This window comes from Pristiophorus japonicus, chromosome 7, assembly GCF_044704955.1.
Source record: "Pristiophorus japonicus isolate sPriJap1 chromosome 7, sPriJap1.hap1, whole genome shotgun sequence".
In the NCBI taxonomy this organism is placed as follows: Eukaryota; Metazoa; Chordata; class Chondrichthyes; family Pristiophoridae; genus Pristiophorus; species Pristiophorus japonicus.
In genome coordinates this window covers 54,896,619-54,968,707 of record NC_091983.1, presented here as the reverse complement: position 1 = coordinate 54,968,707, position 72,089 = coordinate 54,896,619, and positions in this window count along the sequence as shown.

Here is a 72,089-nt window from a genome sequence, read left to right as displayed (position 1 = left end):
TCTTCCTGCATCTAACCTGTCTAAACCCATCAGAATTTTAAACGTTTCTATAAGGTCCCATCTCATTCTTCTGAACTCCAGTGAATACAAGCCCAGTTGATTCAGTCTTTCTTGATAGGTCAGTCCCGCCATCCCGGGAATCAGTCTGGTGAACCTTTGCTGCACTCCCTCAATAACAAGAATGTCCTTCCTCAGGTTAGGAGACCAAAACTGTACACAATACTCCAGGTGTGGCCTCACCAAGGCCCTGTACAACTGTAACAACACCTCCCTGCCCCTGTACGCAAATCCCCTCGCTATGAAGGCCAACATGCCATTTGCTTTCTTAACCGCATGCTGTACCTGCATGCCAACCTTCAATGACTGATGTACCATGACACCCAGGTCTCGTTGCACCTCCCCTTTTCCTAATCTGTCACCATTCAGATAATAGTCTGTCTCTCTGTTTTTACCACCAAAGTGGACAACCTCACATTTATCCACATTATACTTCATCTGCCATGCATTTGCCCACTCACCTAACCTATCCAAGTCACTCTGCAGCCTCATAGCATCCTCCTCACAGCTCACACTGCCACCTAACTTAGTGTCATCCGCAAATTTGGAGATACTACATTTAATCCCCTCGTCTAAATCATTAATATACAGTGTAAACAGCTGGGGCCCCAGCACAGAACCTTGCGGTACCCCACTAGTCACCGCCTGCCATTCTGAAAAGTACCCATTTACTCCTACACTTTGCTTCCTGTCTGACAACCATTTCTCAATCCATGTCAGCACACTACCCCCAATCCCATGTGCTTTAACTTTGCACATTAATCTCTTGTGTGGAACCTTGTCGAAAGCCTTCTGAAAGTCCAAATATACCACATCAAATGGTTCTCCCTTGTCCACTCTACTGGAAACATCCTCAAAAAATTCCAGAAGATTTGTCAAGCATGATTTCCCTTTTACAAATCCATGCTGACTTGGACCTATCATGTCACCTCTTTCCAAATGCGTTGCTATGACATCCTTAATAATTGATTCCATCATCTTACCCACTACCGATGTCAGGCTGACCAGTCTATAATTCCCTGTTTTCTCTCTCCCTCCTTTTTTAAAAAGTGTGGTTATATTGGCTACCCTCCACTCGATAGGAACTGATCCAGAGTCAATGGAATGTTGGAAAATGACTGTCAATGCATCCACTATTTCCAAGGCCATCTCCTTAAGTACTCTGGGATGCAGTCCATCAGACCCTGGAGATTTATCGGCCTTCAATCCCATCAATTTCCCCAACACAATTTCCCGACTAATAAGGATTTCCCTCAGTTCCTCCTCCTTACTAGATCCTCTGACCCTTCTTATAGCCGGAATGTTGTTAGTGTCCTCCTTAGTGAATACCGAACCAAAGTACTTGTTCAATTGGTCCGCCATTTCTTTGTTCCCCGTTATGACTTCCCCTGATTCTGACTGCAGGGGACCTACATTTGTCTTTCCTAACTTTTTTCTCTTTACATATCTATAGAAACTTTTGCAATCCATCTTAATGTTCCCTGCAAGCTTCTTCTTGTACTCCATTTTCCCAGTCCTAATCAAACCCTTTGTCCTCCTCTGCTGAGTTCTAAATTTCTCCCATTCTCCGGGTTCGCTGCTATTTCTGGCCAATTTGTATGCCACTTCCTTGGCTTTAATACTATCCCTGATTTCCCTTGATAGCCACGGTTGAGCCACCTTCGCTTTTTTATTTTTATGCCAGACAGGAATGTACAATTGTTGTAGTTCATCCATGCGGTCTCTAAATGTCTGCCATTGCCCATTCACAGTCAACCCCTCAAGTATCATTCGCCAATCAATCCTAGCCAATTCACGCCTCATACCTTCAAAGTTACCCTTCTTTACGTTCTGGACCATGGTCTCTGAATTAACTGTTTCATTCTCCATCCTAATGCAGAATTCCACCATATTATGGTCACTCTTCCCCAAGGGGCCTCGCACAATGAGATTGCTAATTAATCCTCTCTCATTACACAACACCCAGTCTAAGATGGCCTCTCCCCTAGTTGGTTCCTCGACATATTGGTCGAGAAAACCATCGCTTATGCACTCCAGGAAATCCTCTTCCACCGTATTGCTTCCAGTTTGGTTAGCCCAATCTATGTGCATATTAAAGTCACCCATTATAACTGCTGCACCCTTATTGCATGCACCCCTAATTTCCTGTTTGATGCCCTCCCCAACATCACTACTACTGTTTGGAGGTCTGTACACAACTCCCACTAACGTTTTTTGCCCTTTGGTGTTCTGCAGCTCTACCCATATAGATTACACATCATTCAAGCTAATGTCATTCCTAATTATTGTATTAATCTCCTCTTTAACCAGCAATGCTACCCCACCTCCTTTTCCTTTTATTCTATCCTTCCTGAATGTTGAATACCCTTGGATGTTGAGTTCCCAGCCCTGATCATCCTGGAGCCACGTCTCCGTAATTCCAATTACATTAAATATTTGTTAACATCTATTTGCACAGTTAATTCATCCACCTTATTACGGATACTCCTTGCATTAAGACACAAAGCCTTCAGGCTTGTTTTTTTAACACCCTTTGTCCTTTTAGAATTTTGTTGTACAGTGGCCCTTTTTGTTCTTTGTCTTGTGTTTCTCTGCCCTCCATTTTATCTCATCTCCTTTCTGTTTTTTGCTTTTATCTCCTTTTTGTTTCCCTCTGTCTCCTTCCATTGGTTCCCATTCCCCTGCCATATTAGTTTAACTCCTCCCCAACAGTACTAGCAAACAATCCCCCTAGGACATTGGTTCCGGTCCTGCCCAGGTGCAGACCGTCCGGTTTGTACTGGTCCCACCTCCCCCAGAACCGGTTCCAATGCACCAGGAATTTGAATCCCTCCCTGCTGCACCACTGCTCAAGCCACGTATTCATCTGTGCTAGCCTGCGATTCCTACTCTGACTAGCACGTGGTACTGGTAGCAATCCCGAGATTACTACTTTTGAGGTCCTACTTTTTAATTTACCTCCTAGCTCCTCAAATTCGTTTCGTAGGACCTCATCCCTTTTTTTACCTATGTCGTTGGTACCAATGTGCACCACGACAACTGGCTGTTCTCCCTCCCTTTTTAGAATGTCCTGCACCCGCTCCGAGTCATCCTTGACCCTTGCACCACGGAGGCAACATACTATCCTGGAGTCTCGGTTGCGGCCGCAGAAACGCCTATCTATTCCCCTAACAATTGAATCCCCTATCACTATCGCTCTCCCACTCTTTTTCCTGCCCTCCTATGTAACAGAGCAAGCCACGGTGCCATGAACTTGGCTGCTGTTGACCTCCCCTGATGAGTCATCCCCCTCAACAGTACTCAAAGCAGTGTATCTGTTTTGCAGGGGGATGACCACAAGGGACCCTTGCACTACCTTCTTTGCACTGCTCTTCCTGCTGGTCTTCCATTCCCTATCTGGCTGTGGACCCTTCTCTTGTGGTATGACCAACTCGCTGCACGTGCTACTCACGTCATTCTCAGCATCGTGGATGCTCCAGAGTGAATCCACTCTCAGCTCCAACTCCGCAACACGGACCGTCAGGAGCTGGAGCTGGATACACTTCCTGCACACGTAGTCGTCAGGGACACTGGAGTCGTTCCTGAGTTCCCACATGGTACAGGAGGAGCATAACACGCGACGGAGCTCTTCTGCCGTGACTTAACCTTTAGATAGGCAACAATAATGTTAAAGTTTACTCACTGTTAAAGAGAAGAAAGAAAAACTACTCACCAATCACCAGCCAATCACTTACCCCTTTGGCTGTGACGTCACCTTTCTGTTTCTTTTTATTTCTTTTTTGCCTTCTCCCTGTAGCTGCACAAGTACGCCTCTCGCTGCCGCTGGGCCCCCTATAGGCCTCCGACTCTGGACTCGCGCCTCACCAACTGCCACTGCCTCTCGCTGCCGCTGGGCCCCCTATAGGCCTCCGACTCTGGACTCGCGCCTCACCAACTGCCACTGCCTCTCGCTGCCGCTGGGCCCCCTATAGGCCTCCGACTCTGGACTCGCGCCTCACCAACTGCCACTGCCTCTCGCTGCCGCTGGGCCCCCTATAGGCCTCCGACCCCGGACTCGCGCCTCACCAACTGCTGCCGCCTCTCGCTGCCGCTGGGCCCCCTATAGGCCTCCGACCCCGGACTCGCGCCTCACCCTATTACTTAAACTAGATCAAGTAATGAGTTAAAAGACTATAAGCTAAGTTGATTAAATGTTGAAAGGTTGTTTCCCCTGGCTGAGATTATCCACTCTGGACCCAAGAAAGATAGATCAGAATAAATGCTCGGAACTATGGTGCTTTAAATGTACTAACCTGCGCCGAATTCTTAACTGCCCGCAATGTTTTCCAGAGCTGGCCACATATAATGACCTAAGTCGATTTGGAATACATTTTATCTGCCAAAGTGGCATAAATGGCCAAAACTGACGTAAGTGACTGGGAACGCCCCCTTTAGAGAAAAAAACTCAACTAAAGAAAATCGTACCTAACTGAGTTACTCTGGAGCAAGTTTATTGGGGAAAATGGCATTTAGTAATTTACGCCAGAAAAAACAACTTACTCCAAAAAAATTGGAGCAAGTCATGGCCAATATTGGGCCCATGGTCATTGATACTAGCTGTTTAATTCCAGGTTTATTTATTTCAAATGGTTGACCCATTTGCATTTCAAAAGATACTGAAAAATATATATGCAATTGTAGCTTGTTCAATACTTCTGAAAATGACAGAAAACCACTTTGCTAGGTTCAGTAGAACAAAGAATAGCTTGTTTTGAGTATCTGCAACTTTGAAGAGTATGCTAATTTTTATATTCTGATTTTAAAGCAATATAAAGTTTTCACTATTCCCTGTCAGAAAGTAATACAAACCCCAGCTCAAATTTAAACTTGGGTGGCTCAGTAAGAGGGAACCAAGTCAAAATTTCATAGGTTTTTGACTTGAAGGAGCTAATTTTTCGGCAGTGAAATGGAGACCTGGAGCTAAGTCGAACTTTCACTTTACTATTGAGCAGGAAGTGATAAAAGGGATTATAGATTATGAAAAGGGATTATGTTCAGACAGTTGGATGTTGCCCATGGCTTCACAAATCTCGCCTGGGACTGTACCACGGGACTATGACTGCTTTATCCAGATCACTTTATAGTTTATTTCAGATTATGCTTCATTTGATCGTGACTGGTGACAGATTGATCATTGGAGCCAAGCAGAGCTCCTATTAGCTAGGCTTCCTGTAGGGATGAACATTCAAATAAGTTTGGTTTTCAGATAATGTTATTATCATGTCGCTAAAAATTTAGATAATCTGAATTCAGTTCAAAGACAGAGGCTGCATCAACCAGTAAAGTGCAACTGCCAACCTGTGAGTGAATTGAGCACAGCCTCTGCTCCATTAGACCACCGAGAATGGAACACATACCAACTCGTTCACATAACCACCTTCCTAATCAGAACCAGCAAAACAATCAGGGCCCAAGCACTGATAGCTATCTCAACACATGGGGCAAAAATCTAGCTGTCCCACTCCTTCAACAATACCATCATGTTTTCAAATCCCTCCATGGCTTCACCCCTCTGTACTCTCTAATTCTGGTCTCTTGTGCATCCCGGATTTTCATCACTCCTGTAATGTATGTAGCACTCAAATCACTGACTCCACAGTCTGGTGTTGTAGTAACTGCTGTGACCTTAGTCCTTTATTGTGTAATTCCAGAGTGCCCCTCAGGTGTGGTGGGCAGCCTTTTATACTCAGTATCGCAGGTACTTTTGGGTCTCCCACCACAGTGCCCCTTGTGACACACCATTGTAACTATACATTTAATGTACATGGACAATACATAACATCTCACTCTCCCCCCGCCCCCCCGCCTCCCCAGTTCCAAAAGCAAATTGCCGGTAACCTCGGCCTTGTTCGTCCTGGTTGATTTGTGTGTTTGAGTCCATGGCCATCCACTTCCCTCTTCCCCCCCCATGTAGAGATTATGCTTGTGATCCGGTGCAAGCATATGGTACTTGCAGTCCTTACATGGGTGATACAAGTACACAAACATAATCTCCAGTAGAAAGCAGGTACACATGGGCAGTACATTTGTATGATACATATAGATGCATTGAAGAGTTATATCAAAAGGTTGCAGGTACACTAAACAGTTATTAAATCCCGGCTCCACTGGGTGAGGTATGGTGGCGGAATACTGTCCCTTTTTGTCCGAGGTAATGGGCTGCTCTGAGACAGGGTATGGCAACTAGTGCGTTGCCTCTGTTCTCAGAAATTAGTTGCCTTTGCGGCTTGTCTGCAGCCGCTGAACAATTGCATAAATCGCATAAAATCAGAAATCGCATTCATCCATTAGTCATGTTAGTCACAGATCCATTAACCCTTTTAACTGTGCATTGTGATATTAACTCTTTGCACGAATCATAGCAATCATTTTAATCACAGTAATCATTTTAGCATCAAAATATTAACTCTTGTCATAAATCATGTCATCATACAAATCACAGTAATCATTTTGACTTACTCTTGTCCTTACAAAAATCTCTTTGTGGGGACCGCCAACGATGTAAGGCCCTTTTAAGATTCCCGGGTACATTTCCTTTTTAAGACGCCATTTTGTTTTTCCCACGAGGTTTCTACTGGGTGCCGCCATTTTAGGTGCACTGTTGATGCCTGCCTGCCTCTCTCTGCAGAGCTCTGCTGCCACGAGGCTCGCCGCCATCTTGAACTCGCTGTGCTGCTGCCTGCTCTCCCTCTCTCTCTCTCTCTCTCTCTCTCGCGTCCTCCAGAGCTGACCTCCTTCCTGCCGCAGCCGATCCTGGACGAGCCCCGCTCCTCGGAGCACGGCCCTCACAACGTCGCCAAGTGAGTCCTGCTCCCGAAACTGCCAATTCACCGCTCCTCCTGCTGCAAGCCCCGCGAACAGCCGCCTCTGCCTGCGGGCCGACGGTGCCTGCTGGAGCAGCCTGTCAAAACCTTTCTCTCTTCTCCAGTTCGGTCGGCGCTGCTGCTGGTTCCATTGCCTCTTTCTCACTCTCAGACTTTGCAGGGAAGAGTCGACGGCCGCCGCTGGTCTTCCCAACCCCACACATGCTTCCTTCGCTGCCATCCGATCCGAAGGTGAAGGCCTGCTCTGCCTGTGAACATGGGGGACAGCAGTCTGTGGAGGAATGAAGTCTCCCCAGCTCCAACGGACCTTCGCCATCCATCTCCTGCCGAGTAGCGGCGGCCCATCGCCTGCAATGATCCACAAAGGTAAACCGTGCATCTCGCCACCGTGAGATACCTGCACATTCGCTCTGCCAAGAACAGGTATCAGTTCCTTGGTGTAGGTACGCAGCTTCGCCGTGACCGGGACCAGCTTGGGTTGTGCAGCTGGGTTGATCCACAGTTTATCAAAAGTTTCCAGCTCATCAGCGACTGACCCAACCCCGTGTCCACTTCCATACTCACTGGGACTCCGTTAATCTTGACTTCCATAATCACTGGGGCCGAATCATCAGTATACGTATACAGTCCAAATGCATCACCTTCTTCTACCTGAGGTTGGGATGCCCATCGAGCCAATCTGCTATGCTCCTCGCTGGATAGCAGATCATCTCCATCTCCTCAGCCACACGGTGAGTCGTGTTTCTTTTGCACATACACTGAAGGTGGCCTTTCGTGTGGCAGGTATTGCACGTATACTCCGCAAACATGCACCGGTGAGCCCCATGGCTTCCTCCGCAGCGCCAGCATGGTGCTACTCGATTAGCCCCGCTCGGCGGACTCTGAGTTCCAGGACCTTGAGGTCCATGCTCTCTGCCCTGGGCAGAGCCACTTTCTGCAGTTTTGTCCATGATGGGTGCTATCCTGTGAATGGTACCTGCTGGGTTCGAGACCGTGTGGATCATCTGCTTGGTGCTGCAAGTCAAGGTCATAAATGCCCAGCTGATGTTGATGGCTTTCTGCTAGCTGACTGTAGGTTCAGTAGATAGCAGCTTATGAAGGAGACCCTCATGTCCAATCCCCATAACAAAGACATCTCGCAACACCTCGTTAAGGTGTGTGCCAAAATCGCACGGCGCTGCAAGTCTCCTGATGTCCGCAGCATATTTTGTGATATCATGGCCCTCAGGTCTGCAGTGGTGGTAGAATTTGTGCCTGGCCGTGAGGATGCTCTCTTTCGGTTTCAGTTGGTTATGAATGAGTTCAATCAGCTGCTCATATGACTTGTCCTTGGCGCTCGTGGGTGACAGCAAATCCCTGACGAGACGGTAAACCTCATTGCCATAACTGGACAGCAATATCGCCTTACGCTTCTCTATCAGTGCGTTCGTGTTCCCTGTCAGGTCGTTTGCTATAAAATAGTACTCGAACCTTTCCGTAAAGGCATCCCAGTCATTACCCTCTGTGAAATTGTTTAGCGTGCCCAAAGTAGCCATGGTTGCGTGAAGAGCTCGTCCATGTCCTCGTCGCCAATTTGTAATGTATGTAGCACTCAAATCACTGACTCCACACAGTCTGGTGTTGTAGTAACTGCTATGACCTTGGTCCTTTATTGTGTAACTCCAGAGCGCCCCTTAGGTGTGGTGGACAGCTTTTTATACTCTGTCTCGCAGGTACTTTCGGTCTCCCACCACAGTGCCCCTTGTGGCGCACCATTGTAACTATACATTTAATGTACGTGGACAATACATAACGACTCCAGCATTGGTGATGGAGCCGTCAGCTGCCTAAGCCCCAAGCTCTGGAATTCACTATCTAAACCTATCTGCCTCTCTACCTCTTCCTCCTCCTTTAAAATGCTCCTTAAAACCTACCTCGTTGACCAAGCTTTTGATCACCTGTCCTAATATCTCCTTATGTGGCTCGGTGTCAAATTATTTTGATAGCGCTCCTGCTGAGTGCTTTGGGACATTTTACTACATTAAAGACGCTATATAAATACAAGTTGTTGTTGAGGAAGTGCATGAGAATTTTCCACATGTCTCCCAATTTTCTTTCCCTCCCTGTGGAGAAGCTCTTGGCCTTGTCCCTGATACTATGACAAAGAGAAAACAATTGCTATATGGGGATCGATGGCAGAGCTCCCATTTTCTATAATTTGGTGTAAAATGCATTACAATATCATCAACGGTACTGTCCACTACAATTATCAGAAGTATTCTTCAGAATTAGGAAGTTTTTCCATTGTTCATTTCAGCCTAGAGTCAGATGGGTATGGGACGGCAGTGTTGTGGTTATGTTGCTGGATGAGTAACCCAGAGGTCTGTACTAATAATCCAGAGAATGTCAATTCAAATCCCAACATGGCAGTTTGAGAAGTTTAAATCCGTTTAAAAAATCAGGAAATTAAAAGCCGGTATTAGTAAATAAAATGACCATGAAACTATCAGACTGTTGTAAAAACCCAACTGGTTCACTAATGGCATTTAGGGAAGGACCCTGGCATGGCCTATATGTGACTCCAGAACCACACCAGTGAGGTTGACACTTAACTGCCCCCTGAAGTGACCTAACACGCCAGTCAGGTGTACCAGATGTTCAAGGAGAACACAACTTTTGCAAGGCAAATAGGGATGGTCGATAAATGCTGGCCTTGCCATCAACACCCACATCCAAGAATTAATTTAAAAAAAAGATATTCTGGAAAATAGCCTAGATTATCGGAAACTTGAAATCTTTCACTAAATTGAGAAATTTTTCAGATCTGGACTCTATTGTTTGGCAAATTGTGATCATCATAGTCCATCTTCAGCTAATCTGATCTGTGACATATTCCCACGCTCTTTTCAGTCTTTTGCAAAATTTATAAAATGAATTTCTGATATTGTGCAGGCTGCTAGGAAAAGGACAACAGTACCAATTTAAACCATTGCCTGCAGTGAGTTATTTGGCTCCTACAGTTTAGAATCATAGAATACAGCATAGGAGGTGGTGATTTGGCCCATTGTACCTTTGCTGGCTCTTTGAAAGAGCAATTCAATTAGTCTCACTCCCCTGCTCTTTCCCCACAGTCCTGTAAACTTTTCCCTTCAAGTAATTATCCAATTCCCTTTCGAAAGTTACTATTGAATCTGTTTCCACCACACTTTCAGGCAGTGCATTCCAGATCACAACAACATGCTGCGTAAAAATATTTTCCTCATGTCACCTCCAGTTCTTTTGTCAATTACCTGAAAGATGTGTCCTCTGGTTACTGACCCCTCTGCCACTGGAAACTGTTTTTCTTTATTTACTCAATCAAAACCGTTCATGATTTTGATCACCTCTATAAAATCCCTTCTTGACCTCTGCTCAAAGGAGAACAACCCCAGCTTATCCAGTCTCTCCACATAACTGAAGTCCCTCATCCCTGGTGCCATTCCAGTAAATCTCTACTTCACCCTCTCTAAGGCCTTGACATCCTTCCTAATGTGTTGTACCCTGAATTGGACACAATACTCCAGCTGAGGCTTAACCACTGTTTTATAAATGTTTAACATAATTTCCATGCTTTTGTACTCCGGATTTTCGGCTCGTTTGCGCCTCTGTTAGTGTCCCAGAGGGGCGGTAAACGGTGTTTCTAGGCATTATGGCAGGCATTCAGCTTTTATCGCCCAGCCGGCAAATTCGGCTCATGGTTTGCGGTGGCGCAAAACTTACTGCCCCGCCCACTAGTTTCACTGAGATCATGATGTCAATCGACATGTAATGCTCTGCTACCGCCACGGATTCAAAATTTGGCCCTAATTCCTTATTTAACGCCTGCTCCAGGAAACGTCTGAAAAACTAGGCATTCCCAAGGTGCAGCAGACAGTATTGGTGGTGTTTTTAAATGGAGGGAGAAGGATCATACATCGCCGGTCACATTGACTGCAATGGTTGCACTCATCACACTGTGTCAAGCTCCGACTTGCAAACGGCACTTTTTTCTGCCATTACAGTGCCCTTACAACTTTAGTGTGAGAATTTAATGGGGTTATTACTACAGCATGATACACTGTCAAACTAGTAATAACTCCATTAAATTCTCACACTAAAGTTGTAAGGGCACTGTAATGGCAGAAAAAAGTGCCGTTTGCAAGTCGGAGCTTGACACAGTGTGATGAGTGCAACCATTGCAGTCAATCATGCTCCATGCTATTGCCAGGCGGTGTCAAGCTAGAAGAAGGGCTGAGGAGAGGCTGAAGATGTCTGGGGAGGAGGGCTTAGCCCCAAGGGTTTACAGGCACCAACGCTCATACCTCCAGCTCTCTGAGGAGCAGTGTGTGAGAAAGCTACGCTTCCAAAAGGAATTGCTGACAGAGATATGCCACTCCTACAGGCAGACTGATGCCTGGACCACTTTGGAGGCAGCCTTCAATACTCCCCTCAACAGGTATCTGAATTCATTGTGGTGTGCTGCATGTTGCACAACTTGTCCATCATGAGGGGCCAGGCATTGGCAGTGGGGATTGCAGGCCCATCTCAGGAGGAGGAAGGTGACAAAGAGGAGCCTGGTGAAGCCCCCATTGGATATCCACACCAACCAACGGGGCAGGCAGCGTGAAGATGCTGCCGGACCAAGAGTCGCAAGTCGCCAGCTCGTAATGGAACGGTTCTCCTAAATGGAGGAAACTGAGGGTTGGAGCTAATCCTGGACACGCTATGTGCCATCATAAAGGCACATCTCCAGTGAACGTTGGAATGATATAAAAGACACCAATGGCAAAGGATGAATCATAAATTTTACTGCAACAAAGTAACAAAAACTCCCCCCCACCAAAATGAAACCATACAATGACAACATATGTTCCAGGGCACTGAGCAACAATGAAGTTCCTTAAATTAAATCAAATTTTTTAACGCTGCGATTTTCAGCTGCGGTGCAAAAACTTCCTTGTGTGATGCCTGATTTTGTGCCCCCGATCATCGAACCTCATTTTTTGCCGAATTTTGCAGACGAGGGCATAAACTTTTTCCAGGCAGTTTCAGGACCGCCGCGCCACCATTACCGCCCCGAAATCTCAAAAGCTGAAAATCCAGCCCGATCCCTCTTTTAATAAAGCCAAGGATCCCATATGCTTTTTAACAGTCACCTCAACTTAACCTGCCACCTTCAAAGATTTGTGTACATACACCCCTAGGTCTCTCTGTTCCTGCACATCCTTTAAAATTGTACCATTTCATTTATATTACCTTCCTACCAAAATGTATCACATCACTCTTCTCTGTGCTAAATTCCAGCTGCAGGTGTCTCCCCATTTCACCAGTCTGTGTTTTCCTGAAGTCTGTTTCTATCTTTCTCATTGTTTTTGAGTTTTGTGCCAACTGCAAACTTTGATATTATGCTTTCTATACCCAAGTCCAGGTCATTTATATCAAAATCAGCAGTGGTCCTAACACCGATCCCTGGGGAACACCACTGCAGAACTCCCTCCAACTGTTCACCACTACTCTCTGTTTTCTGTCCCTTAGTCAATTTCATGTCTATGCTGCCACTGCCTCTGGGATCATGGGTTTTAATTTTGCTAACAAGTCTATTATTGTCAAATGCCTTTTGAAAGTCCATATACACAAAATCAACTGCACTATCCTCTTTAACCCTCTCCGTTACTTCCTCGAAGAACTGAATCAGGGATAGTATTAAAGCCAAGGAAGTGGCATACAAATTGGCCAAAAATAGCAGCGAACCTGGGGATTGGGTGAAATTTAGAACTCAGCAGAGGAGGACAAAGGGTTTGATTAGGGCAGGGCAAATAGAGTACGAGAGGAAGCTTGTAGGGAACATTAAAATGGACTGCAAAAGCTTCGATAGATATGTAAAGAGAAAAAGGTTAGTAAAGACAAATGTAGGTCCCCTGCAGTCAGAGTCAGGGGAAGTCATAACTGGGAACAAAGAAATGGCAGACCAATTGAACAAGTACTTTGGTTCGGTATTCACTAAGGAGGACACAAACAACCTTCCGGATATAAAAGGGGTCAGAGGGTTTAGTAAGAAGGAGGAACTGAGGGAAATCCTTATTAGTCGGGAAATTGTGTTGGGGAAACTGATGAGATTGAAGGCCGATAAATCCCCAGGGCCTGATGGTCTGCATCCCAGAGTACTTAAGGAGGTGGCCTTGGAAATAGCGAGTGCATTGACAGTCATTATCCAACATTCCATTGACTCTGGATCAGTTCCTTTGGAGTGGAGGGTAACCAATGTAACCCCACTTTTTAAAAAATGAGGGAGAGAGAAAACAGGGAATTATACACCGGTCAGCCTGACATCGATAGTGGGTAAAATGATGGAATCAATTATTAAGGATGTCATATCAGCGCATTTGGAAAGAGGTGACATGATAGGTCCAAGTCAGCATGGATTTGTGAAAGGGAAATCATGCTTGAAAAATCTTCTGGAATTTTTTGAGGATGTTTCCAGTAGAGTGGACAAGGGAGAACCAGTTGATATGGTGTATTTGGACTTTCAGAAAGCTTTCAACAAGGTCCCACACAAGAAATTAATATGCAAAGTTAAAGCACATGGGATTGGGGGTAGTGTGCTGACGTGGATTGAGAACTGGTTGGCAGACAGCAAGCAAAGAGTAGGAGTAAATGGGTACTTTTCAGAATGGCAGGCAGTGACTAGTGGGGTACCACAAGGTTCTGTGCTGGGGCCCCAGCGGTTTACATTGTACATTAATGATTTAGAAGAGGGGATTAAATGTAGTATCTCCAAATTTGCGGATGACACTAAGTTGGGTGGCAGTGTGAGTTGCGAGGAGGATGCTATGAGGCTGCAGAGTGACTTGGATAGGTTAGGTGAGTGGGCAAATGCATGGCATATGAAGTATAATGTGGATAAATGTGAAGTTATCCACTTTGGTTGTAAAAACAGAGAGACAGACTATTATCTGAATGGTGACAGATTAGGAAAAGGGGAGGTGCAACGAGACCTGGGTGTCATGGTACATCAGTCATTGAAGGTTGGCATGCAGGTGCAGCATGCGGTTAAGAAAGCAAATGGCATGTTGGCCTTCATAGCGAGGGGATTTGAGTACAGGGGCAGGGAGGTGTTGCTACAGTTGTACAGAGCCTTGGTGAGGCCACACCTGGAATATTGTGTACAGTTTTGGTCTCCTAACTTGAGGAAGGACATTCTTGCTATTGAGGGAGTGCAACGAAGGTTCACCAGACTGATTCCCGGGATGGCGGGACTGACATATCAAGAAAGACTGGATCAACTGGGCTTGTATTCACTGGAGTTTAGAAGAATAAGAGGGGATCTCATAGAAACGTTTAAAACTCTGACGGGTTTAGACAGGTTAGATGCAGGAAGAATGTTCCCAATATTGGGGAAGTCCAGAACCAGGGGTCACAGTCTAAGGTTAAGGGGTAAGCCATTTAGGACCGAGATGAGGAGAAACTTCTTCACCCAGAGAGTGGTGAACCTGTGGAATTCTCTACCACAGAAAGTAGTTGAGGCCAATTTACTAAATATATTCAAAAAGGAGTTCGATGTAGTCCTTACTACTCGGGGGATTAAGGGTTTTGGCGAGAAAGCAGGAATGGGGTACTGAAGTTACATGTTCAGCCATGAACTCATTGAACAGCGGTGCAGGCTCGAAGGGCCAAATGGCCTACTCCTGCATCTATTTTCTATGTTTCTATGTTTCTATGAATCAAGTGAGTCAAACATGATTTGCCTTGAATAAATTCATGCTACTTTTATTTATTAGTCTTTAATTTTCCAAATGCCAATTAATTTTTCCCAGCTGTAAGTTAGTACAGCTGTACTCAAGCAGCTTCCTTCCTGACAGCCCTTTATCCCTTCTGATGTTGCATGCTTTGCACAAGTCCACAATTAACGTGGTAAGTATTTTTTTTGCGCCTGAACTCTCAATTCTCCATGGAAATAAAGTGTAACAATCAAGCAGAATTTTTCTTTAATGGCTGAGACATGTTGTGGTTTAATTATCTTGGGATCACTCTTCCCAGGAGATCCAGCTGAATTCTTGTACGAAGCACTTCTCACTGATGCTCTAACATGAATTACTGCTATGAATTGCACGGGATAGAACTGAAGAGGCCGAAATTGCCTGCCGCCCGAAACGGGGCGTACACAACCCGTTTCGAGTGTTTTTACTGCCGCGGTGGTTTAGGCTGCCTGTTGCCGGCCTGGCCGAACCCGGGGACATAATTATCGGGCTGACGTGGCAGTCAGCCGACAAAAAAAAACATGGCAGCAGCGGCAGTGCGTCCTCCGCTTTAATGGTGGGGGGCGGGGGGAGCGGGTCACTGCCGGGATACCATAGGAACTAAATTTTGATAATGGCGGCCATTACACGAAAAATCGGCGGCCATTGCACTCCGCAGCATGGCCGCCACTTTCCGGTGTTAAGAGGCTTTAAGGAAAGGGGCAAATTCGGCTCTAAAGTATCTTATTTATTGGTTTTAAATATGTATGCTGCTTCTCAATGCCGTACTGAAATTTCCTTCCGATCGTCTGAAATTCTGATGGTAGCATACAGAGATGAGCACAAATCAATGTGCTCTGACTTCAGCCATTTTAGGCTAATTTGTAGAGACCATGCGATGGGGCACATTTTAACTTGGGTATGACAGCATCTATTCCTTTAAAAAGAAATGCAGTAAGTGCAGCGGCCTACGAAAAGTTACAAAGTTTATCGCTGCGCATGAGGACATTTTGTTAAGCTTGCTGTCAACAGTTTTTTATCAACTTTAGCTTGAGCTAAAGCAGCAAAGGTAGGAAGGAGTGTCTGTTTAACTATCTTCCTTTTTTGATAAAAAGATGTTCAGAACTTTTTTTCATATGCTTGCAATTATAACATATAACTACATAAAGTCTGTTGAAATATATCACTGCATCTGAAATTATCATGATGAAAATTATGCACAGCTCTTCCGAATTTTCTCCCCTCCCAAATAAAACAGCTTTACCAAATTCTCCCTCATGAACATAATGCCCCTTTGAGTGGCTGGGAACCTGTTTATAAATGAATGCTTGCTTAAGGATAGACTGGTAATATATTCGGAGTTTCTTATTATAGGATTATGGGTTTTCAATAGGTCAGGCTACATGACAAAAGAGGCCAATAAAAACTTGTTTCTAAAAGAAACGTCTTGCACTTAGCAGAAAGTAAGATCCACAGAAAAAGCTGAGAAAATACTTTTTGTTACGTGAATGAAAATTGCTTTAAATAAACTTACTGCGCCATGAAGTTTGGCTGGTGTGGTACCGCTCCTGAAATCTGAAAACTCTCGGCACATATATTTTTCTATACAGCTATATAAATTCTTGAGCGACGTGGCCAAAATGTATATGAATGGATCTATAGAAGGTTGTGTGAATGGATGGAGGCTCCTGGTCATGAGGCATTAGATTTCAGTTCAATTTGCTACTGATAGATTTGTTGTGCCCTTCACCTTTTACTGGATGTGTTCATCAATACTAAGAAATCAGCTCTTTGTTTTTTTTTAAACTGAAGTGAATGTTGAGCCTGAGTTTTATGTTAAATGCTTGTGGGTGACGGAGTTCAGGGCTGTTACGAGGGGCAAGCAGAGAAGAGTGATGAACGATGTTGGGACAGAAACTATAGAAACAGAACTGTTAGATTGGAGTTAATATAGAGGCACGGTCAAATATTTTAAAAGAATGTGGTCAAGTGTGGCCCACAGGGGAAGTAGGGTCATTGTGCACCATTGTATTGCAACACCTGGCAGTAGTAAATACTAATGCTATGCCTTAGACCTGTAATAGCTCGCATCTCAAGAATGATAAGGTAAAGATGTCCAATGCTTGGCATATTCCATTTGATTATACGATATGCCAGTTTTTTTTAATCAGATTACATTTTGTCTATTACAACATGAATATTTCCATATACTGACAGTGCCAGAATTCTTCTGCTCAAGGTCATGAGGTTTGACATTGTTTTAAAGGGTGTTAGTTTCACATCTGTTACACTGTGCATGCTAACATGTAAATGCTAAAATGCAAGTGTAATCATCTGATGTTAGAGACATAATGCTAGTCTCCTCACTTTCTGAGCATTACAATATTATATTATACCTCCTTGCACCTGAACCTGGAAATCATTATAAAAGATAATCAGTGTTTTCAAGAAATGTTCTCTCTCTGCATTCACCTTACACGAGTACTGATATCACTCCACCTTTATACTTCACCTTGCATGCCCAATAAATGAGTTTTGACTGTTCTCTTATCCTTTGCATGGAAGCTTCATGTTATAGTAATCTTTATTAACAAGATTAACTTTTGTCACAGCAGTGCGCTGCTATCTAGAGATAAAACAGCCCTGCTCCTCGCAGTTAGTTTTTATGGCCTATTACTGATGCCTTGGGCTTTGAACCCGTCCCTCCTGTTTTCCCTCGTCCTCTGAATAAATGAATAAGTTAGGCAATGACCTTATGTGGGTGGCCAGTGCTCAAACATACAACGACTGCACTATAGTAAATGGATTCCTGTTTTTCCCATTGAGCAGAGCACTTGGGGCAATAACAATAGGATGAAAAGTGCAAGGACTTTGCTGACTAGAAATGGCACAATGTGAAGGATGTGCTTGAATTCAGTTTTATGAGCTATAGGCAGGGTTGGAGCAAAAGTTCATTGATGGGTGGGAAGTTCACAGGCCAGGCAGCTCTGAGCCTGTTCCATTTTATAAATCTGAGTTGCACCTGTATCATTTCAAATATCCCAATGTATTGAAAAACATGTTTCACTTCCCATCTGTCGCATTATGTACTCAACACAACAGGAGACCTACTCCCAGGCCTTTGCCAATTCCATTCTGTTATAGGCCACCAGAAGGTGCAGCAAAGTGTGATTTCCCTTCCATTATTCTCTCCCCGTACAAGATTTCTGGTCATGATGTGCTGCCTCAAAGAGCTGAAGAGTGGAGGTGTAATACAGTCTATCATGGAGTGCATAACAACTCTGTGGTCATCTGCGATGTATCCCCTGAAGCCAGAGGTCCTAAGCACAGAAGAACTATACCGTCTGAATATCCAAAACCTCTGCCATCATTTCTCTCTGCCTAACTGCAATATCTTCACAAGAAATGTCAGCCCTGACCACAGAGCTGTCTCCACAGATGACTCCCTGACAAACTGAGCTACATTCAGACGATTTTGATCCCTGCACATCTAAGTTCCTGATTGACGGTTGGTTCTTGTCATGAGTCAAATGTAACTACAGTTCTATCACAGCCCCAAGTAAATATCATTTACTTCATGCAGAATGTACTGCAGTCATTCAGTCTCTCAGCATGATACATTCTCAGACTCCTGATTGTCTAGGTTAATCTGTGGAGAAACAAAATGTTTTATGACAATATCAGCAGGATTGCTGACATATTTAATGGTATAGTACTCATGGCAGAATTTATGAGCTCAGAACTGGTACTGCTGTATTTTTTTATTAATCGATTGAAAATTATGATTGTGCAAAATGTTCCTCAAGGCTTGCAGCCTGTTTCATAAGAAAAATAAACTTGAACCTAACCTTTGTGCTCTTTTGTGGCATAGTTCCCATTTATTGTTGTGTAGTTTTTGTTTGGTAATTATGGGTGGTCAAGTACCTCATTTCCTGTGACAGAGACTGTAATTCCGGTATTGGACTGTTCAGTCATCCAAGAACTGACTTTTGGAATGGAAGCAAGTCTTCCTCGATTTCGAGGGACTGCCTATGATGATGATGATTCCCATTTGCATTCGGTGCCTAACTATGATTTTTGCTAAGGTGTGATAATTTTGCATATATTTTGCCAGTCTTCTCTCTTCCTTTCGGGGAGAAGGCTAAGATTGGTGTATGATTCCAGAGGTGCCAGTAGGCTTTCACAAGCTCATATCGGTAGCCATTCTTTACGTGTGAGAGACAACGAATGTTGGCAGGTTACTGCAGCATGACAGCCTCACATTGAATCCTATTTTTATCAGTCGTCTACAATGACCAACTTTCCAACAGAAGCCATTGGGTGATAGGTAAGTGCGGGAGCCCTGGCTGATCGCGCCCCCTCCTCTGTCATTAGCTGATCTCAGCTGGGGCAGCAGTTAAGCCTCATAGATAAATGTTATCTATTGCCCTGGCTAAGATCGACTAATAACACGGCAGAGATTGAAGCTGGGACTTTCTAAGCATGCGTGGCTCAGTGCCATATTGCTCAGTGCCTTTAGCTGCCAGGTCTTTGGAGGTGATTGGGGTGATTGGTCTTAGCCTTTTTTTGGAGCAACCTTGATGAAAGGCTGAAACCTATAGTGTAGGACACCACAAAAGTTAAAAAGATTAAGTGGAAAGACAAAGATGACTCCAAGCTTGAGTTTTAAAAGCCTCGCTAGTGGTAAGATGTGTTCATAGATTGCCGCCGCCGAGGTGTCTAAACTGCCTTAACCCGCGACAACCATCGAGGCATAACCTTGTGTTCATACTTTACAGCTTCACACAGTGCAAAGAATTTAACATGTAGAGTTTATTATTTTATCCAGGGATTATGACTGTGCGGAAATACTGTAGACAGCGAACACATCATTGTGGAAGTGCTTTAAACTGTAGTGTTGTTGCTGATAGGCGTCCATTCTAATATTCAATGAGCAACAAGATCAGGCGTTTATGCCGTTGTTTGTTATGACGAAGATAAGTGTTGTTGAGTGGATCTGAAATACAGTGGTAACTGTAGATACAATGGGATGCAAACTTTGTTTGGAATATGATTTTTTATTGGATCAGATCTCGTGTTGAATGTCATTATGGAAGGGGGAAGGGTTCGGGATCAGTATTTCTACATTGGGACAGATCCAGTGAAATTATTGGCCATGAGGCAATTCATTTAATAGTATATAAAGAGTCAGTGACTGTCTCATACATAAACAACAAAACCTTAGATTCCTATAGTTCTCACTATGTGCACAGAGAAGTGTTTGTGCACTTTACAGAACAATGCATAGAACATTAATACCCAGTTGTTGGTGGGGGAGGAAGAAAGTCAGGAGGGGACAAATGCATGGTTAAGAGAAGGCTAGGAGGGAGTTGACAATATAGAGCTGCTGAGGGAAGGAGCTCCAGCGGCCAAGAGCAAGGTCATTGAAGGAGCAAGTGCTGATGATGGAGTGGGGAACAAGATGTAGGCTGCTGTTGGAGGACCAGAGGGTACACACAGGGACATAGGGTGGGAGGAGATCAGAGGTAGAGAGGGGTGAGGGATTTAAAGGCAATTATGTGTGACATGGAAAGCCTGAGGACATTGGCAAGGACATGGGTGAAGCAAGAATTAAGGTATTTAATGGTGTACACTAAGCCGTATAAACCAGAAGGTCTCAATCAGCTGAGGCAATAGTTGGGCTATTATAATTAGCTTCAGCACTATTGGGCTAGTCAGAGGAAAAATCAGGAGTTCCACCTCTTGATCACTATTCAGTGATTCTCGTTGCAAATTGCATGTTGCATATTGACATCCTGATCAGATTCAGTTATGATGCCCTTCTATTTAAGTAGTCTGCCAGCACAATGCTCGCTCACATGGAGAATGGTCACTTGAACAGGGTCCAGGAGAAATCTGGGAAAAAAAATTGAAAGTATAAAGTGAAAGAGAAAGAGAAAATTCCCTAAAACAACAACAATAACAACTTGTATTCATATAGTGCCATTAACATAGTAAAATATCCCAAGGTGCTTTACATGAGTGTTATAAAACAAAATTTGACACCGAGCCACATAAGGAAAAATTAGGGCAGATGACCAAAAACTTAGTCAAAGAGGTAGGTTTTAAGGAGCATCTTAAAGGAGGAAAGAGAGATAGAAAGGTGGAGAGATTTAAGGTGGAAATGTCAGAGCTTTGTGCCTTAGCAGCTGAAGACATGGCCACCAATGGTTGAGCAATTAAAATCAGGGATGCTCAAGAGGCCAGAATTTGAGGAGCGCAGATGTCTCAGGGCATTGAGGGGCTGGAGGACCTTGTAGAAATAGGGTAGAGCGAGGCCATGGAGAGATTTGAAAACATGGATGCGAATTTTTTAAATCGTGGTGTTGCTTAACTGGGAGCCAATGTAGGTCAGCGAACACAGTGGTAATGGATGAATAGGATTTGGTGCGAGTTAGGACATGGGCAGCCAAATTTTGGATGATCTCTAGTTTAAGTAGAGTAGGACGTGGGAGGCCAGCCAGGAGTGTGCTGGAATAGCCAAGTCTAGAGGTAACAAAAACATTGATGAGGGTTTCAGCAACGGATGAGCTGAAGTAGGGGCAGAGTCGGGAATATTACAGAGGTGGAAATAGGTGATCTTAGTTATGGCACGCATATGTGGTTGGAAGCTCATTTTAGGGTCAAATATGACACCTAGGTTGTGAACGATCTGGTTCAACCTCAGACAGATGCTAATGTGACTAATAAAGAATATGAATATGATAATGAATATGAGATAGTACAAGTGTGTGAGGAAATGCACATTAGCTAGTTTGAGAAAAGGTGAATGTGAGATATGGGATAAAGCACACAAAATGTTATGGGAGATGAATTCAACCTTGCTAACCATTGATACTTATTAGGTATCGTCAGCCATGACTTTATGGAATATAATTTTCAGTGCTAGTGGATTTTCAACAGAATAACTAGACCATCACTTTCTTAAGAGATACCTCAATAGTCACTCCTCCTCTTTAACCTCCTCCCACACAGCTCAGTGCTCTCCCCTACAATTCCTCCCTCCCAATTTACAGACTCACTCTCCCTGTAACTGCCTCTCCCATTTCACAGTGGCACTTTTCCACCATTACCCATCCAATTTACAACTCCAACTCTTCTATTCCACAGAGGCATTCTATCCCATCCACCTACCAGCTCACAGAGGCACTCTTACCCCTTCAGCACCATCTGTTCATGCTGACATTTTTCTCACTCTTCACCTCAATTCATGCCTCCACTCTCCTTTGCTTCCCTCCCACTGCACACTGTCACACTCCTCATCTCCCCAAATGTCACTGCCAGTCCTGATCTTTGTCCTCCCCTTCAACCCCATTCGGTCATACTGGAATTTTTCTGCCTGTTTGCATTCTCCTCCACCCAGCTCCTCATTCCAGATCTCTGTCTCGCTATCTGTCTCTCTCTCTCCCTCTTCCCCCATTCCCATTTCTGGGCATCTAACTCCTGTCAGCTGTACCACTGGGAATTCCTGATTGTATAAACATTGTCACCCACAGTATGCAGTGGGGCTTAATCCCTTTGGTGCAACAACAGGATACAGGACCTCAGGGACAGTGCTACAGGGTAGGAATCTGGGGGTTGGCTTTTGTCTGCATATGCGTACAAGCTAATAGTGATCTGAAAATGTTGCCTATCCACATGAAACCTGCCCTAGACAAGTATACTTTATAAGTTCTGAAAATATAAACTGAATAAATACAATTCTTAAACACCAGCTGTCTAAACTTGACAGGGAAAGATAGCATTGCATTTGGAAGGGCCATTTACTTTGCACACATACAATAATATCATTGACAAGCTGTGCACTGCAATCAAAAATATCACTGCACTACTTTAATATACTTTTGACTGCTAATTTGTAAACCTTGGACAGATATTGTGATTAAGTACAATAGTAGCTGAATAACCTAAGGTAACATAAAAACATTTTTTTTTTCAGATGCCTGTGCTTCTTAAATGCCATCTATTCATTTCTCTGTGAAAAGTTAACCATGTAATGATTAACTCATTGAAACAATCACTTCAGCAACTCGACAACCAGGGGGATTGACAGTCAGCACAATGTGAAAAGATTTATTGCGCAGAATTTCATTTGGGTCTCAAAGTGATTGCAAACTTCAGCAACCCTATCTATTTACTGAACTGGAACTACCTTGATTCAAAATAATGCCTGCCTTGGGAAAACGCTGATGATATCTGCAATAGGTCACAAAATGCCGCACAACAGCCAGTGTATGCTGCCCACTGTAATTGGTTTGGGATCTGATAATTAAAACAGAGTGATTAACTAACCTTGATTATCACTAATTACAACAAGATTTCTCAATTAAAGGTCTTGTATAATCTCTTGGGGCATTAAATTCACAAACTGTTTTCTAAATCAGTCAATAAGATTGCAGACTGCCTCGCGAATGCACTTCTGCAAAGCAGCACTCAAGACAGCTGATTCTGCAGCTGTTTATACATGTAACTGTTCTGTTATTAAATTTTAATTCAAAATAGATCTGAATAAGGGATTGATTTTAAAAAGGTTTACTGCCTTGCCTGGTACTGTTACTCATTAAAAGAACAAGCCAGCTTGTGCCTCACCACCCTGTTTCTTCCCTATTTTCAGTCATAGCTCTTATTAGAGCAAAGGCCATATAAATGCTTCTATTTATTTTTTATTAAGTTCATTGTTATTGTCCAATGACAAATTCAAATGGAGAGATGAATTTCTAGGCCAATATATCTTTGCTGAGGTTCAGTACCCAAAACTGAGCACAGTACTCCAGATGGGGTCTGACCAATGCTCTGTACAACTAAAGCAACACTTCCTCAGTTTTGAATTCCATCCCCCTTGAGATAAAGACCAAAGGCTGGATTTTTGGCTTTTCTGTTTTCGGGTCGATAATGGCTGCGGGGCAGGAAAGTTAGCGTTTTAGTGTATAAGTTTGGGCATCTGGGCCCTGCATCAGGGGGCGCAGCGCTAAGGGATGTATTTTATACCTCTCGGGATGTAAGGAAGGGAAACTCCCAAGCGAAAGAACCGTGCTGTGAGCACTTCGAGAGAGGCCTAAGGTTGGAGGGGGAAAAACCTACATAAAAACAAACATTCCTAAAATGCCAACGCAACCCAAATCGCACAAAAAATTAAAACAAAAAACACTAGTACTTACCTTTGTCACGCTTTACCTTCCTCTCCCCCGCCAACATGGCTGGACGGCCCTGATTTCCCAGGCAGTCATTGCGGGCGCACTTCCGGGCGGACGGATCAGGAAGGAGCTCAAACTTGCGACGGTGTCGCAACCAGGGGCGTTGCACACCTGGCGCAGCTCTTCTTGGCGGTGCTGCTCAGCACCACCGCAAAACCGGACCGGAGGGAGGATCGCAGCGGGTGCTGGAGACCTCACTGCCGCCTTTCACATCGCTCTGGGGAGAAACCCGAAGCGCAAAGGACCGGAAACTCCAGCCCCAACACTCCATTAGCTTTTTTGATTACTTTTGGTACCTACACACTAGCTTTTAGTAATTTGTGTACATGGATCCTCAATCCCATTACTCCTCCACCGCTTCTCATCCCTCATCATTAATATTCCACTTTGTCTTTCTCAGAGTCAAAGTGGATCATGCAGTAACATAATTGGAGTTAGATAACACTGTACACTCTTGTGATTTATCAGTGTCATCAGTTCCAAGGTATGTTACCGGGAACATACTCTATTATTGTATACAACATACACAGCCTATTGCTTGTGGGGCTAGTTTTACACTGGGCAAGCTCTTTGCTTTGCTGACGGAAGATGTCTACAGCTAGATGCATAAGAAATGCATGAAAGTTCGACAGAGAGTTTCTTCCTCGGAACTTGCTTCCCTTCATTTGGGAAGCACCTTGTCATTCCCATGTATGTCACAATATCTGGAATGTACATTCTGGAGAATGGCAGGGGTGGGGTTGGTGTGTGTGTGTGTGTGGAGGGGGGAGGGGGCTGCCAAGGAGAGAGGGAAACAGCACTGGGTCATAGAGAAGAAAATATAAGGATAATCACTGAGTAAGTAACTATCACAATAATGTACAATCCTGATATAGAAGATTGTATCATTATGTGGTATAATAATTGACAATATTTAATCGTTCATTAACCATATAGAGCTAACAACAGAAATTTTAACAATATAGCTGCAATATTGCCATCTTTGTTGGAATATGCTTCCAATTTCCTTGTCAGTTCTTTGTAGTACGTATTATTTTGCAAGATCCCATATCTAGGATATTTTTTTAAATCTCAATTTATTTTGAGAGAAGCTCTTCCTTATTCTTATGATAAATCCAACTCACCAGAGATTCTTTAACCGATGGGGTGGGAGGTTAAAGTGTTAAAAAGAACGAATCCCGACTTGAACCTGCCTCCAATCAGCTCGCTTCGGTTTTAGCGGAGGCAGGACAGGGGGCGGGCAGCCAATCTTTACACTTACCCCCTGGATCCAGCGTCCATGCCTAACCCAGCCCCAGCAATCAGAGACCCCACCACGAGGCCTCCTATTCCCCCCCCCTGCAGGTCTCTGATCGCCTTCTCGGCGTTCCCATCGTTTCCACCCCGCCCGCCATCCCTCCACCACCCCGATTGTTCTTTAGGCTGGCCCCGTTCTTTCCCTCCCTCCATCCCCCCGATCACCTCCCGGCCCCTGATGTTCTCTCCTCTCCCCCTCAAATCATCTCGGCCCCCGATGTTCTCTCCTTCCAACCCCGATCACCCTCCCCCACCCACCCCTCCCCCCCTCCCTACCGGTCCCTGAGTTCACTCTCTCTCCTCCCCCTATCACCCCTCCAGCCACCGATGTTCTCTGCCTCCAACCACCAACCAGCCCCCAGTCCCAACCCAATCCCTCCCTCCCTCCTCTCTGCGGCCTAGTGCTGCAGGCTTACCCACCCGCAGCCAGCCAGCCTCTCCATCTGGTTGGCTGTGAGTGGGAAACAGAGGTTTCAAATGCAAATCAGGCTCTGTTAAATTCAGCAGGGCCTGCGGGAAACTTCGTTCTCCCAGGTTTCCCGGCCGTTTCTGAGCAACCCCCACTTCCCTCCCAAACCGCCTCCCAATTAAAATTCTGTCCAAAATTTCTATTTTTCACACAAGCCATTTTCATGGTCTGTAAGTGAATTTGTCCAATTGGTGCTAAAGTATGTGGTACCATTGTGCTGTGGGCTCATATCCACTAGGAAGTACAATGAGTCTGCCCACAGTGCCGAAGCCAATTTGAAAAATGGGTTAAAATAATGGTGCACATACTCTGGTAATAAACCTTAAAAGTGTGGGTGAACTGGTACTAGAACAGACCATCTGGTGAAGTAGAGCACAATTCCTGTCAGTATGCTAGCAGTTGTGTGTTTGTGAGTGGGTCATAATTAATTAGTTGATAATTGTGTTTCACTTGCATGATACTGGGGCATCATTTTTAACCAAATGTACCGGGCGGGAAACCCAAGGGCTCGGGTGGAACACCGGTTTTACACCCCGATCAATATTACTCTCCATTGAAACCCCGGTGGAGAGTAAAACCAACGTTGCACTGATCTCGTCAGTTACATGACGGGCGGGTTAGATTAAAATTCACCGTTTTTAGTTCAGGTTAAGTGATAAGGCATTATGAGGATCTGCACTAATCAGTGACACAACTTGTATGCAGATCATCTCCCTTGGGAAAAATGCCTTGCAACAGAACTAATTATTTTCTGGTCATATAAGAATAAACTTCAAAAATGAGTCTAAGAAAGAAACTAATTACAAAACAAGTACATTTTGAAGGACAGCAACCTGTATTTATCCTGATTATTGTTGTCACCTTATTTTCAATCACCATCTGTGGACCGGACATTGAGGGCAGTCAGTAGCACTTCGACAAACTAAACACAGAAGGTGATAGATTTGCAATCCTTCTTGGAATTGCATGGCCTTAGCTCATCAAGAACCTCAAGTGTTGAAGGTTGGGTTGTCAGAATACATTTATCATTATCCCAGATTTATTTAACAGGCGCAGTGAGGATTGAAGTCCATTCCAAATATTAGCGTCTTATACAGCATTCTGCTAGCTTAATTGCCTGATATGTTGCCACTGCATGTCCTGACGTGGAAGTAGGATAAATGTCCTTCTTCTGAGAGCTGCAGAGCAGGTTTTAGCCTCCAAGGGCTGATTGAAAAATCTGACTAATACGTCCTACAATGAGACATAAACTGTCAGGTCTGCTGAAGATTTAATCTGCTGGGTCAACTTATTTATCAAGGTCCTGCAAAAGTTTTTCAGTACAAACTTAGCACACTTCTAGTGCTTTATAATGTAAATACTGGTGTATTTGATTGAAGTGACATATATTGCTTGTATATTTTCTTACCTTCCTCCTTATCTCCTGACAATTGATATGCCTTAATTTTTTTTTCTTCAGGCGCAAATTGGTTGAAACAAAATATGAATTAACATTATATTCTGCTTTAAAAAAACAGCCAATCAAAAGAAATTTAAGCCCAGTTTGAAACTGGGGTGGGAAGTGCGAACGTGGAAGGTCGAGGCGGGCGGCGATCCCACTGGCCTCTCGGATGGTGAGGCCTGGGCGATTTTTAACTTCCGGACCTCAGTTTGATGTTCCCTCACTAAGTCGTGCCCAAAGCTGGCGGGGGTGGTATAGAGGCTGGCGGGAAGCAGCAGAAAATCGGGCGGCTGCAGTCCGTTGCCGGGGACCCAGGGAAACGGAAATCTAGCAAGGTAGGTGAGGGGGTTCAAGATGATCGTGGCCAGGAGAGGAGGGAGGAAGCCGTGGGCTGAGGAGGCTGAAGATTTTCTTGTTGGGTCAGGAAGACCCACCCCTGCTCTACCTGGCCCACAGGGAACCTCACCAAAATTTAAAGGATCAAGACTTACCTTGGCCTCTTCTGGCCTGATCCTGCTTGCCACCTACTTTTGTTGCCAGCTCCGAGACTGTGCGGGCCTCAGTTGACATTATGTGTGTGTTGCAATGATGTCATCGGCCTGGGACTTTGCCTTTGTAATTAGGCCCCTGCTTGTCTAGGGTGGGTTGCTGTCCTGAAGCCAGATAAAATAGCATGAGGCGCAAATGGTTTGGGAATGATGCTGAAAGTTCCAAAACCCAATTTTAACCCCCCCATGGCTGTGGTGCTCTTCGCCAATGGATGGGCTCAGTTAATATCATACCTTTATATACGAGTCCTGGCGGAAGAATCATTTGTTTCAAGTGAATTATGATTTGTGTGACCTTTGCTATGTTATAAACCATGGCATAACAATAACATCACACATGTATTAATATGTTGCCTTGACAACAGTATCTCATTATAAAATCATACTTAATATTTAAGAGTCACTCACACACCCAGTTTTGAAGCTTACTGTATTCTTGACATTCCAAATTTTTAATATTTTTGGGAACATAGTTTTATTTATTAGGACCTCATCACTCTGCTTGTGGAGCTGTACAGAAATGTTATCATTAATTAGAATATATTTGAAGGTTCAAAGTGATATATGACTTGTTCTAATCGTGCACACTTGTACTGAAGAAGTACAAGTGAGACATAAGCTACTACAAACAAGTTAAGTATCGCTGCCACATAATTAATTTTCTTTCCCAGTTAAGAGATGTAGAAACATTTCTCCAGGCATTATAAGACAAGAAAATAGTCTATTCATGTACGAACTTACACACATAATGAAAACTTGGCACAAGAATTGCACTATGAAAACCCAGCTTCCCTTGTAAACTTCAGACTTTCATCCCATTAATGTGGCTGGAATTGAGTTTAGATTCCTCACTATGCCACTCACCTTTAAGGTTCATTGAGGGAGAAATAGCTTGGAAGAAAAGTGCATTTTCTAGGGGGTAACGCTTACAAAATAGACAAAGGTCTTTATGGGGAGAAATTCATCTGTTTAGCACCTCCCATTAGCCCCTGTGGTGGCGGGGTGGGAGGGGAGAGGGGTGCTAAAGGGTTAAAGACCGGGCGCAACAAATGCAGCGTCACCTTCGAATTTCAGTTCTGAATTGGCGCTGGCGCTAACTCTTACCGCCTGGGCTTCTACCGCCTTGCAGATCGTGATATCATAAAATGTGCAGCGCCCCATCACCATCCCGGATGTGAAATTGCCTTCTGCCCCCTGCTGTATTGCTGGTCATGAACAACGGCAGGAAGAGGAGGTGTTGTCAACTTGGCTGGCTGCTTGGGGAGCACTAATTAAAGGGAATGGTTTTCAGGTAGACCAACCTTTATTATTTGCATCAGTCTGGTGCCTGCTCAAAGTTTTTGATGTTTCATTGCTGCAAGATGACCAAGCCCTCCACTTTGTGAGAGTGTTTGGGGCTGTAATAGCAGTCGTGCAGGTCACCTTACAACGCAGAAATGACGACAAGTAGGTCCTTCCCTTTAAGCGAGGGTAGCAGCCTCTGATGCCTTTAGCAATGTGCTGCAAATTGTTCAGCGCTCTGCCGCTACCGCCCCGCTCTCGGACTTTAGCACCCTAAGAGAAGTGGTTAGCGCTTGATTTAACGCTCCACTTCCCTCATGGAGTACTAAAGTTGAATTTCCCAACAAGAGAGAATCATTAGCACCTGGCATTACTTTTTCTAGTTTTCAAAAATAACGCCCCATTCAAGGTGCTACAGAATTTCTAGCCCTCAGAGAAGGCTCCCTTATATTCCTTATTAACAACACAGAAATAGGTGGTTCGGCTCAACAAGTCTATGTCAGCATTTATGCCCCACATGAGCCTCCTCACCCTTCTTCATCGAATCCTATCAGCACATTGTTCAATTCCTTTCATGAGGTGATCGAGCTTCCCTTTAAATGCATCTGTACATAGAAACATAGAAACATAGAAAATAGGTGCAGGAGTAGGCCATTCGGCCCTTCTAGCCTGCACCGCCATTCAATGAGTTCATGGCTGAACATTCAACTTCAGTACCCCATTCCTGCTTTCTCGCCATACCCCTTGATCCCCCTGGTAGTAAGGACCTCATCTAACTACTATTTGTCTCAGCTGTTCCATGGGATAGCAAGTTTCACATTGTTACCCCACTCTAGGTAAAGAAGGTTCTTTTCAATTCCTTATTGGATTCATCAATGACTATCTTATAATTATGACCCCTAGTTTTGGGCTCCCCATAAGTGGAAACATCTTCTCTCTGTCAACCTTATCAAATCCCTTCATAATTTTAAAGACCTCTCTCAGGTCAATCCTCAGCCTTCTCTTTCTACAGAAAAGACTCCCAGCCTGTTCAGTCTTTCTTGGTAGTTATAATCTCTCAGTTCTGGTATCATCCTTGTAAATCTTTATTGCACCTTCTCCAGTGCCTCTGCATTGTTTTGTAATATGGAGACCAGAACTATTCACAGTAATCCAAGTGTGGTCTAACCAAGGTTCGATATAAGTTTAACATAACTTCTGTGCTTTTCAATTCTATTTCTCTAGAAATTAACCCCAGTGCTTTGTCATTTACATTGTGAAACAGTTCTGCAATGTGATGTGGTGGCTTGTGTTCCTGACATTGACCTGTTTATATTGCAGGGCAGATTCAGAGACCTGCAGCAAAACCGCACTCGCATGAGTTTTGCACAAGGTCACCTGCTGTAAAATCACAGCTGCCAGGGTTTTGCCAGCATTCAGAGGGCAGGTTCGGAGGTGAGTCCATTGTGAAGCCGCCTCTGTATCAGTTTCCCAAGTCCTGGGTCTGCCTGCATTTTGCAGACTCAGCACTAAGCGGCAGGTAAACCAATTGAAATAGTTAAGAACTTGTTAAAAGGTACTTAAATAGCATTTTATCATCTACTTATTGTTTTTTAGTTTTTTGATGAGTTTCACGGCACTTGGGGTTCACTTCAGGTAAGTAGGTCGGGTTTTCAATGACTCTCCATTCCTTTGGATAAGTGACAGCTGCAAAAGTGGTATAAAAGCTACCATTTCACAGCTGTTTACTTTCCAATGTTAGAAGCTGGAGCCTGCAGGATTTGGATTACACTTTTCAGCTTTAGGAAGGTTGGAAGTGTATGGAGTATTCTCTCTATCTAATGTCACCTCCTTGGAGCAACCTCTCCCACCATTGACAGATCGCTTCTGTCATCGCAACTTCAGCTGCCATCTATTCCAGCAGCATCGGTGTCCTTGGAAAAATCTCACCTTGGTCCTCAGAATCCCACCACGATCAGCCCCAACACCAACATCAGGAGACACACCAGCATCACCAACAAAAATGCCAACCTCCTCCACAATCACCTGATGCTGCACAGGACACAGGGCATCAGCACCCAATCACATTGCTGCCCGGGAGGCCAATGATGGCCTCACCAAGACCAGATTTACTTCACTTGACGCTGTACACCCTGGCTGCCACATGATGCACCAGGTTTGCACCACCCCACGTCAACACCATAAAGCATCCCTACAATGCTCAAGCCATTCCTTTCACACTCATCACCATCATGGGGGGGCACTGTTATGTCTCACCATTCACTACAGCTCACTAAGTCACTTCCAAAGGAGCAAACAAATCTGTCCAAGAATTCGAAGTGTTGAAAATAAAGATTTCAATGTTTGACACAACTTTACATGAACATTGGTTAAAATACCCAAGTGCCTACCTTTGTGTGTTGTTAATGGCTATGATTGGCCAAGGATGAGGGTGAGTGTGAGAAGTGGCTAGTGAGATGGGGTTGTGATAATGTAGATAGAGCGAGAGGGATGAGTGGAGTGCAAGGTAAGTTGGTGTGAGTAAGGAGTAGGGTAGGGAAGGCAGAGTGATAGGGATGTGATGAGAGGCACAGCAGGATGAGGTTTAGTGTAGCTTTGTTGTAACGATTTGTGATCTATTGAGATCATTGAAAGGTTTGTGACACAGCAGCTAGGTTCTCCTGACAACGTCTCTGCTTGTGCCCTTCAGTACAATGTGCAACCAGGCTGCGTTAGTGTCCTGGGGAAGTCTCTTCTGCCCATTGGAAGGGAAGAGAACCTCCCTGCGTGTTGTTACTCCCTCGGAGTCACTGGAGAGCCTGGGTGCAGCCGTGCACCTCTGTGCAGTGCTTGTCAGTGTTTGCAGCACCTCAATGCTGTAGAATACAGAGAGAACAACTCTCAAAACGAATGTCGACGTGGTCCTTTCAGGGAAACCAGCTGATGATGCATCATTAAATGACGTCATCAGACCCGCTTCCTTTTAATTGGCTGGGAACTTCACAGGACGGGCTTAACAAGCCCAATCAACAGGAAAGTCATGGAGGGAGCCGGCATGGGGACAGCAGCGGGGTCGCAGCCCGCCACCTACCTCAGCCGCACTGAGCCCACCTCGGTAAGCGCAATCACGGCCTGCATGTCAAGCAGCCTCTGTAACGAGAAACGACAGGTTACGATGTTTCGAATGTACACCTTTTATCAGAAGTGAAGATTTATCGTTGATCACATCTCATTTTGTTAGGCTTTGCTAACCACAAAATGGATGCCATGTTTGTGTCCATAATAATTCAATGTATTTGAAGTGTTTTGAGATATGATAAGGCTCTGTACAAATGCAAGTCTATAGCATGGGTTTTAATGCCTGGATGGAAAGCTGGGAGGGGAGGGGGTCAGCCGAAGTTCCCATCCAGCAGTCTCCATGGGAGGATTGGCAAATTTTAATAGCTGGGCCTCATTAACATCCCGCTGGTCAATTTCCCAGCCAAAACGGGCATAAAGAGGCAGCTGTCCAGCCCCCTGAGGTCATCTACCTGTACTCAGGTAATGTCGAAGGGAAAAGTGTGGGGTGGAGGAGCTCAGCGGAGTTCTGTGGGTGGGAAGGGTGGGTGTATAAAAAAAAAAGTGAATCAGAAAGTGCGGTCAAAGCAGGAGAAAATGGTAATAAAACAAATTTAAAAGCTCTTTATCTGAATGTACGCAGCATTTGTAACAAAATAGGTGAGTTGACAGCACAAATAGTTACAAATGGGTATCATCTGATAACCATTACAGAGATGTGGTTTCAAGGTGACCAAGGCTGGGAACTAAATATTCAGGGGTATTTGACAATTTGGAAAGACAGACAGAAAGGAAAAGGAGATGGGGTAGCACTGTTAATAAAGGATGAGATCAGTGCATTAGTAAGAAACAATATTGGCTCAGAAGATCAAGATGTTGAATCAGTTTGGATGGAGATAAGGAATAATAAGGAGAAAAAGTCGCTGGTGGGCGTAGTCTATAGGCCCCCGCAACAGTAGCTACACTGTAGGACGGATAAATCAAGAAATAATGGAGGCTTGTAAAAAAGGAACAGTAATAATCATGGACGATTTTATCCTTCATATTGATTGGACAAAGCAAATTGGCCAGGGTAAACATGAGGAAAAGTTCATAGAGTGTATCCGGGATAGTTTCCTTGAACAGTACATTGTGGAAACAACCAACCAGGGAACAGGCTATCTTAGATCTGGTAGTGTGCAATGAGACAGGATTAATAAACGATCTCCGAGTAAGGATCCTCTAGGAATGAGTGACCATAACATGGTTGAATTTCACATTCAGTTGAAGGGTGAGAAACCAGTGTCCTAAGCTTAAATAAAGGAGACTACAAAGGTATGAAGGCAGAGTTGGTTAAAGTGGACTGGGAAAATAGATTAAAGTATGGGACGGTTGATGTGCAGTGGCAGAAATTTAAGGAGATATTTCATAACTTGCAACAAAAATATATCCCAATGAGAAGGAAACACTGTAAGAGAAGGGATAACCATCCACGGTTAATTGTACATTCCTGTCTGGCATAAAAATAAAAAAGGGAAGGTGGCTCAACCGTGGCTATCAAGGGAAATCAGGGATAGTATTAAAGCCAAGGAAGTGGCATACAAATTGGCCAGAAATAGCAGCGAACCTGGGGACTGGGAGAAATTTAGAACTCAGCAGAGGAGGACAAAGGGTTTGATTAGGGCAGGGAAAATGGAGTATGAGAAGAAGCTTGCAGGGAACATTAAGACGGATTGCAAAAGTTTCTATAGATATGTAAAGAGAAAAAGGTTAGTAAAGACAAACGTAGGTCCGCTGCAGTCAGAATCAGGGGAAGTCATAACGGGGAACAAAGAAATGGCGGACCAATTGAACAAATACTTTGGTTCGGTATTCACGAAGGAGGACACGAACAACCTTCCGGTTATAAAAGGGGTCGGGGGGGTCTAGTAAGGAGGAGGAACTGAGGGAAATCCTTATTAGCCGGGAAATTGTGTTGGGGAAATTGATGGGATTGAAGGCCGATAAATCCCCAGGGCCTGATGGACTGCATCCCAGAGTACTTAAGGAGGTGGCCTTGGAAATAGTGGATGCGTTGACAGTCATTTTCCAACATTCCATTGACTCTGGATCAGTTCCTATGGAGTGGAGGGTAGCCAATGTAACCCCACTTTTTAAAAAAGGAGGGAGAGAGAAAACAGGGAATTATAGACCTGTCAGCCTGACATCGGTAGTGGGTAAAATGATGGAATCAATTATTAAGGATGTCATAGCAGTGCATTTGGAAAGAGGTGACATGATAGGTCCAAGTCAGCATGGATTTGTGAAAGGGAAATCATGCTTGACAAATCTTCTGGAATTTTTTGAGGATGTTTCCAGTAGAGTGGACAAGGGAGAACCAGTTGATGTGGTATATTTGGACTTTCAGAAGGCGTTCGACAAGGTCCCACACAAGAGATTGATGTGCAAAGTTAGAGCACATGGGATTGGGGGTAGTGTACTGACATGGATTGAGAACTGGTTGTCAGACAGGAAGCAAAGAGTAGGAGTAAATGGGTACTTTTCAGAATGGCAGGCAGTGACTAGTGGGGTACCGCAAGGTTCTGTGCTGGGGCCCCAGCTGTTTACACTGTACATTAACGATTTAGATGAGGGGATTAAATGTAGTATCTCCAAATTTGCGGATGACACTAAGTTGGGTGGCAGTGTGAGCTGCGAGGAGGATGCTGTGAGGCTGCAGAGCGACTTGGATAGGTTAGGTGAGTGGGCAAATGCATGGCAGATGAAGTATAATGTGGATAAATGTGAGGTTATCCACTTTGGTGGTAAAAACAGAGAGACAGACTATTATCTGAATGGTGACGGATTAGGAAAAGGGGAGGTGCAAAGAGACCTGGGTGTCATGGTACATCAGTCATTGAAGGTTGGCATGCAGGTGCAGCAGGCGGTTAAGAAAGCAAATGGCATGTTGGCCTTCATAGCAAGGGGATTTGAGTACAGGGGCAGGGAGGTGTTGCTACAGTTGTACAGGGCATTGGTGAGGCCACACCTGGAGTATTGTGTACAGTTTTGGTCTCCTAACCTGAGGAAGGACATTCTTGCTATTGAGGGAGTGCAGCGAAGGTTCACCAGACTGATTCCCGGGATGGCGGGACTGACCTATCAAGAAAGACTGGATCAACTGGGCTTGTATTCACTGGAGTTCAGAAGAATGAGAGGGGACCTCATAGAAACACTTAAAATTCTGACGGGGTTAGACAGGTTAGATGCAGGAAGAATGTTCCCAATGTTGGGGAAGTCCAGAACCAGAGGTCACAGTCTAAGGATAAGGGGTAAGCCATTTAGGACCGAGATGCGGAGGAACTTCTTCACCCAGAGAGTGGTGAACCTGTGGAATTCTCTACCACAGAAAGTTGTTGAGGCCAATTCACTAAATATATTCAAAAAGGAGTTAGATGAGGTCCTTACTACTAGGAGGATCAAGGGGTATGGCGAGAAAGCAGGAATGGGGTACTGAAGTTGAATGTTCAGCCATGAACTCATTGAATGGCGGTGCAGGCTAGAAGGGCCGAATGGCCTACTCCTGCACCTATTTTCTATGTTTCTATGTTTCTATGTTAACTAAGGAAATAAGGGATGGTATCAAATTGAAAACAAGGGCATACAATGTGGCTTGGATTAGTGGGAGGCCAGAGAATTGGGAAACTTTTAAAAGCCAGCAAAGAATGACTAAAAAAATAATAAAGAGAGGGAAGGAAAGTAAACTAGCACAAAACCTAAAAACAGATTGTAAGAGTTTCTACAAGTACACAAAAAGGAAAAGAGAATAGTGGCTAAAGTAGATGTTGGTCCCCTAGAGGATGAGACTGGGGAATTAATAATGGGGAACAGGGAAATGGCAGAGACGTTGAACAAATATTTTGTATCGGTCTTCACGGTAGAAGACACTAAAAACATCCCAATAGTGGATAATCAAGGGGCTATAGAGAGGGAGGAACTTAATACAATCACCATCACGAAAGAAGTAGTATTCAGTAAAATAATGGGACTGAAGGCGGACAAGTCCCCTGGACCTGATGACTTACGTCCTTGGGTCTGAAAAGAAGTGCCTGCAGAGATAGTGGATGCATTGGTTGTAATCTACCAAAATATCCTGGATTCTGGGGCGGTCCCAGTGGATTGGAAAACCGCAAATGTAACTCCCCTATTTAAAAAAGGAGGCAGACAGAAAGAAGGAAACTATAGACCAGTTAGCCTAACAGCTGTCATTGGGAAAATGCCAGAATCCATTATTAAGGAAGCAGTAGCGGGACATTTGGAAAAGCATAATTCAATCAAGCAGTCAGCATGGTTTTATGAAAAGTAAATAATGTTTGACAAATTTACTGGAGTTCTTTGAGGATGTAACGAACAGGGTAGATAAGGGGGAGACCAGTGGATGTGGTGTATTTGGATTTCCAGAAGGCATTTGATAAGGTGCCATGTAAAAGGTTACTGCACAAGATAAAAGTTCACGGAGTTGGGGGACAATATATTAGCATGGATAGAGGATTGGCTAACTAACAGAGAACAGAGAGTCGGGATAAATGGGTCACTTTCCGGTTGGCAAACAGTAACTAGTGAGGTGCCGCAGGGATCGGTTCTGGGACCTCAACTATTTACAATCTATATTAATGACTTGGATGAAGGGACCGATTGTAATGCAGCCAAGTGTGCTGATGATACAAAGATGGGCGGGAAAGCAAAGTGTGAGGAGGAAGCAAAACATCTGCAAAGGGATATAGACAGGCTAAGTGAGTGAGCAAAAGTTAGGCAGATGGAGTATAATGTGGGAAAATATGAGGTTATCCACTTTGGCAGAAAAAATAGAAAAGCAAATTATTATTAAATTGGAGAGAGATTACAAAATGCTGCAGTACAGAGGGACCTGGGGGTCCTTATGCATGAAACACAAAAAGTTAGTATGCAGGTAAAGCAAGTAATCAGGAAGGTACATGGAATGTTGGCCTTTATTGCAAGGGGGATAGAGTATAAAAGCAGAGAAGTCCTGCTACAACTGTACAGGTTATTGGGTGATGTTGTGTATGCATAATGTATATACTGTAACATTAGACCACTGAATGTATCTTCACACTGTATACACTATACCTGTAACACCAGAGGGTGCTACTAGTGGAGACCTAAGGGTCACCTGCACACTGCAGGTAACCAAGTATAAAAGGGAGCTGATCTCACTGTATCCTCACTCAGGAGCTACAATAAATAAATGGACTAAGGTCACAACAGTTCAAGTACAATACCTTACCTCATGGAATGCTTAATAGAGTGCTTACATACATAACAACTGGCGATGATATTATGAATTTCCACGTGCAAAATGGCTAACCTTAGCAACTTTCAACAATTCGTTGATGGGGAAGATTGGGATGCCTTTGTAGAAAAGCTCGAACACTTTTTCATTGCAAATGACCTGGCAGGAGACTACCCGACCTCATTGGCTGATAAGCGCAGAGTTATCCTGCTCAGCAGTTATGGGCCCACTGTCCACGGCTTCATCAGGGACCTGCTAGCCCCAGTGAAGACGACAACCAAAACGTATGTGGAGCTCGTAACAATAATACAGGAACAGCTCAAACCTAAAAAGAGCATCCTCACAGCCAGACACCGATTCTACATACACCGGTGGCCCGAAGGCCAAGAAATCGCAAAATATGCTGCAGGACTGAAAAGAATGGCTGCACCATGTGATTTTGGCAACCACCTCACCGAAGCACTGAGGGACATCTTTGTTATTGGAATCAGCCACGAGGGCCTCCTGCACAAGCTGCTCTCTGCGGACACTACGGTCACCCTGCAGAAGGCAATTAAAGTGAGCCAGGCATTCATGATATCGGCCTGCGATTCCAAGAAGATGATGACTCACCCCCAGGACTCTAACCCGACAAGTACAGTGAACCGAATGGCGCCTTTCAGAGGCAAGGCTGCTACCCCGAGTCCCGCAACCCTGAGTCCGCCACATGGGGCCAACTGGCCAATCCCATGCTGGAACTGTGGAGGAAATCACAAGGCCCACCAGTGCCGATACAAAGACTATACTTGCAAAGTCTGTAACACTAAAGGTCATCTCCAGCGAATGTGTAGAAGAAATTATACTCACCGATTCGCTGAAGAGTTGGTCGATCACTTGGGCTCCAGTGCTGATGAAGATGAAGAGTCTATGAGGCAGCTCAGCCCCAGGAAGAGGTGTACGGAATGTGTACCTGCTCCACCAAGAGTTCCCCGTTGAAAATGGGAGTAGAAATCAATGGTGTTCCAGTCTCGATGGGAGTCGACACAGGGGCGAGCCAATCGCTGATGAATCAGGTGGCCTTTGAGAAACTCTGGGACAGGCCTGCCGAATGACCTAAAATGCTCCCAATCCAGGTGAAGCTGCTCACTTTCACAAACGACACCATCCCAGTCGTTGGCAGCGTGGAGGTCCAGGTGTCCCATGGCGGCGCGATGCACAAGTTACCTTTGTGGATCGTTGCTGGTGATGGTCCAATGCTGCTGGGAAGAAGATGGATGAAGCAAATCCAAATCTGTCAGAGCTGGTAAAGCCTCCAGGCCCCGGCGATCGACATCCTATGCGGCCTCAAATTTGGATCCATCACAGCACCTGAAGATCCTACCGTCCGACTCGACTGCGTGGTGACGACACAGGCTGCACAACTCAACGGTGAGATAATCCAACCCAAATGATCAGACCTCACCTTCCAAGCTCCAGTGGCAGGACTCCGAAGGAAGAAGATGGCGCAGAAGGTAAATTCCCGGCTTCCGTGGCAGAACTTGGGGAGCAAAGGAACACTGCAGCCTACCTCATGGAGAGAAAGAATGGCGCCTGCATCTCGAGGTGAAGCACCTGAAATTAAGAAGGCCGCGACCAGACCACGAGGGGCAGCGTTGAGGGAGCAACACGTGATGCCGAACAGTGAACCGGATTGGGGTAAAGATTGCAAAGCCCTCTTAAAGGAGACCGGCAACCCAGCACAATTAAAGGGACAGTTCTACTCTTTGTACAGCGATGCCGGTGACACTAATAAAAATGTAATTAACAAATGCAAGTATCTAAATGTACCGTTGAACAGTGATGCCGGTGAAACTAATGAAAAAGATGTAATTAACAAATGCAAGTATCTAAATGTAACCTTGTACAGCGATGCCACTAGTACACAGAAATGAGATATAATTGACAAATGCGAAGATGTAATTGACAAATGCGAATTTGTAAAGACAACTAACAATGTTGAGCCGGCTGATTGCGGTCGGAGCCAATGTATCATGAATGCAAATGATGAAATGATGTGTGATGCCGCGTTCTACATACACGCCGACAAAGCTAAAGGCAACCTCCCGTGGGAAGCACCCAGGTCCAGCGGGCTACCCGATCATGTAGTTGCGCCTCCGGGACCAATGTGATGCCCCAGGGTGTGTACAGTGGGAGCATACCCACTGCAGGGCCAGCGATCAATGGATGGTACAGGCAGCACTACTGGCACCCTGCCCCAGATTGGCCCTACCCCTCTGGCCAGCGGCGCCAGCACCAGGAGCAAGAGGCCAGCACCCTCCAGCCCTCCCGATGGGACCTAGGATGATCAGACTCCCACCACTGCTGAAGGGCAATAGGGAGACCCTGCAGCCCTCAAAGGAGGACAGGGAGGCCACACATTCCTGTGTGGCTCTGCCCACCACTTGGCAACGGCTAAGGCCCTGAGACACAGCCAGTTGAGCAATCCGAGCCCACCCAACTGGCAGGGGGCACAGTCCGGTTGCTCTGGAATGAGCGTCCTCACCCACCTGCACCCACACCCCAGGGGCAAGACTGTAATACCATGTATGTACCTTACCTGTATAATGTACTTGTTCCACTACTGCTGAACTCAAAAACAGTGATAGAACTAATCCTATTCTTTATTCCCTGTACATGTACGCCAATGCAGATGTCGGGCCACACACATGGTCTATGTATGGGAGGCGGTGCGGAAATGGTTGTATTTAGCCATGGACACACATGGATCACACCCAGAACCCATACAACCCTCACTACAACCTCCAACCATCCACTGCTGAACATTTCCCAATGTCATGGCAATAACAACTTGGGGGTCTATAAGGAGAGAGCCATTCCCAAGCGCAGACAAAGTGCAAGGGCTTTGGGCACTCAAGTCGAGGGCCAGAGCACACAGTGCAAAAACCAGTGGCTCAAGACTTAGGGGGGAGTGATGTTGTGTATGCATAATGTATGTACTGTTACATTAGACCACTGAATGTATCTTCACACTGTATACACTATACCTGTACCACCAGAGGGTGCTACTGGTGGAGACCTAAGGCTCACCTGAACACTGCAGGTAACCAAGTGTAAAAGGGAGCTCACCTCACTGTATCCTCACTCAGGAGCTACAATAAATGGACTATGGTCACAACAGTTCAAGTACAATACCTTATCTTATGGAATCATTACTGCAGTGCTTACATACATAACAGGTGAGGCCACATCTAGAGTATTGAGTGCAGTTTTGGTCTCCGTATTTAAGGAAAGATATACTTGCATTGGAAGCTGTTCAGAGAAGGTTCACTCGATTGATTCCGGAGATGAGGAAGTTGAGTTATGAAGATAGGTTGAGTAGGTTGGGCCTATAATCACTGGAGTTCAGAAGAATGAGAGGTGATCTTATCCAAAAATATAACCTAATGAGGAGGCTCGACAAGGTGGATGCAGAGAAGATATTTCCACATATGGGAAAATAAAACTAGGGGACATAGTCCCAGAATAAGAGGCCACCCATTTAAAACTGAGATGAGGAGAAATTTCTTCTCTCAGAGAGCTGTAAATCTGTGGAATTCTCTGCCCCAGAGAGCTGTGGAAGCTGGTTCATTGAATATATTTAAGGCTGAGATAGACTGATTTTTGAGCGATAAGGGAATAAAGGGTTATGGGGAGTGGGCAGAGAAGTGGAACTGACTCCATGATCAGTTCAGCCATGATCTTATTAACAAGAACATAAGAACCTAAGAAATAGGAACAGGAGTAGGCCATATGGCCCCTCGAGCCTGCTCCACCATTCAATAACATCATGGCTGATCTGATCATGGGCTCAGGTCCACTTCCCCGCAAGCTCCCCATAACCCTTTATCCCCTTATTGTTTAAGAAACTGTCTATTTCTGTCTTAAATTTATTCAATGTCCCAGCTTTCACAGCTCTCTGAGGCAGCAAATTCCACAGATTTACAACCCTCTGAGAGAAGAAATTTCTCCTTATCTCTGTTTTAAATGGGCGAGCCCTTATTCTAAGATTGTGCCCTCTAGTTCTAGTCTCTCCCTTCAGTGGAAACATCCTCTCTGCATCCACTTTGTCAAGCCACCTCATAATCTTATATGTTTCGATAAGATCACCTCTCATTCTTCTGAATTCCAATGAGTAGAGGCCCAACCTACTCAACCTTTCCTCATAAGTCAACCCCCTCATCCCCAGAATCAAACTAGTGAACCTTCTCTGAACTGCCTCCAAAGCAAGCATATCCTTTCGTAAATATGGAAACCAAAATTGCAAACAGTATTCCAGGTGTGGCCTCACCAATACCTTATATAGCTGTAGCAAGACATCCCTGCTTCTGTACTCCATCCTCTTTGCAATAAAGGCCAAGATTCCATTGGCCTTCCTGATCACTTGCTGTACCTGCATACTATCCTTTTGTGTTTCATGCACAAGTATCCCCAAGTCCCGCTATACTGCAGCACTTTGCAATCTTTCTCCATTTAAATAATAACTTGCTCTTTGATTTTTTTTCTGCCAAAGTGCATGACCTCACACTTTCCAACATTATACTCCATCTGCCAAATTTTTGCCCACTCACTTAGGCTGTCTATGTCCTTTTGTAGATTTTTTGTGTGCTCCTCACACATTGCTTTTCCTCCCATCTTTATATCATGAGCAAACTTGGCTACGTTACACTCAGTCCCTTCTTCCAAGTCGTTAATATAGATTGTAAATAGTTGGGGTCCCAGCACTGAACCCTGCGGCACCCCACTAGTTACTGGCGGAGCAGGCTCGAGGGGCCAAATGGCCTACTACTGCTCCGATTTCTTATGTTCTTATGTTCTTATGCTCTTAAGGGAGGAACCCGGAGTGGCAGAAGTTCAGACCTCTTGATGGCACCCTTCCCCTAGCTTCAAAAATAATAATTTTTTAATTGCTTTCTGGGCCTCCATTGGGTGTCTTGCAGGTTTCACTGGTTAGAGCAATCACAGCGATCGCTTCAGCCAATAGGTCGTTAAAATTGCCTCAGTGCCCCATCTGAGTAGGACCCTGATTAGCATGTGTTAATGAGGCGTCAACCTGAGTTGGGCTGACACCTGAACCACCTGACGTTAAAATCGCCGCGGGGCAGCATTGGAGCAGGTACAAGACCACTCACTTTTAACTCCCATTCTGTCCGGTTTCCACCGAGTGGAATGAGTTCAATTCCCCCTTATCCTTCTAAATGTAGAATAGTTGTAGCCCATTAACCTCCAATTTATTTTCACAAGCTTTGGTAAACTGCACAATCTCACACTTGCTTCTATGCGATTCATACGTATTTATAAAGCAGCCTTTTCAATTGACAGCAGATTGCTTCAGCCAACCTAAGGTAATAGAATCACCACAGTTATGTTAATTTCCTTGAAACATTTAGTTCAGAATAATGTGACTTGGGTGAAAAATTGTTAGCTTTTTCAGTCCATTCCCAAGACAGCATGACTGAGGCTCAAAAAAACTATGCACAGTAATATTTTAAGTAGCATTTCACAATTCTTGGAAACTTCAATCTAAATAGTTCATTTTGTTTATAAATATTTGCTCCAGCCTCTTACCCTAACATACTAACTTGCACAATTTAAATCACTGTCGGAAAGTAAATATCAGAAATCCTTTTCCAATCTCAAAGCTTCTGTGATGTACTTCTTTTAGATTCTTGACAGCCACCTGGATGTAATCTGTGGCTGCCTGCTATAATTACCATCTAAAGTCATGTTTAAATAAGTCCACTTTGATTAGTTTTTCTTCGAGAGCCTGATTTTAATTAAGGCTTAGTTGTGCCGTACGTAATACCAAATGTTGCAAAGAAAAAAATGACTGTGGATATTGTATGTAATTTACATCAAACTGCCAGGTTATCACTGCACCTGCAGAACTTGCAACATGGAAAATGCACCTGTTGAATCCCTAACACTATGCAAACAAGTTCCTCTCAAGATGAATAAATTATGATTGTCAACTGCCTCTGTTGCCATTAATTGTATCCCACCTGCCCAGTGCATCAAGCACGGAGTCCTTGTGTTCATATACAGTCTGGATATTAAACTCTTAAATCTCTTGCAAAGCTTTGACCACCTACTGCAACAGGAAGAATATCATGCAGATTTGGGGTATTGAGGAATGCATCCTAATTCATTCATGAAGGCTGGAAGTAATTTGCAGTGTGTGAAAATATTACTGTGCACAATTCATTTTCCATTTAGCCCATCGGGAAATAATCCACATTGTAAACTAGTGTCTGTATTTTCACTCTTTTATGATTAATGTTTTTTGGGTGTAACAAGAATTGACTTTTTATTGCTGGATGAATTTCTTGCTGATCAAGGTGAAGGTTGCCAATGCAGGGGAAGAGAATGCTTTTCCACTTTCAGAACTAGCAAGTGTCTCGCACTTCCTAATATAGATTTACACAGGCTAGAGGCCACAGTAAAAATCACTGCATCTTAATGTGACTCTACCTTAACCTCAATCTCAGTCTATCCCTTTGCTCTCAGCATGTTGCCAGACAAAATAATTCTTGAAGTTGCATTCCATGAATCAGTACCAAGAGATCCTACCAGGGATTATGCAAATGCCCCACAGTCGCACGGCCACATTGCCTTCCTTTACTGATGGAACATATGTACGTGTGGGACTGCCCTCACTGGTTTCGATCTTATCTATCCGATTGTACCCAGAGCATTTCCAACATCTCTCCTTGCCCCCACAGTGTTACCTATGGTGCTCCCTCCTCTTCCTCATCGACATGCTGTCCCTTGGGAGACATTGCCCACAGACATGAATTGAACACTAAGATGGATTTAATGGGAAGCTAGATAAGTGCATGAGAGAGAAAGGAATTGAAAGTGTTGCTGTTAGGGTCAGATGAAGTATGGTGGGTTGAGGTTCATGTGGAGCATAAACACTGGCATAGATCAGTTGGGCCAAATGGCTTGTTTCTGTGCTGTAATTCTATGTAACCCCTCCAATGACATTTTCCAGTTAAACACTGGAAAGACCAAAGCCCAACAAAAACTCTGTACCCTAACCTTCGATTCCCTCTCCTTCGCCGGCCACGTGTCATGTTGAATGAGACTGCTTGCAACTTTGGCATCCAGAGCTGAGCTTCCAACCCAATATGTTCTTCATCACAAAGACCACTTATTTCCAGCTCCATATCATCACTGCCTCTGCCTCTACCTCAGCCTTTGTCACCTCCAGTCAGACTACTCTTCTTCTTAGGCAGTCTTTCGGAGTCAAGGATGACTTTCTTCCACACTAATATGAGTTCTCAGGTGACCGATGAGTGCTATGCAGGACCTACAGTCTCTGTCACAGGTGGGGCAGATGGTGGTTGAAGGGACAGGTGGGTGGGGTGCTTGGGTTGTCGTGTGCTCCTTCCGCTGTTTGCGTTTGGCTCGAGGTATTTGGCGTCTTCCCGGATGCTTCTCCACTTTGAGCGGTCTTGGGCCAGCTATTCCCGGGTGGCAGTGGGGATGTTGCACTTTTTCAAGATGGCTTTGAGGGTGTCCTTGAAGCATTTCCTCTTCCCACCTGGGACACCCTTGCCATGTCGCAGCTCTGAGTAGAACGCTTGTTTTGGGAGTCTAGTATCGGGCATGCGGATGATGTGGCCCGTCCATCAGAGCTGATCGAGCGTGGTCAATGCTTCGATGCTAGGAATGTTGCTCTGAGCGAGAACACTGACATTGGTGCATCTATCCTGTCAATGGATTAGCAGGATCTTGCAGATGCAGCGTTGGTATTACTTCTCCAGTGCTTTGAGGTGCGGACTGTACATAGTCCATATCTCTGAAGCATATAGGAGGGAGAGTATCACTACTGTTCTGTAGACCATAAGCTTGGTGCTGGGTTTGAGGTCCTGGTCTTCAAACACTCTCTTCCTCAGGCGACCGAAGGCTGCACTGGCACACGGAAGGCAGTGTTGGACTTTGTCATCGATGTCTGCCCTTGTTGACAGTAGGCTCCCGAAGTATGGGAAATGGTCCATGTCATGGATCTTGATAACTGGGGGGCAGTACTATGTGGCAAGGGAAGGTTGGTAGAGGACCTTTCTCTTATGGATGTTTAATGTAAGGTCCATACTCTCGTATGCTTCAGTGAAGGTGTTGATGATAGTTTGGAGTTCGACCTCCGAGTGTGCGCAAACGAAAGCGCCATCTGCATACTGTAATTCAATGACAGAGGATGGGATGACTTTGGATCTGGATTGGAGGCGACGGAGGTTGAATAATTTCCTGTTTGTTCTGTAGATTAGCTGCATTCCAGTGGGGAGCTTATTGAGGATGAAATGGAGCATTGCAGCAAGGAAGATCAAGAAGAGCGTTGGTGCGATGACACAGCCTTGCTTGACCCTGATCCACATGTGTATTTGGTCTGTGATAGATCCATTGGTCAGGATCATGGTTTGCTTGTCACTGTGGAGCAGGCGAAGGATGGTGACAAACTTTTGAGGGCAGCTGAATTTGAGGAGGACATTCTATAATCCATCACGGTTGACAGTGTCGAAGGCCTTTGTAAGGTCAAAGAAGGCCATGTACAGAGGTTGGTGCTGCTCCCGGCATTTCTCTTGAATTTAACATGCGATGAAGACCATGTCCATTGTGCCTCTTGGTGGGCAGAATCCACATTGTGACTCTAGGGGGAGCTCTTCAGCCACAAGGAGAAGGCGATTGAGGAGACTCTTTGCAACTTTGGCATCCAGAGTTGAGCTTCCGACCCAATATCTTCATCACAGAGACCACCTATTTTCATCTCCATAACATCACTGCCTCTGCCTCTACCTCAGCCCAACTGCTGCTGAAACCCTCACCCATGCCTTTATCACCTCCAGAATCAGACTACAATGCTCTCCGAATGGCAATCCATCCTCCACCCTCCATATACTTGAGGTCATCTAAAATTCTGCTGCCCATACTTTATCACTCACCAAGTCAGGTTCGTCCATCAGGCATGTTCTCACTGACCTACGTTGGCTCCCACTCCCTGAATGCCTCAAATTTAAAATTCTCATCCTTATGTTTAAATCCCCCCCGAAGCCCTGCCCTTCTTTATACCTGTAACCTCCACCAATCCCACAATGTCATCCAAACACTGTTTCTTCAACTTTGGCCTCTAATGCATCCCCACTTTCTTTGCCCCATCATTGGCAGCTGTGTCTTCAGTCACCTAAGCCTCACGCTATGGAATTCCCTGTCTAAACCCCTCCACCTCCCTCACCCCCTTTAATACTCTTTCAGTGATATAGAATGTGAGATCAAAACAAAGATTACAAATGTCATAAAAACAGAAAATCTCAGCAGGTCAGGCAGCATCTGTGGAGAGGAAGTAGAGCTAATGTTTCGGGTCGATGACCCTTCATCAGAACTGGCGAGTGTTCAAAAAGAACAGATTCTTAACAAGCACTGAAAGGGGCAGGGGAAGAAAGAACCAATTACCTTAAACCTGTGTCCTCTGATTACCGACCCTTCTGCCACTAGAAACAGTTTCTCCTTATTTACTCTGTTAATACCATTCATGATTTTGAACAACTCTATGAAATCCCCTCTTAAACTTCTCTGCTTTAAGGAGAACAACCCAGTTTCTTTAGTCTCGCCACATAACAGAAGCCCTTTATTACTGGTACCATTCTAATAAATATCTTCTGCACCCTCTCTAAGGCCTTGACATCCTTCCTAAAGTGTGATGCACAGAAATGGACACAATTTGGTTCCAAACTGCCCACAACTTTCTAGCTAAATGTGGGATGGACTTGCAAAATTACCCATAATGACTTTGTAATTATGATATTTTGCCGAAGGGTGAATAACCACAATCATCATCAATCTATTGTTGCTGGTTTTGAATTGAAACTCTACCACGCACAGATCCAGTTAATTCCATATGGTCATCTTTTATAATGCCGGATAATATTTAACAAAAAGGTAGTCTCAGCTGGTGTGTTTGTTGTGAAGGGAAAGCCTAGTCGCCTACTTGCTTTACATACAGTTCAAATGTTACAGCTCAATAGGTTACCTTCAACAGTACGTAGCATCAATATGTCAATGCCAAGAGATGCTTTTTTGCAGTTAATTCTTTCAAGTATTTGATGATGTAGCTAAGCTGAAGGGCATGCAGTTCAAACGGTACATTGACAAGTCTGTTATTCCTCTTGCTTTGCGTCTTTGCAAGATACCATTTCCTCTAGGGAAAAAAGTTGAGTCAAATCAAAGAGCTAGAGGATAGTGGTATAATTGAAGATGCAGATAGACATATGTCTTAGGTCTCACCTTGAGTAGTTTTCTCCAAACCCAAGAATCTTGAAGATTTATTCAATTCTGTCAATATATGGCCAGCAAACAAAGCAATCAAGCATGAACAACATGCTACTCCAACCTTGGGGGATGTTATTGCAGAGGTAACCAGATCATGTGTTTTCATAAAGCTGGATCAGAAATCTCTCAGTATCCCCTGCCAGAGGAGAAGAACTGTATTACTCCATTGGGCTGATGCAATTCAAAAGGTTAATTTTCACTTTATCTTCAGCAGCAGAGATATTTCAGAATATTATCTGACAAATTATTGAAGGAATTCCATGCATCTTTAATACAATGAAGATATTCTAATACCCAGCCAGCAGAACATAATGCTTCACAATAAGAATACCACTAGTCACTATGTCCAGCTTTATGCTCATGCAAGCGAAAGCACAATTTTGATAAGAACTGTCTAGAATACTTTGGCCTAGTCTTCACAAAGCAGGAAATGTCACCAGACCCCAGGAAGGTCAGTACAATTTACAATACCGCAGCCCCAAGTAATGCATTGGAAGTCTGCAGTCTTCTAGACATGTTTACTTCCTGTTCCTGTTTTCCAAATTTGACTACAGTTGTAGAGACTTTTGGAGAAACAGCAACTAAAGGTAACGATTGCAAACAGGAAGACAAGTATAATAATGCCTTACTTTGCAGCACCGCTATCTAGTCATTGTTTTCGTACTAATAGCTCACTGGAAATCTATGTTGAGGCCAGTCTAGCAAGCTTAGTAGCATCCTTATGTGACAAGATGATCTTGGTGGAATAATACCCATTATCTATGTTAGCCATTCAAAAATAAAATTGGTTAGTTCATATTGCATTTTTGTACTAAGCATTTTACATGACTCCAATGAAACTTGTCAATAGCAGAAGAGTAGCAGAACTGTTGGAATGGGAAGGAGAGTAGGAACTTGAAAAGTAACTCAAAAATATCTTGCGAAACTGCAAAAACATGAAGAATTGGGTTGCAAATTACATGCCTGAAATGGACGAGAAGAATGTCAGGGACAAACAGAAGTATCCCTTCCTCTCCTCTGATAGGGTACCGACAAGAACAAAAGTCGTGTTGTGCAATATTAGTAATGAACGGGTTAATGTTCTTGTGTGAAGCCGCTTTGTCTGCTGTTTTAAGCAGATTAACCCTCTTGGTAAAATAGCAGGAATGATGGACGAACGCATTAACACAGTTTTCAATAGTATCACACAGTGCAATTTTACTCCATAAGTGAACTGCTTTCCTCTGATGCAGGCATTGTTCATATTCATTTTTTGGAAGGTGAGTAACTATACTGCTCAGAATAATTGGCTCTTGAATTTATACTATGCAACAATATTTACCGATGTATTGCTTGGTGCAAAATGAGGGGAAAAAATGGACATTTCAATCCCAGTGCTGTTGCTACCATTCTTCTAAGCAATTAAAAACATTTTTTTTTAAAGAAATCAAACTAGTTCTGCTGCCACCTGCTTTGTTGCTGGAAGGCACTTTCACTGAAACCATGCATGCTGTGATATAATATACTACTGAACCTTAATTACTGCATCTGGCTCAGTATAAATAATTAATTATGCAAAACCCAAGCAGCTGGCACTGAACAGACTCAACTGACTTTCTGTCAGCGTCTCCTCTGCTCTAAAGGGGATAAAAGGATTTAGGAGTTAAGCTCTTTAACTGCTGTCCCACGCTCCTGTGAGGCCTGTGTCTGCACTGAAACCACCACAGGCCTCTCCTGGTTAGGTGGCACAGTGAATGTTATTCGAATCTCCTTGTAAACAAGAGGTCCCCAACCCCTCGAAGGGAAACAGTTCAGGAGATTACTTGTGATATTCCTTCCCAATCAATGGGAAGCCAAAGTGGAAATTTTTAAGAGGCCACAGCCTAAATCCTGAAGAATGTTTCTTTCTTCCCCCCCTTGTGCTAATTCAAGTTAGAACTCTGGGCTGAACAGCTGGGATGAATAACATTTTCTGTTCTCCCCCGCCCCGCTACCCCCGCCTGCTCCCTGCCCCCCTCTAAAGAGTGGCCCCCTCATGTTGTCTCTGTAAATGGACTACAGAGACCATTCAAAAATGTAATAGATCTCCAGTACAATTTCAATTTTCAATGCAAGCGCAAGTGGTACATAATCATGAACTAGTCCAGATAGGAATTTGGTTAATTCTCTTGTGGGTTTGAACACAGTGTGGTGAGAATCCTTTTGGCTGCTCAATTTTAGCAACAATATAAATGTGGCCTCTTAAACATTTTCCTTGTTCTTGTGTTTCTTGGGAAATTGTAAACATGTTGCGAAAGAACGCATTTATGATTTTTGCAAGAAATACTGAAGAGGACATTTTTGCACATGCATTTATAGCTTTGCTGCACATAGATTCGAACCTGGTGAGTGGCTGTTGGTAAGAATAAATGCATGGGTTAATTAGTACGGTGCAGAGCTTGGGTTCTCTGAAACAGAAAAATGAGAGGGAATTTTCCAATGAGCGATCTTTTGGTGCGCGTGCCTAAGATGCTCGTATCCAGCTCTTGGCAGCATTATTCTGAAGCAGGCATTAATCTGTTTATTTTAAATTAATTAATGTTGCCTTAAAAATGACGGTGGCAGGAAGTTGGTACATGCACCTTAAGCTCTCATACCAAAAGATTCCACATTTCAAAATTTCTCATGAAGTCTTTCTTTCATAAGTTCTTAATTAGTCCATCCTGGAGCAGCTGCAGTACGCCTTCACATTCTGCATCAAACCCAACAGTCGGCACAGAAGCCTACACCTTCCAAGTGTGCAGCTGCAGTGAGGAACCTTGTCTGCTGCCAGTACATATTGGACAATTGCAGGTGCGCAGCCCCTGGGCTTGCCATGAGCAAGGATGCCCACTGTCAGTGTGTACTCAGGAAATTAGCCCCCTCCCCCAGAATACCTGCAGCAAAGCTTCACGCAGCTATCCATGTAAGTGTCTCCCGGACAATATTACCACATGCAACTCTGGACCTTTTATGCGGAACAAATGCAGAGTTAGCCATTGTGTGTCGAACTGGAGTTTCTGGAATAGAGAAATTTATGCATATTGCAGGATGATTTCTCCAAGTTGCTCTGTGTGAACAGGGTCAAATTCAGAGACATCTGCTGCATTACAAGGCAGATTGTGCTGTATGCAGTGGCTCAGTGGGTAGTACTGTTGCCACTGATTCAGAAGGTTGTTGGTTCAAGACTCACTCCAGATACTTGAACACATAATCTAGGCTGACACTCCAGTGCAACATTGAGAGAGCATTGGAGATGTTGTCTTTCAGATAAGCCATGATTTTATTGAATGGCGGAGCAGGCTCGAGGCATGCTCCTGTTCCTATTTCTTATTTATGAGACTTTAAACCGAGGCCCTGTCTGTCCCTTCAGGTGGACATAAAAAATCCCATGGTACTATTTTGAAGAAGAGCAAGGGAGTTCTCTCGGTATCTTAGCCAATATTTATCTCAACTAAGATCACTAAAACAGATTTTCTGGTCATTATCGCATTGCTGTTCGTGGGACCTTATCATGTGCAACATTGCTGCCATTACAACAGTGACTACACCTGAAAAGTACTTCATTGGCTGTAAAGTGCTTTGTGATGTGAAAGGTGCTATATAAATGCAACATTTACTGTACAAAAAACACGCTATGAGGCTCTCATCTCCCATTCCCCAGGACTAGACTGCCAGGGGTCAGATAAACACATCATCCCCTCATCATCATTGGTCCTTACACCTTCCTTCCACAAGAATTTCCTAAACTTAAGAGTGGTCAGTATTCATCAGATTTACTTCCACTTTCAAAACTTTATTGACCGTTGTCAATGTATAGGTAAAAGAACATGTGTTAATCATTTGAAGACCATAAATGAAATATGAACAACTTTTAAAGTGTGAATAACTTTGGAATTTGACAGTTACTTCAGAGAATACAGTAACAAGACAATGTGGTTTTTGTTTTTCCTTATTCTATGCAGACAGCACATTTTGAGCTGCACGTAGGCAAATTATTCAAAGTGACTAGAACTGAAATCAAAATCAAGTTACTAGAATATTAATGTTAATGCAAATTAATGCACGTACATATTGTAAGTTCAAACCACTTGCTGCAACTGCGTGCAAGCCAAAAATAGTAGGCAAATGTGGGTAAGCAGGAGACACAAGAAATAGTGATTTAATGACAAGGAGGCAAACTTACTGAATAGCTGGTGTGCAGAATATTTACACTGGAGATTTCATACAACACAATTTTATTGGTGGGAAAAGCACAAAATTAGTCAATCACCTGTAATAATGATCGTTCAACACTTCTCAATTAATGATTAAATTAATGGAAAGTTAGTGAATCCAGCTGTGAAGTGCACAAGAGCTTTGTAAAATAGCTGACAACTTGAGCCGCCTCGGGGAAATCCCCTCCGTGCCTTTCAGTTCCGCGTGGAGGGGTTTCCTGTACGGGCTGCTCCTGCACACTCTCAACCTTGCCATCCTCGTCTGCCGCCCGGACACGCCATGGCGTACCATCTTGCCGTCCGGAGGAGGCGGGGGTGCCAGATGGAGTGCACTCTACGCGGGAGTCCTCCCACTATTTATCGGGGACTTGGCCTGGAGGGTGGTGCACGGAGCAGTCCTGTGCAACAAATTTTTAAGCCGATTTACGGGCTCCTAGGCCACCTGCAATTTCTACGGTCTGGAGGAGTCCGTGTTCCATGTTTTTATTGAATGCATGAGGTTGCAGCCCCTGTTCAACTATCTAAAGGGGCTGCTCCTGAAATTCTGGCTGCACTTCAGTCCCACACTCCTGATCTTTGGGCATCCTGTGCAGAGGGGAGCGGGTAGGTCCGAGGGTCTCTTCGTAGGACAGCTCCTGGGCATGGCCAAGGGTGCCATCAGCCGGTCCAGGCAGCGGGCGGTCGAGGGGGTTGTTCAGCCCGACTGCCTGCCTCTCTTCCGTGCGTACATCCGCGCCAGGGTGTCCTTGGAGATGGAGCACGCGGTGTCCACCGGTACGCTCGCGACCTTCTGCGAGAGGTGGCCGCCGGAGGGGCTGGAGTGCATCGTTACCCCCGGCAACCAAATTTTAATTTGATTTTATATGTTTTAAAGTTTCATTTGTTTTAATTGCCGGGTTTTTAGTGTCCCCCTCCCCTTTAATAGGGGGCACTTATAAATTATGGTTTTAGAGCCCAAAAAAAACCAACAAAAAAAACCTACAAAAATACGAAAAAAAAGGCTTTGGAAATGTTTGGAGTGTCCCCCAGATCGGGGGGGCATGTGATTTAATGTTTATGTTTGCCCCAAAAAGAGTTGTAAAATAGCTGACAAGTTGAGCCGCCTCGGGGAAATCCCCTCCGTGCCTTTCAGTTCTGCGCAGAGTGTTTTCCTGTACGGGCTGCTCCTGCACACTCTCAACCTTGCCATCCTCGTCTGCCATCCGGACACGCCATGGCGCACCATCTTGCCGTCCGGAGGAGGTGGTGGTCCCCGATGGAGTGCACTCTACGCGGGAGTCCTCCCACTATTTATCGGGGACTTGGCCTGGAGGGTGGTGCACAGAGCAGTCCCGTGCAACAAATTTTTAAGTCGGTTCACGAGCTCCCAGGCCGCCTGCAATTTCTGCGGTCTGGAAGAGTCTGTGTTCCACATTTCTATGGAGTGTGCGAGGTTGCAGCCCCTGTTTAATTATTTAAGGGGGCTGTTCCTCAATTTCTGGCTGCACTTCAGTCCCACTCTCCTGATCTTTGGGCACCCTGTGCGGAGGGGAGCGGGTAGGTCCGAGGGCCTCCTCGTAGGACTGCTCCTGGGCATGGCCAAGGGTGCCATCAGCCGGTCCAGGCAGCCAGCGGTCGAGGGGATCGTTCAGTCCGACTACCTGCCTCTCTTCCACGCCTACATCCAGGCCAGGGTGTCCTTGGAGATGGAGCACGCGGTGTCCACCGGTACGCTCGCGGCCTTCCGCGAGAGGTGGGCGCCAGAGGGACTGAAGTGCATCATTACCCCCGGCAACCAAATTTGAATTTGATTTTAGATGTTTTAAAGTTTAATTTGTTTTAATCGCCGGGTTTTTAGTGTCCCCCTCCCCTTTTATAAGGGGCACTTGTAGATTTACAGTTTTAGGGCCCAAAAATACCCACAAAAAACCCCCCCAAAAAAACTCAAAAAAATACAAAAAATGTTTTTAAAAGAGCCGTGATAAGTGTTTGGAGTGTCACCCAGATCGGGGGGCACTTGAACTAATGTTTATTTCTGTTTCCAACCAAAAAGAGTTGTAAAATAGCTGACAACTTGAGCCGCCTCGGGGAAATCCCCTCCGTGCCTTTCATTTCTGCGTGGAGGGGTTTCCTGTATGAGCTGCTCCTGCACACTTTCAACTTTGCCATCCTCGTCTGCCGTCCGGACAGGCCATGGTACAACATATTGCCGTCCGAAGGAGGCGGGGGTCCCCGATGGAGTGCACTCTACGCGGGAGTCCTCCCACTATTTATCGGGGACTTGGCCTGGAGGGTGGTGCACGGAGCAGTCCCGTGCAATAAATTTTTAAGCAGGTTCACGGGCTCCCAGGCCGCCTGCAATTTCTGCGGTCTGGAAGAGTCCGTGTTCCATGTTTTTACTGAATATGCAAGGTTGCAGCCCCTGTTCCACTATTTAAAGGGGCTGCTCCTGAAATTCTGGCTGCACTTCAGTCCCACACTCCTGATCTTTGGGCACCCTGTGCGGACGGGAGCGGGTAGGTCCGAGGGCCTCCTCGTAGGACTGCTCCTGGGCACGGCCAAGGGTGCCATCAGCCGGTCCAGGCAGCGGGCGGTCGAGGGGGTCATTGAGCCTGACTGCCTGCCACTCTTCCGTGCGTACATCTGAGCCAGGGTGTCCTTGGAGATGGAGCACGCGGTGTCCACCGGTACGCTCGCGGCCTTCCGCGAGAGGTGGGCACCGGAGGGACTGGAGTGCATCATTACCCCCGGCAACCAAATTTTAATTTGATTTTATATGTTTTAAAGTTTAATTTGTTTTATTGCCGGTTTTAGTGTCCCCTTCCCCTTTTATAGGGGGCACTTGTAAATTCTGGTTTTAGAGCCCAAAAAACCCCCCCAAAAAACACAAAAAACCCCCCACAAAAAACAAAACAAAAAAAAAAGGCGTTGAAAAATGTTTGGAGTGTCCCCAAATTAGGGGGCATTTGATTTAACTGTTTAATTTTGTGTTCCAACGAAAAGAGTTGTAAAATAGTTAGTTTGCAGGTCCAGCAGGTAATCAGGAAGGCGAATGGAATGTTGGCCTTCATTGCGAGAGGGATGTACTACAAAAGCAGGGAGGTCCTGCTGCAACTGTACAGGGTATTGGTGAGGCCGCACCTGGAGTACTGCATGCAGTTTTGGTCACCTTATTTAAGGAAGGATATACTAGCCTTGGAGGGGGTACAGAGACGATTCACCAGGCTGATTCCGGAGATGAGGGGGTTACCTTATGATGATAGATTGAGTAGACTGGGTCTTTACTCGTTGGAGTTCAGAAGGATGAGGGGTGATCTTATAGAAACATTCTAAATAATGAAAGCGATAGACAAGATAGAGGCAGAGAGGTTGTTTCCACTGGTCGGGGAGACTAGAACTAGGGGGCACAGCCTCAAAATACGGGGGAGCCAATTTAAAACTGAGTTGAGAAGGAGTTTCTTCTCTCAGAGGGTTGTGAATCTGTGGAATTCTCTGCCCAAGGAAGCAGTTGAGGCTAGCTCGTTGAATGTATTCAAATCACAAGTAGATAGATTTTTAACCAATAAGGGAATTAAGGGTTATGGGGAGCGGGCGGGTAAGTGGAGCTGAGTCCATGGCCAGATCTTTTTGAATGGCGGAGCAGGCTCGAGGGGCTAGATGGCCTACTCCTGTTCCTAATTCTTATGTTCTTATGTTCTTATGAGTGCCAACCTCATAAAGCCTGTTTCATGGCACATCCACTGACTGCCCAAGTAGCACACCTAATGGAGAAATGACAGGTCACAGGGACAAGCTGTATGACGTTACATAACTGAGCATGTGACCTCAGTGACCCGAACTCAGGGGACCTGGTGGAAGGTTCATAACTTGAAAAATGAGTAGAAAGGTAAGACTCTGGGAGTGAAATTGCCCCTTTTTATAGCCCTGTTAGCGCCTCTAGGGGGCGCTAACGGGGCATGAGAATGTTTTCGCCCGGGGGAGGGGGGACGCTACTGGGAAATTGCCTGGGAGATTGAAGAGGTACTGCCACGGCAATGCCGTGACCTGGGCCGCCGTGCAACCAACGATTACATCATCACCGTGTGCAGTGACCCCTCACTACCCCGAGCCAACCCCTTACCGCCCCACAAGGGAAATTACCCCACGGGTCGCGAAGCTGGCCGACATCTGCTCTTGGGGCAGTACTTAAAGGGGAGGGCGCCAGCGCCCTTGGCCGCCATCTTTTTTTGCCGGCCGACTCTTAGGTCAGCTCAACGATTACGGCCCTCATGTGGTCCGGACTGCCATTGTGCAGCCCGGCAATCTGTCTTGGGTGCCGGGCTGCTGGTCTGGTCGCATGCTGCCCTGGTGGCCTAGTAGAGGCCATCAGAGATCGTGCAGACTACGCAGCGGCCTTCCTTTTTAAGCGAAAGGGAGGGGCGTTGAAGTGCGTCAGTGCTACACGGAGCATCCATGTAGCGCTTGACTCCCCACTCCAGTAGCACTCCGGTTACCACCCCCGAAGGAAGTGGAGATTAAGTTCCACTTCCTCTGAGAGGCGGTAAGCCCAATTCAACGGCGGGGCGGGACTTCCATGGCAGGCGCTAAAAGTCCCGGCCCCGTAAGGTTACTGCCCCCACTTTCTCCCCCTCTGAATATTACTGTAAAATCGCGGCACTGGACCAAAATGGACTAATGGAAGGTGTTGCAGCTGCTAAAGAGATAGGCAAAGAAAGAAGTGGCACAGAACGGTTGCCCTTGCACTTCTTGAACAAGCTCATACTCCTGTCACGGCTTCCCTGCTGAGACGGGGCCTCACCTCTGTCACGGAGCTACCCTGCAGCAGTAGGAGCACTGCCTGTCATAGTTCATTCTGCGAGAGGTTTTTCTTCTGTCCTCTGAGCTCCCAAACCACCCTCGCCTCCCATTCCTGCTAAGCTGGGATTGGCCACTGCCGACAAGTGTGCACCAATGACTAGCCCCCAGACTGACCTTTATACTCCTCCCTTAGTAGCTCTGTACTTATTTCTCATGAATGGAGTTAACAAGCAATCATTTTTATCTTTTCATGTACAAGCACTTTGTGATTACTACAGGTATTATGAACCTGTTCTACACTTCTGGGTGAGATTACACACAAATTTTAACAATGAAAAAAATCCATTACTGTTCAGAGTACTCAAAATTACCTTCCTTGAATTCTCCACACAAATATTATATCCTCGAAATTAGCTTGGCTTTCAGACCCAAAAGCGGCACCTAAGCATCCAATATGGCAAGCGCTCATTATGTGCCGGAAGTGCACCGCCCACCATATTGGTGAAGGCAGAAAAACTCCATGACCCACGCCTGCAACAGACGTTAGACCCCTTGCATATTTTGGTGAAAGTTAACAAGATGAAATATGACCATTGGGCCTAGAAATTAATCCCTGCACCAGAACAGGTCCAAAGGCTCACCTGATGTAAAGCATCGGGCGTCATTTACATGAGACCAGTGAGCTACAGATTTCTGCTGGTCCTTCCCAGGCAACTTGTGGGCAAAGACAATTTGAATTTTGAGCTGCTGCCTAGGAGAGGGAGGAGTGATCAGGAGAGAGGGGTGATTTGGAGAGAGAGAATGTGATCAGGGTGATTTGGAGAGGGGCAATGTGATCAGGTGGGAGGGAGCAGCAATTGGGAAAAGGAAGGGGTTGATCAGGAGAATGGGGTGGGAAAAGGATCGGGGGAAGGGAGGAAGCAACGATGAGGGCAATGGGGGCATTAATCTCGAGAGGGAAGGGGACTGAGATTGGGAGAGGGAGGCAGGGAGTGATTGGGAGAGGCAGGAGGGCGATCGGGATTTGGCCAAGCAGAGGCTAGCAACAAGCTGTGGAGCCGAGAGGAGCATTGTACTGCACCTACCCACTGCACATTCAGGTAAGTTTTAAAAAAAAACATACTTTTTGGTAGCGGCCTGCAGCAGTCCCTTTAAGAACAGCTGGGAAGGCTGCATGTTGACCACATTGCATTCAGGGCAGTCCAATTTCATAAAGAAAATCACAAACAGGGGCTAAGCCCTCTATTTGCATATACAAAGGATCTAACATCTGTTTCCAGCGAAGGTACTGAACATATCTTTTCTGCCTTCACCAATATGGCAGATGCAGCATTTCTGCTGCATACTGAGCGCCCGCCATATTGGATGCTAAGGTGCCATTTTGGGTCTGGCTTTCGAGGATATAATGTGGGGGATTAAAGAATAGCAATAGTGACTACTCTTACCAGTAATATATTTTTTAATTAGTAAAATTTGTACCTAATCTCACCCAAAACTAATGATACTTCTTGTCCTTCACTGATGGTGACCGTTCGTGTCAGATACTCAAAGAGCAGCACATGAGCTTTTTCAAGGCTACAGAAACCTACCTGTTCATTCCTTCTTATAACTGCAGCTACCAATTCTGGTTACTGTACTGTGCATCCATTCAGTATTTAACTCAAGCCTCCAGCTCCTGCAATGAATTAACAAGGAGGTAATAGCTGTACCATATTGTCAAATAGATAACTATAAATTTTGGTATTGTAATATGTAAGTGTCATTTGAATTGCATTTTCTGTCAGAAAAATTAAAACATGCCTTGAGGTAATTATGTAAAAATTCTAGCAATTCAAGGCACATCTGGGTAATTACCTGCAGTGCCTTTGGAAATAAGCAAGTTAGTTAATGTACTGCTAGACAAGGAGGGAGCAAGCTGTGCTGGGCAAGCAAATATAGCGTATGAGCAACTGAAACAGTTCATCGATGATAGTACAGTGATTCCAGTAATGGGGAAATTTACATGGGAGATGCACAGGAAGCAAATGAGAGTGATGCAGGTTGACCTTCCCTTCTCTCTCTCCCTCTCCCGACTCGGTAATATAAGGGTGGTGGGGGGCAGAGGGATAATCAAAATCAAGACAACTGTGCTTGGAAACATAGATGTTCTGAAAAAGTGTATTACTGGGCTTCACTTCTGCTTTGTACAGAAGGATCCAACTCATTCGGGCTCGTAAAGTTTTAGGCACTTGGGGTGTGCACAGGTGAAGTCCAGGCGCCTGAACGGTGAGGCCCAAGGTGCTCCCAATATTGGGCCTTGGGTCTTGTTTCTATCAAATCGGCATGGTGCGAACAGCCAGCTGGAGAAGAGTCAATGAAGATCGTGACGCTTCTAGTGTTGCAGTGGCTCTCAGGTGAGTGAAGGCTGGGGGAGGAGAAATGGGGACTGGCAGGAGAATCTGAGGCTGGGCAGGGGCACTCCAGCTCCTGCTCCTGGCTCCACATTTAGGTAAGTATATTTGAAAAACTTACCATGTTGGTAGCAGGTGGTCCTAAGGTCTGGCTATCCTGAGTGCAGCCGGCGCTGCCACAGGGCAAACCAATCTTACAATGGGGGCTTCAAACAGGCCTCGGACCCCTTATTTGCACTGCAAAGTGTCTAATGCCTTTTTTAGGCGTGGGTGCTGCACAACCATTTTTTTCCTTTCCCAATATGATGGGTGGCGCACTCTCGGGCAGAAATGTGTATGCTTTTCCTGCCCGCCATATTTGGGGCCTAGTAGATTGATTTTCGGCGCTGCCTAACCCAATTTCGGCCATTAAATTCATAGAATATGGTATTTTATGGTACTTCAGGAAAATGACATCAGGAAAATGTGGATTTGTGTATCTCCGACTACCATTTTACATCAGAATACTTCGGTACAAGCTCTTTTTTGCCTTGTGGTTGAACCATAATCAGGATTGACAACTTTATATAAAGCTACAGATTGAGAAAGCAAGAACAATGTAAGAATCTGACTAAGAGGTTAACTTGCTACCAGGAACATCTCAGTCTGGTAGAATATATTTATAGGGAGAGTAGTTTAACTTATTTTCACACCGTATGGCTTGGATTCTCCTCTTGAAGGGAGAGTTCCGGTGTGGGGAAGACTTTCACCTGGCTTCGGAATCCATCCCGACTCAAATCCATCTCCACGAGTTCAGGCTCATTTGTGATGCATTATGGTTTCCTAGCAGGGTCCTACTGCCAAGAGAGAGTCTGCCAGCACCAAGAGGAGGAGCTCCAAGGTGCTGCAGCAGAGACTCTACTGCAGCAACAGAAGAACTGGCGAGGGGCCTTAAAGGGGCAGACCCGCGTGAATATTGTCGGCGGCATCCCATGCAGTATGAAGGGAGAGGAGGCCGCTACAGGGCTGTTCCCCTCCGTGGGACACCTCACTGTGGTCACTGCTGCTTTTGGGACCCACGGCGGTCCTTCCCGGAAAGTGGCAATAACGCGGATAGCCGGGAGGGGAATTAGCCAGGCTCTGCCTCCCTCCTGCCCACCGCATTCCCCTTGCCCTGCCCACTGTCACCATTTACATGTGGTGAGCAGGGAAGGTGAGTGGTCAGTGCTTGTCCCAGCGAGTGAAGGTAATTGAAGTTGGGCAAGTTCATGGAGGAGAATCATGGCCTATAAGTTATAGTCGACATTATAGAAATATTTTCCAAATGTCCAAGTTGATGGAGTTTAATCAGTGAGTAGCTGGTCCATAAACACTGGAAAGACTCCTGGTTCAATTCCTAGTTGATGCAGAGTTACTTGAGCTCAGCCAGTGTACTGGTAGGAGTACCTCAACTTATTTCAGTCAATGGAGGGAAAAGAGGGAATAATTGACCAGCTTCTCACTCTTCATCACTATCCTGTGCCCCACGCTGAAAGTACATGTGTGTGGACATTGAGTAGGGACAGGTTCGGACTCAGCTGTGATGCCCCTCCCCCCATGATTAAATATCCTGCCGGCACTCACTCAAGGCTCACGTGTGACTAATAGCCACTTAATGGAGTTACTAGATGGCAACCAGAACCTGTGGAACTATATCCCAGCAAGCAGCTGACACACTTAAGAAAGGCAGGAAGAGAAAATTGGAGGAGATTTTTATTGAAGAATTCGATCGAAGAATGAGAATGAGAAGCAGGATGATTTTATAATTCTTCTATTGATGCTGCACAGGGATTTAGGCTTTGTCTATTTATACTTTTTGTTAATGGTTCTGTTTCTGTGTGAATGTGGTATCCAAATAGAACTAATTGACAAAATCATTTGAATGTTACAATTATTCCAACTTGTTTCTGGAACATTAGTCTCTCTCTCTCATTTCTTTCTTCAAAATGTATTGGATTAGAACGCCTGTGTACCCTTTCGAGAGACAGAAGTGCGGCAGGATGGGACTTCCGTTTGCTGATATCCCCGTCCATTGACCCCGCCCTTAATTCTAGAGCTGAGGTAATTTAAATATCTGGGGCACTACCCACACCTGTACAGTCACAACAAAGGTGCTTGCTCCATTGAGGAGGCAGAACTTGGAGTGACATGCACTGCTCTGAGAGGGGAAGTCAAGCTCAAATTGGGTTGAAGACAACCCTTCTCAGGGAACAAAGATCAACTTTCAAAGCTTTTATCAGCTATGAGGGAATCTTTCAAAGCCTTGCAATGGAACCTATGGCTGTTCTCATTTAAACTGCCTTGTAGAGTTTCGATGCAGCAGAAAAAATAGTTTCAAGGCGAACAGAATAAAGCAATGGGGGAAAAAATTGGTCTCCATCGTGGCCAATTTCTAGGTGAGAAATAAGAGTTCGGGGGACCAATTTCCCCATGGGATCTCCCGCACCTGATACCGACTCGGTAGTGTGCCGGCTTCCAATTTGACAACTGTCGATTTCTGAGTTCTCGGGGTACCCGCCTAAAACTGGAATTATATAAAAGTACATAGAACATACAGCACAGAAATAGGCCATTTAGCCGAACTGGTTTGTGCTGGTGTTTATACTCCACACAAGTCTCCTCCCAATCCATCTGCCTCATCTCAGTCTTTCAGCATATCTCTCTATTCCCTCTTCTCTCATATACTCATCTAGTTTCCTTTTGAAAATATTAATATTCACCTCAACAACTTCCTGTGGTAGCGAGTTGTACATTCTAACCACTTTCTGAGTAAAGAAATTTCACCTTATTTCCCTATTGGATTTATTAGTAACTACTTTGTATTTATAGCCCCTAATTTTGGATTTTCCCACAAGTGGAAACACTATTCTTGCTATATCTACCCTGTCCAAACCATTCATAATTTTAAAAACCTCTGTCAGGTCACTTCTAAGTCTTCTCTTTTCTAAAGAAAAATAGTCCCAACCTATTCAATCTTTCCCGATAGTTGTAATCTCTCAGTTTTGCTACAACTGTTGTAAATCTTTTTGCATTTTCTTCAGTATTTCTGTCCTTTTTATAGTATGGAGACCAGAACAGTGCACAGTACTCCAAATGCGGCCTGACCAGGGTCATAAACAAGTTTAACATAATTTCCCGAATTTGAATTCGATGCCCCTAGAAATAAACCCCAGTGCTTTATTAGCATTGTTAATTGCTTTGATGACCAATCATGCTACTTTTAGAGACTTGTTCACCTGTATCCCGAAATCCCTTTGTTCTTCTACCCCATTCAGTTTCTTATTTTCTAAGGTATAGGTGAGGTTTCTATTTTTCCCACCAAAGTGTATCACCTCATATTTATCTATGTTAAAGTTAATTTGCCACTCAACTGCCCAGTCTGCAAGCTTTCTAATATCTTCATGTATTATGTTGCATTCTTCCTCAGTATTAGCTATAATCCCCAGTTTGGTATCATATGCAAATTTTGATATTGAATTCTTGTTGCTGTCCAAATTATTAATGCAAATTATGGATAACAGTGATCCCAGCACTGATCCTTGTGGAAACCCACTTTCTACTTTTCACCAATCTGAATAACTACTCTTTACCCTTATTCTGTGCTTTCTATGTTTTAGCCAATTTTCTAGACATTCAGCTATTTGTCTCCTGACTCCACATGCCCTAACCTTTGTCATGAGTGTACCATGTGATACTTTATCGAATGCCTTTTGAAAATCCAAGTATGTGACATCTACTGCATTACCCTTGTCTACTCTTTCCATTACCTCTTCAAAGAATTCTGTCAAGTTAGTTAATCATGACTCAGTCTTTTCGAATCCATGCTGACTGTGTTTTTATTAAATTTCCTGCCTCTAAATGTTCTTCTATCACTTATTTTAGTATAAATTCCAGTATCTTCCCTATCACTGACTTATAGTTCTCAGGTTTTGTTCTATCTCATTTTTCGGATATAGGAATAACATTAGCTGTCCACCAGTCCGCTGGCACTATCCCCTCTTCACAGAACTTATATATATCTGCTATCTCCTCCCTAGTTTCCTTGAGTATGTATGGATGCATATCATCTGGACCTGGGGTTTTATCCACTTTTAGTTTTGCAAGTTTGTCAATTATTTTCTCTCTATCAATATTCTGAATCAATATTCTTTTTATGCTCATCCTCTAATTAAGTCTCTGTTTCGTTACCTTCTTTAGTAAAAACTGAAGCGACTTGAATCTGCTGATCAATGGCCGAAAGCCCCAATGCCAAATTTGGCAGAATCTGGGCAGAGCATCAGCCGTGCATAGTCCGCTCAGATTTTCTGGGTCAATAGCAGCATAACCAACGGCCCTTAAAGGAGGAGTGCTCCTCCTGGCTTCACAGCAACACTGCAGGCCGCTGATGGCCCCTTCTCGCTCCCTTCCTGAACGCCACTTTCACCCGATTGAGTTTACCTGCGGCCTGCTCTGCATCGAGCTGCTGAATTTTCCCAAGGCCCCGACCTGCGAGCTACACCAGGACACCCAATTGGCATCCTCTGCTTGTCAATATTATGTAGAGGAGGCTCGAGCCCCAACTTCCAGTGAGCCTTGGGCACACACTTCATGCCACTTTTCAGCATGAGACCAATTTCCCGGCCAATGGGTCAATAGGGAATGAAAGTTTCTTTCAGTATCAGAAAAACCGAATTGTATTGATACATTTTTAAAGGTTAATTTAATTAAAATGTTGTGAGATGCATTTTTCTTTCAAATATCTTTCTCTCCTGTCTTGCTGACGCATAGTTCTAGAGGCACTGAGTGCCCTCTTGTGTCTTGTCCAAGTGATCATTTTCATAAGCTTACACAGGGTGCTGGCAGGCGATTTGACCTGGTGGGAGGAGGCACGTGTGGGGCATAAATGCCAACAGAGACCAGTTGGGACGAATGGCGTGTTTCTGTGCAGCAGACTCGATGTAACTCGATGACCACAGCCGTCATGAACCAATGTCTGACACATTGCATATTTTCCAGCAAGAGTCACTGAACACTGAACACACGCAGAAATCTGTGGCCATTTCCCCCTCCCCCTTCCCCCTCACTCCTCCACATCAAGGACAGTGTGCCCAACTGTAGCATCCCAGCCCAGAGCAGGTAAATTCAGCTCAAAACAGGGATCAAACCTAGGACTTTCCTGTCCGTGTAGCTCAATAGCTTGCTAGGGAAATGCATTTAAGTAGTGAATGATCAGGAGCTCCAACCCAAAGTGCACGTGTTGCTATGGATGAATACATGGCAGGCGGGCAGCTCCGCACGTCTGTGCAAAGAGAGTAATAGCTTATGGACAGAAATTATACAAAGCCGCAGGATAGCTATATATTAGGCACTGCCATAAGAGAGGAAGAGAAAGAAGTGGAGAAAGAGATGCTTTATTTGCAATTCATTTTGGCACAGATTTTCTCTTATAATTGGCAGGCAGCCCAGAAACCACTAATAAAATTTACAGCAGAGAAGGTATTTGCAAAATGTTTTTTTTAAATTCCTGATATTACATATTTGTGGGATATTAACGTACTTGCGCTGAAACATCAAACATTTATTTGTACATTTAATTCAATCAACCACTTGCGTGATATTCAAGATTTGATTCTTTTGCTTTTTATTCAAGTGTTCAGTCAATAAGATGCAAGGGTAAATGTCGTGCTCCCAGCGGGAGTCACACTCCCAAGGACCATGAGTCACAGAATCAGCGCGACAATGCTGTAAACTCGAGTCCCACACACATGCCCTCTGAGTGCACTGGCAATGCAGGATTGCAGAATTCATCCCGTGGAGTTCATCACTATATGTTTTTTGTAAAGATGGCTTAAAGCTTACAGTTTACAAGTGACACACATCCTGCAAATAGTTACTAGCTGCATCGCTGAATAAACTAAATCGGCATTTGCTGCAGCTCCCTTTGCTATCTCTCAATCAGCAGGAAGGGCTGATTTTTTACGAATGTGAATTCCCAACAGGCAGGGCTCCCCGCCAGGAGCGCGCTTTCATAAAATCAGACCTTGGAGTCAAACAGGCTAAGGTCTGAAATTTTAATGATGCTCACAGCAATCCAAACGCTTTGACTGGAACTGGATTAAACTCTGCTTTAAACCTGTCATGTCTGTTGCTGAGTGTGTGCAGGCTAGTCATGGAATGCTTGTTTAAGCATTGCATTTTACTTCCACTTATTATGACCTGCTTTAAGGGTGCTGGCCTTCCGCGCCCGCTGGGCACCGTAAGGAACAGAGCGTCTGGTAGAGACAAATAACAGCATTGTGATTTAGATTATGTTTCCCTTTTGTTTAAATTAAATTTTATGTTTGAATTATTATATTAGTTGTGCTTCCTCACGAGGGGACACTTGTAAATCTGTTTTTCTGTTGATATTCGGCCTTATAGGTTAATTTAAAAATGTAATTAAAGGTGTGGCATTATAGAGGACCTTGTTCAGCCAGCAGACCTGAGTTATACTGCTGACTGAGCCTTGTACTGAGCTTCATGGCAAAAACAGACTGCAGATAAGCTTTGCTCCTTGGGTGATTCATTTTTAATGCTATGAGAGTGTGTGGGTGGCAATACGTTCTCATGAAGAAAAGAAAGGACGTGGATTTATATAGCGCCTTTCATGACCACCGGACGCCTCATAGCGCTTTACAGCCAAAGAAATACTTTTGGAATGTAGTCACTGTTGTAGCGCACAGTTGGTTTACAACCCCCACCCCTCCCCCCAACTTGGGTGCTTTTCATTTGCAGCTTTGTGCTCGGCTGGGGTCATATGATCTCTGGTGCAAAGTGGAAGCGCTGTGAGATGACCTACCACAGGCGAACTCACATCCCTTGCTTTAATGCATTCTGAGTTTACATCACTTTGGTTTCAGTGTGCTGAAACTACTACACAAGGATATAAAGTATAACGGCAAAAATATCATCATTGCTTCTTTAAAGTGCAATAACTTTATCTCAAGCATGTCACCTTACAAGAAATTGTTCTGCTGTATCATAGTAAACTGGAGTTACTAATTAGCCCTTTTATAGTACCTTAATGACCGATGGCGAAATGCTTGGAAGAACCGTGACATACGGAATGGATTCCTTATAGAGGACCCCACAGTACAACCTGAAGGATCAAACCTTCCTCGCAAACAGTAGACAACCATCAACCTCCTCAGAACTGGTCATGGTAGATGTTGCCACCTTCTCCATAGACGGAAGATTAAAGCATTCCCATCATGCAACTGCGGAACTCCTAATCAGATCCTGGAGCACATCATTGAGCACTGCTCTCAGAGGAAATTCACAGGCAGCCTATAAGATATACACATTGTTACACTGGAAGTTTTGGAACTGGATATCCAACTTAGATATTGACATTTGATTTGCTTTGCTACTACCATATGAAAGAAGAAGTAGCCGACTGTTGAATTTAGGAAAATGACTATCCAAGTGGATCATTGATAATCTGACAGTGTCATTAGTCGGGAAATTGTGTTGGGGAAATTGATGGGATTGAAGGCCGATAAATCCCCAGGGCCTGATGGACTGCATGCCAGAGTACTTAAGGAGGTGGCCTTGGAAATAACGGATGCATTGACAGTCATTTTCCAACATTCTATAGACTCTGGATCAGTTCCTACGGAATGGAGGGTAGCCAATGTAACCCCACTTTTTAAAAAAGGAGGGAGAGATAAAACAGCCTGACATCAGTAATGAGTAAAATGATGGAATCAATTATTAAGGATGTCATAGTAGCGCTTTTGGAAAGAGGTGACATGATAGGTCCAAGTCAGCATGGATTTGTGAAAGGGAAATCATGCTTGACAAATCTTCTGGAATTTTTTGGGGATGTTTCCAGTAGAGTGGACAAGGGAGAACCAGTTGATGTGGTATATTTGGACTTTCAGAAGGCTTTCGACAAGGTCCCACACAAGAGATTAATGTGCAAAGTTAAAGCACATGGGATTGGGGGTAGTGTGCTGACATGGATTGAGAACTGGTCGTCAGACAGGAAGCAAAGAGTAGGAGTAAATGGGTACTTTTCAGAATGGCAGGCAGTGACTAGTGGGGTACCGCAAGGTTCTGTGCTGGGGCCCCAGCTGTTTACATTGTACATTAATGATTTAGACGAGGGGATTAAATGTAGTATCTCCAAATTTGCGGATGACACTAAGTTGGGTGGCAGTGTGAGCTGCGAGGAGGATGCTATGAGGCTGCAGAGCGACTTGGATAGGTTAGGTGAGTGGGCAAATGCATGGCAGATGAAGTATAATGTGGATAAATGTGAGGTTATCCACTTTGGTGGTAAAAACAGAGAGACAGACTATTATCTGAATGGTGACAGATTAGGAAAAGGGGAGGTGCAAAGAGACCTGGGTGTCATGGTACATCAGTCATTGAAGGTTGACATGCAGGTACAGCAGGCGGTTAAGAAAGCAAATGGCATGTTGGCCTTCATAGCGAGGGGATTTGAGTACAGGGGCAGGGAGGTGTTGCTACAGTTGTACAGGGCCTTGGTGAGGCCACACCTGGAGTATTGTGTACAGTTTTGGTCTCCTAACTTGAGGAAGGACATTCTTGTTATTGAGGGAGTGCAGCAAAGGTTCACCAGACTGATTCCCGGGATGGCGGGTCTAACATATCAAGAAAGACTGGATCAACTGGGCTTGTATTCACTGGAATTCAGAAGAATGAGAGGGGATCTCATAGAAACGTTTAAAATTCTGACGGGTTTAGACAGGTTAGATGCAGGAAGAATGTTCCCAATGTTGGGGAAGTCCAGAACCAGGGGTCACAGTCTAAGTATAAGGGGTAAGCCATTTAGGACCGAGATGAGGAGAAACTTCTTCACCCAGAGAGTGGTGAACCTGTGGAATTCTCTGCCACAGAAAGTTGTTGAGGCCAATTCATGAAATATATTCAAAAAGGAGTTAGATATAGTCCTTACTACTAGGGGGATCAAGGGGTAAGGCGAGAAAGCAGGAATGGGGTGCTGAAGTTGCATGTTCAGCCATGAACTCATTGAATGGCGGTGCAGGCTCGAAGGGCCGAATGGCCTACTCCTGCACCTATTTTCTATGTTTCTATGTGTCCTTCAACAGCCAATTATTATAATTGTTTGAAGGAAAATACAATGGGGGCGATTTTAATTTGGCCAAATCAGTGTTAGCGAGTTGCTGATAGCCTTAAAATGGTGCTGGTAGATTTAGTGCTCCATTGATGCTCTGGCTGCCACTATCTTTAAAGGGGCCAACGCTGGGTAGCTCACAAGCCTGATTATTTCAGGTGGAGGGCCCTTTTAATATGCAAATCAGAGTCCTATCATTTACATATTAGGACCCCATCTTTAGGTCGTGGGTTTTCTGTTGAACTTCAGCCTTCAGACGTCTGTAGAGCTGCTTTCTTGCCCTTGAGTTGTGTTGCTACTTCCAGTCCAAGAATGTCTTGTGCTTATGGCAGATTAGCTCCTGGATCTCCTGGTTGTTCTCGTTGAACTAGTCTTGGTGTTTCCTGGTCGAGTGACCGAGCGTCTCTTTGCAGGTGCTGATTATGAAAGCCTTGAGGGCAGACCAGGCACTGTAGACACTCTGCGTCTCTGTGTCACTGGAAGTCGTCAGGTTGGTAGCGAGGTGCTGGCTGAATAGAGCTTTCTTAGCAGGATCTTTGATTGCTCCAATGTTGATTTTCTTGTGGCATTCTTTCCTGCGGTTCAACAGAAAACCCGCGACCTATAGAACAGATTGTGTGTGGAAAAAGCTCAGGATCTCCAGCAGCTAGCCGACAACCACGACATGCGAGGATTCTTCAGCGCAGTCAAGACGACCTACGGCCTATGCACCCAAGGCCCTACGCCACAACTGGCTGAGAACAGAGAGGTGCTAATCAAGGACAGAGAGGCAGTCAGTGCCTGCTGGAAGGAGCACTTCGAGGATCTCCTCAACCGAGACGCTGTCTTCGACGTGAGTGTCCTTGACTTCATCCAACAGCATGCCACCCGCCACCATCTCAGCATAATCCCAGCCCGGCACGAGTTTGAAAAGGCCATCTGACAATTGAAGAACAACACGTCATCAGGATCAGATGGAATCCCTATCGAAGCACTAAAATATGGCGGAGAAGCACTACTGGTGCGGATTCATGACCTCATCTCTCTTATCTGAAAGGAGGAGATCATGCCAGGATATCTCAGAAAAGCTGTAATCGTGACCATCTTCAAGAAAGGTGACAAGTCCGACTGCGGTAGCTACAGAGGAATCTCCCTGTTGTCAACCACAAGGAAAGTCATTGCAAGAATCCTCTTGAATTGCCTTCTTCCTGTAGCTGAAGAGCTCCTCACAGAGTCGCAATGCGGATTCCCGTGAGGGATTATGGCGAGTCCTCCTCAGATCCTGCTGCCCTCAAAAATCTGTCGCCATCCTCCGCCTGCTCAACGATGACATGCAAGCCATGATCCTGACCAATGGATCCACTACGGACCCATTCCACAATTGGACCGGGGTCAAGCAAGGCTGCATCATCACACCAACGCTCTTCTTGATCTTCCGAGCTGCAATGCTCCATTTCACCCTCAGCAAGCTCCCCGCTAGAATGGAGCTAAATTACAGAACAAATGGGAATCTGTTCAACCTCCGCCGCCTCCAGACCAGATCCAAGGTCGTCTCATCCTCCGTCATCGAATTACATCTTGGAGGCCGAACTCCAAGCCATCCTCAACACCGTCACCGAGGCACACGACAGCATGGGCCTTACACTAAACATTCATAAGACAAAGGTCCTCTACCAACCTGCCCCCACCACACAGCACTGCCCCCCCGGTTATCAAAATCTGCAACGAGGCCTTGGACAATGTGGACCATTTTCCATACCTCAGGAGCCTACTGTCAACAAGGGCGAACGTCGACGACGAGGTCCAACACCGCCTTCAGTGTACCAGCACAGCCTTCAGTCACCTGAGGAAGAGAGTGTTTGAAGACTGGGACCTCAAACCCGGCACCAAGCCTAAGGTCTACAGAGCAGTAGTGATACCCATCCTCCTATCTGGCTCAGAGACATGGACTATGTACAGCAGGCACTCAAAATACTGGAGAAGTACCACCACGCTGCCTCCGCAAGATCCTGCAAATCCACTGGCAGGATAGGCGCACCGTCAGCGTCCTCACTCAGGACAATATCCCCAGCATCGAAGCATTGACCACGCTCGATCAGCTCCATTGGACGGGCCACATCACCTGCATGCCCGACACGAGACTCCCAAAACAAGCGCTCTACTCAGAGCTATGACACAGCAAGCGAGCCCAGGTGGGCAGAGGAAACGCTTCAAGGACACCCTCAAAGCCTCCTTGGAAAGTGCAACAACCCCACCGACACCTGGGAATCCCTGGCCCAAGACCACCCAAAGTGGAGGAAATGCACCCGGGAGGGCGTTGAACACCTCGAGTCTCTTTGTCGAGAGCAAGTTGAAGCCAAGCTTCGACAGTGAAGGAGCGCGCAGCAACCGAGGCACCACACCTACTTGTTACTTCAACCATCATCTGCCCCACCTGTGACAAAGACTGTAGGTCCCGCATTGGACTCTTCAGTCACCTGAGAACTCATTTTTCGTGCGGAGGCAAGTCATTTTTGACTCTGAGGGACTACCTATGATGATGATGATGATTAGGACCCCAAATGTCATTTTGTGAGACAACTGCGCTGTAGAATTCTACACGTTTTACTGGCAGTACGGCCAAAGAGAATCAAAAAAGGTAAGTTTTAAACTATTTTTGTGAGCAGGAATCACTTCTGGGCCCTACAAAAATAATATAGGGCCCTGTTTTTCCAGGCTCCCCACTCCATGCCCACAAATTCCCACCCAGGACCGACGTTACCTCCAACTGCCTGATATTGACATGGTCACTTACATCAGAATGACCATTTAGGGTCTGCTCTTTAAATAAGATGGAGGCCTCAAAATGGCTTCAGTCTCTTCGCTCATGGCACAGTTGACCTGAGACAAATTTCTACTCCACTGATTGTGGAGTTTTACTCTACCTTTCCAATGAATATTTTTTATTATCTACTGTTTCCGTAGTTTCCGTTGTATGTCTGACTAAGTTACGGCGACACAACACCGGAATGTGCGAGAAAATTCACTGCCATGTTAATTGTGTCAGTGATATTAACATTACAACAGTGACGACTCTTCAAAAGTACTTCATTGGCTGTAAAATGCTTTAGGATGTCCTGAGGTCATGAAAGGCGCTATATAAATGCAAATCTTTCTTTGTGAGAAACAATGGGATAGAGCGAGCGAATTGTCAGCCCGTTTTACGCTCCACAAGAAGAAAATACTGCCCAAGACAAATTTCTACCCCAATGTTTCTGCCTTTCATAGAAACATAGGACAACATTTTTCTGCTGCTGGGTGTGCGGGTTTGGGGGTGGCTCGGCAGCAAAAAATAGCCGAAATTGCAAGTGTGTTGGGAGCCCGCCGTCATCTCGCCGCCTCGTGCATTTAACGCACGTGCGTTTAGAACCCCACTGGAGAGGTGGTCTGTGAGCCTCTGCCATCTGTTCTCCATAACTAGCATGCGCCTGATGTGACTGGCGCATTAGCTGCTCCATGCAGGTGGCCATCCTTTCCAAGGAACAGCACATCGTCGCCATCGCCTGCGATATGGTGCTGCTCATGTTGGAGATGGACTCCTCCATTTTCTGCACATTTGCAGATATCGCAGTTGCGAAACCAGCCAAAACCTCCTGCATTACTTTTTGCACCTCCAGGATCGTCCTCTTTCTCGATGGCCCCCAAGGCTCAGCGAGTGCATGCAGCTCAGCAGAGCTGGGAGCATCCTGCGGCCTCCAGTGAAAAGTCTCCACTGCTGTATCTGCCTCCACCATCTGCTCTTGCTCACTTGTGAGTTGAAAGACACCAGGTGACAACACCATTCTATGGTGCACAGGACCCACCGAGTTGTGTGTCTCTGCACTGGTGCTGGATGCGCTTATGTCTGGTGATGGTGCACCCTCAGAGGCTGGAGGCTTCTCTGAGGCGTCGACTTCTTCCTCCGGCTGGACAGTCGGGTGGCGGGGGGAGGGTTCTTGATGGACCCGTGAGAGAGTAAAGTGATGATTTAGAATGTTATATTAAG